Source organism: Diabrotica undecimpunctata, chromosome 7 (assembly GCF_040954645.1).
Source record: "Diabrotica undecimpunctata isolate CICGRU chromosome 7, icDiaUnde3, whole genome shotgun sequence".
NCBI lineage: Eukaryota > Metazoa > Arthropoda > Insecta > Coleoptera > Chrysomelidae > Diabrotica > Diabrotica undecimpunctata.
Genome location: NC_092809.1, coordinates 73,286,316 through 73,358,404, shown reverse-complemented (window position 1 = coordinate 73,358,404; position 72,089 = coordinate 73,286,316). Strand labels below are relative to the sequence as shown.

General features: G+C 33.7%; 2 protein-coding genes across 2 annotated transcripts; both read left to right on the top strand.

Moving 5' to 3' along the window:
• The first annotated feature begins 35,518 nt into the window (after nucleotides 1–35,518).
• On the top strand, nucleotides 35,519–61,332 carry LOC140446457 (uncharacterized). The gene is made up of 2 exons (XM_072539011.1): nucleotides 35,519–36,643; nucleotides 61,216–61,332. The coding sequence occupies exons 1-2, from the start codon at nucleotides 35,519–35,521 to the stop codon at nucleotides 61,330–61,332; spliced, it is 1,242 nt and encodes a 413-aa protein (XP_072395112.1).
• Nucleotides 61,333–62,532: 1,200 nt separating this feature from the next.
• On the top strand, nucleotides 62,533–63,045 carry LOC140446456 (uncharacterized). The gene has a single exon (XM_072539010.1). It carries the CDS (start codon nucleotides 62,533–62,535, stop codon nucleotides 63,043–63,045), a length of 513 nt encoding a protein of 170 aa, XP_072395111.1.
• The last annotated feature ends 9,044 nt before the right edge of the window (nucleotides 63,046–72,089 follow it).

The following is a 72,089-nucleotide window of genomic DNA, read 5'->3' as shown; positions in this document are numbered from 1 at the left end:
TAAGCCACATATTACAAATTTTTCTTCTCATTATTCTTGGAAAAATAACAAGTCATTGCGAAAGAAACCTAAATGAAACCCAGTTTAGATTTAGAAATACGCCGGGTACCTGGCATTATATACTACATGGCTCTAATATAATTTGGCTTAAATATACTACTCAAAAAATGCCGCAACAACCGAAAAATATTTATGTGCCTTTCATCGATTACGAAAAGGCTTTCGATAGGGTAGATCAAAGAACGCAATAGATTTTGAACATATTAACCAAAGAGATTGAAGGTAGAGACCTACATATCATAGAAAATTTGTATTGGAAGCAGGATGTAATGTACGAGGCGATAAGAGATTAACCGATGAATGTTACATTTAAAGATGCGTCAGACAGGGATGTATCCTATCCCCACTGATATTTATTATCTACTTAGATATAATTTTTAAACAGGGGGATAAAGTGGTATAATGCGAATACATGGAGTTGATTCCAGTTTACTCCAACTAGCCTCTTCTACTCAAATCCGACTCTCACCTTCACGCTGGTGTCCCCTGTTAACCAAGCAACCCAGCTGGAGAAGTGGTATCCAACCTGGGTGGAAAGTTGGGTCGAGAACTGACGAGAGCGTTTGAAATGGCCCTCCGAAAAGAGGGTTAGGCGTTGGGTTAACTGGTAAAACCCCATAGTTACGAAATCGAAAGTCAAAAATGCCGAACGGAAATCTCGACGACAACCTATGCAACGAAATAAGGACCTGAATAATGTAAATAATGATCTTAATGTATTTACTTGGAACGTTCGTACACTTAACAAACCTGGAAACATCCGCAAACTGTGTGACATATTAGCACAATATAATGCTGATATTACTGCAATACAAGAAGTACAATGGACAGGCCATGGCATAATCCAAAAAGCAAACTACAATATATACTATAGTTGCCATAGAACCAGACAGAATTTGGGACAGCCTTTATAGTCAATAATAAAGTCAAGCACTTGGTTATAGATTTTATGCCGAGAAATCCGCGAATGAGCTGTTTAAGGATCAGGGGCAAGTTTTTTAATATTAGCCTTATTAATGTACATGCCCCAATAGAGGACAAGAAAGACGAATAAAAAGACAATTTCTGTGATGCATTAGAAAGAACATATGACAATTGTCCCACAAATGACATTAAAATAGTAATCGGTGATTTGAACGCAAAAATCGGAAGGGAAGAAATATATATACCGCAGATTGGTAAATATAGTCTCCATAATAATACTAATTCGAATGGACACCGAAGAGTCACCTTCGCAGCCTCAAAGAACACGATCGTAGGAAGCACATGTTTTCTACACAAAAAAATACATATGAAGACTTGGACCTCGCCTGATGGATTAACGAACAACCAAATTGATTATGTGATCATAGATGCTAGACACTTCTCCAACCTTATGGATGTCCGCACCTATCGAGGCGCCAATATTGATTTAGATCATTTTCTGGTTGGCACAAGAATTCTGCCTAGAATCTCAAATGCGAAGAAGGAGAGAAGTATCAAAACAAGGCGTCTTAATATTGAACTCCTCAAAAACCCGCAAACGGTAGAAAGGTTTCAAAACCATATTAAAATTAATTACATAACTAAAGAGAATCTAACAATTAGTGAACAATGGGAAATGTGTAAAAATTACATTAAAGACGCTGCAAATAATATTCTAGAGCCGCAAAGACCAACACCACGCAATGAGCGGTTCGATGCTGAGTGCGAGGACATTACAAGAAGAAAGAACAATGCATATAAACTGATACAGCAAAGAAGAACCCGAGAAAAAGAACAAAAATATAAAGATCTCAGAAGAGAAGAGAAGTACATCCATCGGAGAAAAAAGCGAACTTATGAAAATAGAATATTGGAAGAACTTGAGGCATTAAAAAAGGAAAATCAAACAAGAAAATTCTATAAAAATCTAAATAAAGCAAGAAACTAATTTAAACCAAGGATCGGACTGTGTAAGGATAAGGAGGGGCATATACTCAATACAAAAAAAGAAGTATTGAAAAGGTGGGTGGAACACTATAAAGAACTATTTACTATCGAAGTAGAAGATCCAAATCAACCACACCCAGGAGCAAACAACAATACACTATTGGAGCCTCCATCAATTCAGGAAGTATGGGATGCAATAAAACACCTAAAAAATAATAAATCTCCAGGAAGTGATGGTATACCCGCGGGACTTATTAAATGTGGAGGTGCTACTCGGACTAATCATATATATAAAATCATACTGAGAGCCTGAAATGAGGAACAAATCCCAGAAGAGTGGTGTATTGGGATCGTTTGCCAGCTACACAAAAAGAGCGATCAATTGGAATGTAGAAATTATAGGGGAATAACCCTCCTTAATACAGCATACAAAATATTTGCGAGTATTTTATATGGTCGCCTGAGTGCATATTCAGAGGAGCTTCTTGGCGAATATCAAAGTGGTTTTAGACCTGGTCGATCAACAACAGACCAGATCTTTGTGCTAAGGCAAATACTGGAAAAAACCAATCAATTCAATATCGACACATACCATCTTTTCGTAGATTTTAAATCCGCCTATGATGGTGTCCTAAGAAATAAATTGTATGAAGCCATGGATGAATTCCACATCCCCGATAAACTGCTAAGATTGGTTAAGGCTACAATGCGTAAAGTTGATTGCAAAGTCGAAATACAGGGCGAACAATCACAGACATTTGAAACGCTTGTTGGGCTGCGACAGGGAGATGCGCTGGCGTGTCTCCTTTTCAACATAGCTTTGGAAAAGGCGGTCAGGGATGCACAAATAGACAACAGAGGAAACATTTTTAATAAATCATCCCAAATTTTGGTATATGCAGATGATGTTGACCTAATTGCCCGCACAACACGCAAGCTAGAAGAAATGTATACAACCTTGTCAAACGCCTCAAAAAATATCGGCCTGTAAGTAAATAAGGAGAAAACTAAGATAATGGCATCAACACCCAACAATAGAGTCAGAAACATCGGCCACCAATTCACGGTTGATAACTCTACCTTTGAAGTGGTGGACAAATTCACATACTTAGGCTCCCTGATCTCTAAGGAGAACGTCATGACGGAAGAAATCAAGCGAAGAATAATCCTGGCAAACAAATGCTATTTTGGACTGAGTAGACATATGAGAAGCAGAAACTTAAGCCAAAAAACAAAAGTAACCATATACAAAACCCTTATACAACCAGTGTTGAGATATGGGTCGGAGACATGGACCATTTCCAAGGCAGATGAAAATCTCCTGCTTATATTTGAACGAGGGATCCTGAAAAGAATATTCGGTGGCATCTGTGAAAAGGAGAAGGAGGTACAATTACGAGATATATCACAGATATAAACATATGTTTGGTGGTAAAGACGTAGTATCCTTTATAAAAATAGGAAGACTAAGATGGGCAGGATATCTGGCAAGATCACAGCAGGACAACCCTCCTAGAAGAATCCTTATGTCACAACCTGTGGGAAGTAGAAGTAGGGGTAGGCCAAAACTCAGATGGAGGGATGGTGTAGATGAGGATGGTAGACAAATAGGCGCAGCAAACTGGTAACAGTTGGCAATGGATAGAACTGACTGGCGTAATAAACTTGGGAAGGTCGAGGCTCTTTTATAAGGCTTTAGCACCAATGATGATGATGATAATTTTTAAACAGGCTTTGCAAGATAAACATTTTGGGGAGCAAATCAATGGTGAACTGATTAATAATCTTAGATACACTGGCAATACTATTATCTTAAAAGATATTCTCCAGAGCCTTTAAAGGTTATTTTATTGCGTAAACACTACAGGAGAAGAAGTAGGTATAACATTAAATGCTTCTAAATTAAAATTTATATTATTTAGTCGCCAACCTGACGACAATGTTTCCATTCAGATAGATCAACAAAATATTGAGAAAGTTAATCACAAATATCTGGGATGCGACATTACAGACTAACTAGTCTCAAATAAAGAGATCAAATGTAGAATTAAAGCAGTTTTAACAACGTTTCTAAAAGTAAAATAATTTTTCTATAACCACAGCTTAAACCTAAAATTTAAAAACTACAAGATATCAAATACTGGAAAGCTCTATAAACTAAGGTACTCCTGAAAACCACCTTCTCCCTCAAGGAATCCATCTACTCCAACCTTGGAACGTATAACTTATTAACAACAAAAAATTAAAAAAAATGATAGCATAACATAGGGCAAAAGGCTGTTCAAATTTTAATATTATATATAGTATTTGTGTTTTCATATATGCGCCGTCCAAAAATTTTAATTTTATATCCTGATATAAGAGCTATAACAATTAAGAAACCTGAAAAACAAAACATTTCGCTACATTATTACATATGATAAATAAGTAATATATTGTGGGGATGGAGTGAATGGATTCTTTGAGTAGGAAGGTGATTTTCAGCTGTAACATAGTTTATATAGCTTTCCTGTATCTGATACCTTGAAGTTTTTAATATATATATATGACTAACATACTGGGGCCTGATGGTGAGGCAAATATTGTAAGCCTTGAAACCAGTAGCCCAAGATTTACCATCATTAGATAATAAAAACTACTTAAGATTGTGAGTGTCGACTAATTTCCCGTATGCTGGTATTACGGACTTACATTGGCCTTTTCATTATTTAATAATCAAATGGCATTTGTTTAGTGTTGTTGTATGGCACCGAGACTTGGACTTTGAAGGCTGATACGATAAATTTCCAAGAGGAGTTGAGATGTGATTTGTATAATAGAATGCCCAGAATATCCTGGACAGTGATGCAGACCAACGCAACTGTATTAAATAAAGCAAATGCTTTTCACGAGTTCATTAAGAACTATCCTAATAAGAAAAAAGTCATACCTAGGGCTTATTCTTAGAGAAAACTTATATACAATCATTTAGCTTATCGTGAAAGGTAAAATCAAGGGCCACAGATAAATTGGAAGAAAGCAGATGTCATCGTTCTGTTTGCAGGACCTTCTCCTTCTAAGAGGAAATAGGCTCAGATGTACTACTCTACCCTGAATCCCATACACGCTAGTCATCCCTAAAGATAGTTTAGCCTGGTACGGTTTTTAGAAATTTCCACCCCTCAGAGAGAAAAAAAAAGATGTCATGGCTCAAGAACATTTCCGATTGGACAGGAATATGCAGTGTCGAGCAACTATTTTGATTAATGAAAAACCGTAAATAACTCGTAAATGTAATTGCCAACGTAAGGGGGACCTAATATGGTACCAAAAAAAGAAGAAGAACTATACACTTGTGAAATAAATTTATCACGAAAATATGAACAATACTAGAAAATTAAAATACATTCATACAGTTTGGTATGTTATAAAAACTCTTTTTTTATGATGTATTTTTTTTTTATTTTAAACTATAATCGTAAAATGTAACGTTTCCAAGAAATATAATACTTATACATTTTAGTAATTTATAGTCAACAACAAAACCTTTCAAAACATGCAAATTCATTTTCAATATGTTCGAAAGGAAAAAAAGGGATTCACGAATATTATTAGAAGTGCATTTATCAGTTTTTGTTTATAGAAATATAAACAAAAACTCATGTGGTATTTCCGTGAACCGGAAAGAGTAATACAAAATACAAAATAAATTTTTCACATCTAAAGGTAAAAGAAAGTCTATTTTCTAAATAATAACATAAGCAGTGCACAGACCAAAATAAAATCATAGTTATTACTAAGAATACATTTCTACATTAAAACCAATATTTCCGTTTTCTCCGATAACATTAAAAAATAATGTAAATTTCCTGCCTGTCTGGAATAAACTAAAAGGTGATCTCAACTAAGGTAGATCCGTGACTTCTTCCTCTAAATATATCCTCTAAAGGGCTTAGTAACACGGAATCTCCAAAATTTAAAGAAACCTGTAATTTCATTAAAACACATTTTATATTATAGTATCACGGATTTCAACCTTGAAAAACATATCTAATCTTTGTTGTTAGTTTCAAAACTAACTGCAGTTTTGCTTTGCTAAAAAAGAGTGCAATATGCCCATACTTATATACAGGTTTTTGTTTAATATTTCGTATACGAACTATATTGCACAAATAGTTTAAAACTAAAATAAGTTAAAACATATTAAAATAAAAATACAGCACAGCAAAACAGAATAAATAAAACACATTCAAATAGATATATTTCCATATAAAAATGAATTAAAACTTTTCATTTAAAATGAATTTATTTTCAATATTTTAAACATAGTTTTAAGATTTTTTTCGAAAAATTGTTTAATATAAATTTATTTATCACATTAGTTCATTACATTACATTACAACAATTTAAGAGTATTATCTAAAATTTTGGTACAAAAATATCAAAAATTGAGAAAATGACAGCTAATTTTCCAAAGAAAATAAAAAAAAACTTTACTTTGCGGTGTTCATCATAACTTATAACTAGATTTGTTGACAAAAAACCAAAAAGATTTCGTTAGTTTATGAATTTCGCTAAGTTGCAATCTCGAGATATTGTTCATTTTATCGTTATTTTTTTTTATTTTAGAAGTAAAAAAGAAAACTTTTTTGTAAAAAATTGATTAATTTGCTGTTGTAAAATAATTATATCAATAAAATGGAAAATATCTCGACATTGCAACTTAGTAATTTATCTGGAAAAGAAGTAGATATCTATAATTTAAAAAGGATAGATTAAGTAGTTTTTAAGATACAGTGAGCACCGACTTGAAAAAAATTATTCCGAGAAAAACGCGTTAAAAACAAAACTTATTTTTTTATCTTTTTGCTCCTACTTTCGGCGAACTCTGCTTTTTTTGTTGCATCTGCAGTCATTTTATCTGCTCTAGTAATTCGATTGTTATCTGCCGCGAGTCCATAATTATGAAAACTTGACACTATACTCCCATTTCGATGTGGGTTAAACTGTTGACTGCCCCTCCAAAATCAGTCTTACTGTTTTTGTTACCTGTCTTACCTTTTTTTGTATGATTATTAATAAACAATACGCATATATAACGGGTTTTGCATATAGAATGTTGTTATAGATATTATCTCAAGAATCAAGATGTCACAAAAACAACATTATAGGTAATGCCGTCTTGTCTATTAGAACTCTATACGAGTACGATATCAAAATATTAAAAATCAAATCGGTTACAATACCCAGCATTATCAGTATTACTAATATTGATATCGATAATTAACAGCTATTTCCTAGATTAATTTTTATATTTCCAATAAAGATAACATACATCATTGTTACGTGATGACAATGTTTATTTTTATTACTTTAACGTTTCGAGAACGTTACCACATAAAAAATTTGTATGAATGAACGGAGACGCAGGGATTCCCAAGCCAATGTTTTGTCATGTTTGGAAATTGATAGGTGTTTTTTGTTTTATCGATTTTATGGGGAACTGCCTGCAGGAAAAATGACTTTATTTTTATACGTTGATAATATTTTAACAGATCTATATCGTATAAAAACAAACAAAAATGGATTGCTATTTAATACCTAAAAAATACAGGAATAAATACGGCTATAATTCAACATTATTTATAAAGAAAACAGCCAATCAACAAAGCTTGATATTTCTGTTCAGACACAAACCTATTTAACTTACCCTTAACTGGTATGGTGAAAAAAAGAAAACGTTTAAGGTATGGCGGGGTCAAATTAGAATTTTGCATTTTTAATGTAAATAAAACCAAAAATAATATACAAAAGTGAAAAAAGAAGTATATTGCTAATAATAAAGCTATAAAAACCAACATATATTATTACGGATGTTTCAGGAACAAAACATACGGAGTTAATAACAAAACTAGAATGTTGAAAATCCTGAAACAAACAAAAAAAAAACACATTATCGTGTCAAAACAAAAGAGTTCTCATTTATTAATTTTCAAATATCTTAAAAAATTCAAATTAGAAGTTATTTTGCAAATATAAACAAATTAACCAACAAGTTTCTGATCCTTACATCTATTAAAAGTATGTTTTGATACAATGATTTTTGAAAACGTGTTTATGACATTAGTTACATACAAAATTGTTTAAAACATTTGTATTAAATATCGTTTCTATTTTGTGTTTTCTTAACATTCTTCCTATTTTTTCTGTTTTACCCTTTACATAATGACTTGTAATCGGTTTTGTGTCTTCTGTTTTGTCCTTAATTGTTTCTTAAGCATTATGAGTCTTTTCAATGGTATATTTTGAGAAGCCGTTTTTTTTTCTTAGTGCTTTTTTCACCTTGCATTTCTTAATTTTTATGTTCTGCATCTGTAAGTCTTTCAGGTCGTGTCATTAGGGTTTTAATGTCGGTATGTATTGGTTTTCGGTATACTGTGTGTCCTATGTACCCATCTTCCTTCTTTATTATTAGCACATCTAAAAATGGTAGTTGTTCGTTTTCTTCCAGTTTCATGATAAACTGGATTTTATGTATCCACGTACCTAACCAAAGTTAGGGTTTGTGTTTGGCTGTTTCTATTGCCCGGTTTTCTATTTCTTGCATAAACAGCTTTGCTATTAACGGTGACAGTGGTGAACCCATCGTTGCTTCTTCATCTTGTTTATATCTTTGCTCCTTATAAATGAAATATTTGGTTTTTAAGCAGTGTTTTGATATATTCTGCTTAGGAAAGGATAAGAACATAGGAACATTCGTGAAAAGTGAGATCACATCGAAGGTGACTAAAAAATGTCTCGTCTCAAAAGTCACATGTTTTATAAGCTCGATGAAGTGGCTTGCATTCTTTACGTAAGAATCCGCTTTTTCTACATATGGTTATAGCTGTTCTACATATTCCTGTGCAATCTATGGATCTGAGAAGATCCGATAGATCTAACTATTGGCCGCAATTGGAATTTTGCCTTATATATCTTGGGTAGGCCCTAAAGTTTTGGACATGTTGACAAATAAGGCGTCTTTTTTAAATTATGTAAAGGGTACAACAGAGAACATAGGAAGAGTACTAAGAAAACACAAAATAGAAACGATATTTAATACCGACCGAAAAATCTCAACTATTTATCATCAGCCAAAACAAAAATATTGTTAGAAAATTAAGGAGTATACCAGATTCCATGTGGGGACTGTGACAAATTTTATATCGGACAGACCAACCAAGGAATCAAAGTTAGAAAAGAGGAACATCGAAATGCCATCGAATGGTGAGAAAAAACGTCATTCCTTGCACAACGTGTCTCAAATACAGGACATGCAATAAACCTGAACCAAACTACGAGGCTACCTAACATTGAAAATAAAATAAAACGCGAAATCAGGGAATTAATGGAAACAGAAAAAAAGCCCAACAGTCTAAACCAAAAAGATGATGCCCAAAGGCATTCAACAACATGGAAAACGGTAGAAGAAAAAGTCAAAAACACATCAGACCACAAAACCGACTAGTAGATGAGGCCTCAAAAAAGCGCGCCTCGATCGGTTATATACCGAAGTAACCGCATCGACGAGGGAAGTGTTTATTTAAAGCACCAACAAGAAGCGTTACTACCTGACTTAACAATGGCAAGTGCGACTTTGCCGAAACGTCGTCAAGTCGTCAAATTATTTTACGCGGGATCAAACTAGGAAAACCATAGAAATTATATATATATATATATATATATATATATATATATATATATATATATATATATATATATATATGTAATATATACATACGTACCTAATAAACCGAGGTTGATGCGATAATATATGTAATATAAGAAAAGAGGTATATAAAATTTATTGATTATTCGTCTCTTTTTCATTATTAATTTCGATTCAAGTAATCAGAAAAACATGTTAATACTGTTATAAAAACTTGCTCTTGTCAGAGTTGACATACGTCGAAGTAATGGAAATGGAAAATATTCCAATTATGTCACCTCAGGTATTCCTCATAGATTTACCGGCCCTTAAAAACAGGGATTAAAAAAAGCATTTTCGTGTAAATTTTATTTTTCAGCAATGTTTTATTTTTTTCTTTAGTTTGTATAATTTAGACAATATTACGAATTGAAAGTGACCTATTGCCGACCATGTATAAATAATTCGATTCAGTCCGGACGGCTACTTTCCATTTCAGTCGAAATAATGCTGTTAATACGAACTATGTAATTTAAAAACATGATAAATTTGGTCCGGTTTAAAAGTAGAAATGATTGAATTCTATTTTCAGGTTTAATTTTATTTCAGAGCTTTTTCTCATATTCGTTTTTCCATTTTCTTCTATTCATAAGAAATAAATTCTATTAAAAAGAAGTATAAAGAACTATAAGTTTGACATTAGCTAAATCTAGAAAAGCAGTCTATTTTGGAATCATGTGTTGTAAAATTATAGTTGTCGTTTAGGTACAAGAATGAAGGATAAAATTAAAAGCAGAAGAGGACCGAGTGGATGAAGACTATCATCGTTAAAAGATATAAGGCAGTGGACAAGAATGTCACAGAACTGTTCAGAATAGTAAACTAAATATTATTTTGTTAATTATAGAAATTCATTTGGAACGATTTTCATTTTACTTGGCCAAAATACATCTATATTAAAAAAACATTTGTTTTTATGCACGCGAGTGTATCAAGAAAACTGGTAGGCCACGAAAAAAAAACTAATTAACAACAACATTAAAATAAAAAATAAACAGTTTACTGCTGTTAAAATTATCTTAAATTCCAAACGTTAATTACGTAGTAAGAAAATAACATTATAAAATATCAACTATGCATGAGTCAGGGTCAAAGGTAGGCTAACAGACGTAGTCATTTCGATGAATGAATGCACGGAGAAAGAGGGATTCCCGAGCGAATGATGCGAATCTTTTTAAAAAATAAATTATTTGGAATGTGATAAGTACATATCCGGAGGTATGGCTGTATGTTGTCTATTTATTAAGTACATTTTTGGTATTTTCCGAAATATTCAGAAAGCGTACATTTATTATTTAAAGATGCCGATGACGTTATTTAAATTCCACTTACGGGAAGGATCTTTCATCGAAAGAAATATCATTATAAATATATTATTAATATATTGCTATTACATGTATTTAGCTGTAAGTATTGTTCTATCAGTTTTATGTTTTGTGTTCGATGTACAACTTGTTAGATGTTATATTGATCATAAAATTTCGTGTCATGACTGTTATATTGTAAAAGTTCTTAAATAAAAGAATTGATAAAATTACAAAACCTACTGTCATATCAGTAGGTTATGATTACGGTCACGGGGCTCTAGGCACAATGTATGGAGACTCGTCAGTTGTCACGACTTGTGAAGATCATTGTTAGAACATGGGTTTTTGGATATTGTTAATTTTTGGAGACTTTGTTAAAAAGTATGATTAAATAAATGTCTTTAACACAATGAAATATTATTACTTGGCGCAGTCTAGTGGAAATTAAACGAAAATCATGGAAGCAAGGTTACCAAATCCATTATCATTTGAAGTCAATGTGGCCGAAAATTTTAAACGATTTAAGCAAAGTTTTGAAATATGTCTGTTGCCATCATAAAAAAGTGGTAAAAGTGATGAAGTTAAGGTAGCAATTTTACTCATTTTAATTGGAGAAGAAGGCATTGAGATTTATAACAGTTTGGAATTAACAGAGGTCCAACAAGGAAAGCTAGCAGATGTATTGGAAGCATTTGAGTGTAAAATAAAGTAAGAAATTGTTTAAAGTTGTTGAGTTTGGTGTTGAAGCATTTTCAATGGTAAGAGATAGAATAGTATTAGGCACCAATAGTAAGGATGCACAACAAAGCATGTTAAAAACAATTAATTTAGATCTGTCTAAAGCTATTGAAATATGTAAAATGCATGAAGTATCCCAAGCTCAAATAAAAGAAGTTCAGAACAGCTTAGAGAAGGTGAAAATTAAATCAATTGGAAGTATAGTCAAGCAGGGGCATAATTAAGTCCAAACAGTCAGGGGTGCAAGTTCTTCTAGAGGTGAATTTAACTGCAGAAACTGTGGGAGTGTCCATGGACCAAGGAGGTGTCCAGCATATGGAAAAAAGTGTAGAATGTGTGGTAAATATGGGCATTTTGATAAAGTGTGTTATTATGGTAGGCTAGTAAGAAAAGTGGAAGAAAGTGAAAATAATGAAGTAGACGATTTCATGATTTCATCAATCACTGTTAATGAAATTAAGAATAAAAATAATAAAGACTGGATTAAAAATTTAAAAATTAATAACATTGATATACCTTTTAAAATAGATACAGGGGAACAGGTTAACATTTTACCCAAGGTTTTTGTTGAAAAAGTTTGCAAAATTAATGAATTAAAAGAAACTAAGATCATACTTAAGACATATGGTGGTTTTAAGATCATTCCTTTGGGTATAATAAAACTTGTCTGTAAATATAAAAATATTAATCATTTATTAGATTTTGTTGTTGTAAAGGAAAGATTAACACCTATCTTGGGTTTATGTTCTACCATAGAGCTTAATTTAATTAATAAAATTGATAACATAACACTGCATTCTAAAGACAAATTTGTAGAAATGAATAAAGATATTTTTTCAGGTTTAGGTAAATTTAGAAAAAATGCAGTTTAAAGCTTAAAGAAAATGCAGTGCCAGTGGTTAGGCCACCTCGTAGAGTCCCACTTACAATCAAGCCTAAACTTAATAATCAACTAATTGATCTTGAAAAGCGAGGAATCATAGCAAAGGTTGATGGTCCTACGCAGTGGCTTAGTAACCTGGTAATTGTTGAGAAAACTGATAAATCATTACGTATCTGCCTAGATCCTCGTGACCTGAACAAAGCATTGGAACGGGAATTTTGTATAATACCTACTGTTGATGAGATTCGTTCAATGTTACAGGGTAAGTCATTTTTTACAGTTCTAGATTTTAAAGAGGGTTTTTACCAAGTAGCAATGATGAGCAATCCAGTAATTTATGTGCTTTTGGCACTATATTTGGCACATATAAATTTTGCCGCCTTCCATTTGGTCTTAACATAGCACCTGAGTACTTTCAGAAATTAAATAATTCTGAAAATTTTGAAGATATTCCAGGTTGTATAGTCTATTTTGATGATTTATTAATTTGTGGTGAATCAGTAGAAGAGCATAGTAATACACTAAATAAGGTGTTAGATAGGGCTAGAGAACTAAATGTGAAATTTAATCCAAACAAAATACAATATTGCGTTGAAAGTGTTAGATACTTGGGTCATATCTTTGATAAAGATGGGATGAGAGCTGACAACAAAAAAGTAGAATCAATAAGAAAATTGAAGGATCCGAAAAATAAAAAGGAATTACAACAAATTTTGGGAATGGTAAATTATTTAAGGGCATTCATTCCAAACTTAACAGAGATTTCCGCGCCCTTAAGAGAACTCTTAAAAAAAAAGGAATGCATGGGTATGGACATATAGACATTCTGATGCACTAAATAAAATAAAAGAAGTAATTATGTCAAGTAGTGTGCTTGCCAATTTCAATGAGAAGTTACCAACCGTGATACAGACTGACAGTAGTAGTAATGGCTTGGGGTGCTGTCTCTTACAGAATAACAGACCAGTAGCATTTGCATCTAGGGCGCTAACGACAGCAGAGTGAAATATGAGTGAAATTGAAAAGGAATTCTTGGCAATCCTATATGCATGCAATAAATTTCACAATTTTATCTACGGAAGAAAAGTGCAAATTGATTCTGGCCATAAGCCTTTGGAGGCATTAATGCATAAAGGCATTGCGGACATCATGTCGCCGAGATTACAAAGAATTAGGGTAAGATTATCTAAATATGACATAGAGTTAAATTTAAGCCAGGCAAGTTCATGGATGTGGCAGATTTATTACCGAGGAATTTTATAAAAGATGAAGTGGATGATGATAAATTTATTTCAGAAATAGTTCATACTATTGACATGACTGATGAGAAGAGAGAGCAATTTAGGACTGAAGTGGATGCTGATGAGGATCTGAAACTAGTAAAGAAATATTGTGTACAAGGATGGCCCAAAACCTTGTCAAGAGTAAGCGATTCAATTAGGTATTATTATTATATAAGAAGTGAACTATATTTACTTGACGGACTAATATTTTACAAAGACAGAGTTATAGTCCCAAAAATATTGAGAGAGAGCATGCTAAGATTATTGCATTCGAGTCATTTTGGCATTCAGAAAACCCAACAGAGAGCAAGGCAGATATTACATTGGCCACAAATGAACAAAACTATAGAAGACTGGGCAAGAAATTGTAGCAAGTGTGAGATATTTAAAAGTCACAATGCTAAAGAACCACTATTACTTAGAGAGTTGCCTCAAGCACCTTTTGAAAAGGTAGCAAGTGATATATTACATTATGGTGGACAGTCATATCTAGTTCTGATCTGATTCTGATAAAGAAAATTTTTTCAACACACGGAATACCCTACGAAGTCATATCATGTAACATGCCTTATAATTCATGGCATTGTCAGCAATTTGCTAAAGACTGGGATTTTCGGTTTGTAACGTCCAGTCCCCGCTATCCACGGTCTAATGGCAGGCAGAACGAGCCGTTCAAATTGCAAAAAACATGCTTAGAAAGTGTGACGACTTAGATATGGAGCTCCTGGAGTATAGCAATACTCCAATAAATGAAAAAGATAAAACACCGGCCGAATTAGTGACTAACAGGGTTCTTAGATCGAAGCTACCATCAAATAAAAAGCACAAAGACATAAATCTAAAGGAAGAGTGGGAGAAACTAGAGACAAAAAGAAACGAATATAAAAATTATTATGATAGAAACACCAAGGTAAGAAGGGAAATAGTGCCAGGAGAGAATGTAGGTGTCAGAGAGGGTAGAGAATGGAGACCAGGTAAAATTCTGGAAAGAGTAGATGAGGCAACCAGATCTTATTTAGTGCAGAAAGAAAATGGGGAAGTGGTCAGACGAAACAGTTATCACTTGAGGCCTTCCCTAGTTAAAGCGGAAATTAAGGAGAATACTGATTTTGCACATAATGATAGATCATTAAATTCCTCATCTGAGAATCAGAGTTGTGGAGTAAAGGAATCTTCAACCTCCTAGATGAATGCTGAAAATAGAATTAGCGTTAGACTCAAAAGGGCTTCAGTGCGTTTTAAGGACTATCAAATGTAACGGGAAAGATGTCATATCAGTAGGTTATGATTACGGTCACGGGGCTCTAGGCACAATGTATGGAGACTCGTTGTCAGTTGTCACGACTTGCGAAGATCATTGTTAGAACATGGGTTTTTGGATATTGTTAATTCTTGGAGACTTTGTTAAAAAGTATGATTAAATAAATATATTAAACACAATGAGATATTAGTACTCCTACGATTATTAATGATGTAATGTGGCGCAGCCAAACGAAAAATAAAATCACATTTGTTGTATTTACAAAGTTTTCCTAAATTTGAAATTAAATAACCTTGGTAGAACTTGTAAAAACAGAAGATGCAGATGAGACTATCGAATCCTATAAAATTAGAGGGCAATATAACAGAAAATTTCAGAAAATATGTAGTCCAATTTACTCACTTATAATTAAACAAAACTCCTTAATTTAGTTTTAATTTTAGGGTTAAAGCGACGTTTTAAAATTCTGTTTTCTGTTTCACCTCTAACTTCAAGTAGGATTTTTCTCAGCGATTATATCGTTAGTGTTTGTGCAAAGGGTTATAAGTCAAGAAATTAAAGTTTTGAGAAAAATGGAGATTAAGGTAGCGAGGATTTTCAAACTTAAGTTTAACAAATTATGTTAATTGCCGAAATTTTAATTTCTAGGGATTGATTGTTATTTATAAAACACCTCCAATTGCCAACTTTATTTATTTGATGTAACAATGATTTTCTAAAATAAATACACTAACATATGTCCATTAACAAAACAAAATAAATCTACTTATCACCTTATCTACCAAAATAGAAATCACCGTAGACTTGAATTTTACTCTACTGTTACAAAAATAAAAACTAATTTTATTCATATAAAACTAATTTTATTTATATTAACTTGCACTACCACAAAAACATATATCCTAGATATATTATACTAAAAGCTCGCAAGAAAAGATAAAAGTTATTATTACAAACTATTAATCTACATCCAATTCATTTTCATCTCCGACAGAATCAGAATATACGTCACGTACATCACTTTCGCAAGGCAAACTTTTGTAGAAGTCATGAAAATATTTCAGAGATGTACAGTAGTAAGTTTTGTTTTTTCTTATCAGGATCAGCTACCGGGCCTTCATGACAAAGGTTTGGAGTCAAAGACACTATATTGCGGCCTCTTCGCTGCAAGTTGACTTTCTTAAAAGGTTCCAAAGGGTGTAATGAAGTTTTATAATAAAGAATTCCACATTCCTATTTGTTGTATCGTAACCACTTTACATTCCTCCAAATATATTTTTCGCTTTCTTAATGTTCACTTTTTTTTTTGCTGTAAAGAAGTTTTAAATAGCGAAGAATAATCATAAAAGTCTTCCCTTTTTCTTTCACGACACATAGTTTCTCCTTTCCTGTTTGTCTCACTAGTTGCATCCAGTCATAAGGATGATTTATTGAGGTTCCATATCTCTTTCTAGTTCTCTCTCTGCGATAAGGAACTTATGGTCAATGGTTTTCAAATATCGGCTGTTGTGTAGTAACGTAAAAAACATTGCCATAACGTCTGTATTCTTATTTTGACCACCACACGTATCTGAGTACAATAACGTGGGTAATAATATCCGTAGAATGGTCAACAAGTTGCTTATACGAGCATGCACCAATTTGATTTGCACCACTTACGGAAATTACTTCGTGTCACATATAATTAAAAGATTGTCCGGTAATACAATCATGTACAGTAAGATTAAAGGTCCACAGTTCCCTTTTATAAAACGCAACGGATGTAACTAGATTATACAACAGATATACTGGTGTCAAGAGACAAAAGTTGACTTATCACTAAACGCACGGGTTGTTTTTTACAGCGTAGTGTAGTTTTCTCATTTTTTACCAAATGTATACTTGTACCCCTTTACACTCGCACCAACGATATATTCTCAATCACTTTAAAATTCTTTGGGTGAAATTTAAAAAAAATATATTGGGTATAAAAAAATCATTGGTGAGCTATTTATTTTTTCGTATTTCAAATTGAAAATCGTTGTAATTTAATGCTTCAGCGTGTATTAGTGGATTAGAACTAGGGGAAAACAATGGAGTATTAAACTTGGAAAGGTTTAGAGAATGATATACCCTGATGAGTAAAATACCGCTAGCTAACTTTCAGCTTATAAAACAAACAACAAATTCCCTGTGGACATTATTATGAGATTTAACTTTGTGGGCAAGCTACGAGCGAATTAGATATATTACAAGTTTATTTATGTGAGGGACGAGTCAACACATTAGTAAATTTGTATTATTTATTACTAATATAATACTGTTTAGTATTAATAAGTTGTGTAAGCTTTAAAACTGTTTATTATATTAAGCGGAAAATAGGCGATTGATTTTATATATTTTTCATCAACAAGGAAGACTCTGTTTTTCGTTGATAACCAAAAGTTTATATTTTACTCAAGGTTCAATAAATAAAAATTAATAGAAAACCAAAAAAAAATTCTTAAAAATATTGTGTATAAATAAAGTTGATCCATTTAATGCTTTCTGATAAACAATATTTTTGTGTATTTTGTGTGCCTTAATATACAACGATGACAGTTTTCCGACGTATGAATAATTAACCATCCGCAAAACATGAAATCTTTAGGTTAATTTCGCAAACTTAAAAGGATAGCCTTGACATTTGTTTATCGTCATTGCAAGAGTCAAAAGCACGGGAAATTGTAGACGCTTAAAAGCAAATGGTAATTCTCGTATATCCTCTTCTTTATATTTTTCCTTTATGATCGTTACATCAATGACATTATTCATCAGCTTTTTCACAGTTAGTCTCAGTTCATTGCACAGTCGAGGTTAATTAATGTTACTTAGCATGTTGACAATTAATCCTACTTTGAATTAATAATTCAAAGGCGAGCGACCAGGAAATTACAATAAATTCAAAAGCTCTGTAGAATAGTTGACTATGTCGTCCATGGTTATAACTATGTCAACTGATTTAAATGGAAACAACTTTCCTAGAAAAACATTTTGACTGGTCTCGTCAGCCATTTATGATTATTGAACTCAGAAAGAACTTAGATTGAAAGAATTGAACTCAGAAAACAACAACCAAAAATTAATGAGGGAATGCTAAAAAACGAAGACATAAAAAACGAATTAAAAAATAATGTGAATGTTAATATGCAAAGAACACTAACAGACAACAAACAAATAATGGATGTAAATAAAAAGTGGTATAATATAAAAAACACAATACTGACACAACATAGGTAAGAGGCTAAAAACAGTAGATGTGGATGACAGAAGAAATACTATTACATATGGAAGAAAGAAAGAAATATAAAGGAAAAAATCAAAACAGTTAAGGAAATCTATTTGATGAAACAATGTAAAGAGATAGAAGAACTAGAAACAAAATATAATATGAAAAATATGCACAAAAAATAAGACAAGGAGAAGAAGTGCAAATGAGCGGAAAATTAATTAACAACTCACGATATGCAGACGACAATGAGATCATAGCAACGAGTATAGAAGATCTACAACATCTTATCGAAAGATTAAGTATGAATAGTGCTGAGATGGGAATTACTATAAACGCTAAAAAACGAAGTACATGCTAATTACAAAAAGACCACAATATATACATCACCTATTGACAATCAATGGTAACGTGATAGAACAAGTAGGAAAATATCAGTACTTGGGAACTTTGATCAATGAACCCAATGATCATACTGCAGAAATAAACAGGCGAATAGAAATTGCCAGATCAGCATTTATACGAATGAAGCCACTCCTAACGTGCAAAAATCTAAATTTGGAGATCAGACTACGTATCATTCGCTGTTATATATTTTCTATAATATTGTTACGATAAATATGACTTAGATTTAACCTGTAAACATGTTATTTTTGTAAACAAGAATTCTCTCGTAGGTTATGTGAGCCGCTATAACACCGGTCTTCACTCCATAGCATTCGAGAAAGGTCAACATCCAGTCGAGGGGATTCCAGACTAACGGCTATTTAATATAAATAGAGGACCTTTTCATTTTGAAGTTAGTCTGAATAATAATATCTGATATAAATTATAATAAATGTTGTAAATAAATTATATAATTATAGTGTAAAATAAATTAGTGTAATATTGTATAAATAAAGACTTTAATAAACTAAGTGTTAGTACATTTTTATAATACTTAAATAAAGTTAATAAAGTAGACTAATAAACTCAGTTCAATATTATATGGATCTGAGACTTGGACATTAAGACAATGCAATTTAAAAAGAATCGAGGCTTTTGAACTCTGGTTATACCGCAGAGTATTAAAAATATCATGGACTGATAGAATTACAAATAAAGAAGTACTGGAGAGGGTTGGTAAAGAAACAGCACTAATCACCCCTATACAAACCAGAAAACTGGAATACCTAGGCCACGTGATGAGGGGACCAAAATATAAAATTATGAGACTCATAATACAGGGAAAGATTAAAGGAAAAAGATCTGTTGGCCGAAGGCAGAACTCATGGTTGAAGAATCTACGTGACTGGTATCAATGCAGATCGATTGATTTGTTTAGAGCAGCAAGTTTAAAAATAAAAACAGCCATTATAATTGCCAACCTCCGTAAGGAGACGGCACTCTAAGAAGAAGGCAATGATCGGAAAAAAGGCTTAATAAGCTCCTCTTCCGCGTCTGTGAAATAATGAAAATTTGTAAGTAATGTGATTAATCCAGACGAGTTATTAATTGCGCCTTTACCATTTTTAATGTCTAATATCTGCTTCGAAAACACAATTGCACTTTGATCTTGTTTCAATCAAACACTCGCATGTTGGTTGTTAATTGGAGTACCTTTACGTGCCACCACAAATTGGATAATTTTAGGTATGTGTTTAGTTTGACCGCAGCAATTGATTGAGGAATAATTGAAATAGTCTGACAAAAATCACCTGACAATAGAATTATGGTTTCACCAAAATTATATTGGTTATCAAGAATATCTTTCAAAGTTTTGTCCAGTGCCTCCAATGACCTCCTATGGGCTATCATACATTCGTCCAAAACGATTAATTTGCATAACTAAAAATCTTTGCCATTGCGTCATTTGTGGTGATGTTGCAAGATGATATTTCATTGATTTGTTTGTTTAATGGTAACTTGCAGCACATACAGTTCATCCGCTGTTCATAAAGTTGCAGCTATTATAGATGAAGCCAACACTAAGGCTACTTTATTATGCGATGTGACCCTTGCCAATAACGAAAAAGTTAGAAATGTTTTAGTGGTGTCGAACTATTGTATTCTTGGTTAATACAGTTAAAAAAGTTTGTCAAGTAATACTAACACACGAAAAGAAAAAATATAGAATACTATGAAAAGAGGAACTGAAGAAAACGTACAAAATCAACAGCAAATGTTAGTAAAGAGAAACTCAAAGCTAGCAAAGCTCCAAATTATATAAATCACCAGCTGACAGGAGTAACGCAACTGTCAGCATAAACAAAATTTAATATCAGTAGAAAATTCAAATATTGGTCATAGATGGACATTCCACTTAACTAAAATATGGAGTCAATCAAATCACTGGAAAGAAAAATATACAAAACACAACAAACAAACAAAGCACAAATTTAGGGAATATCCGACAGACTATCAAAAGAAGTGTTGATAACTGCTCACTGACTTCACGTAGATTTAATAAAGAACTCAGACCGTAAAACTAAAACTATTTAATAGTTCTACGTAAAAATATAAAAACTTAATTGTTTGAAATAATGAAATAAAAATGAACGATACAAATATCTTTGCTGACAGGCAGGTTTGTTTTCAGCCAGCAGTTACCTTTAAAACTATTACAATAGACATTTTGGGAGGGACTGTACATCAAATAACTGTACATACATAACGCTATTTTATGTATAGCTCCTCTCTAACTTATTTACCATGGTACAATGAATCAATGAATACAAAGTATGATACATAAAGTTCCAAAATCGGTTCGCTTCGCGCATGACGTAGTCAAGAACGCTTCTTCACGCAAGATTTGAATGTAGTTGTATAGGAAAGACTTTTAATTTTAAGTTTTTTCATAGAATTTAGCTAATTTAATTATAGTGATTATAAAGAAATGATAAAATTGAAATAATATTTAATCATAAATAATATTTTGAAGTTAATTTAATTTTATTGATTTTTGGTACAGTTGTTTTGTTCACATAGATATCCTTGATAAACAAGTTTTAATTATCTTTTATTACACATAAGTACAGGTTGATCAACTTATACTCCAGAGTTCGATATTTCAAATGTTAAAAAAGATACAAAAAAGTGATATCTACATAAAAATGGGTCAAGTACAGCTGAAAATTTTAAAATTATTTTCAAATATACAAGGTATTCCCACTTCTTAATTTATTAATGATCACTTTTTGTAATGTAAGTACACAAAATTTGTAGTTATATACTGAACTAAACACAAAATCAAAATAAATAATGATAAAGTCAACTTTATTTAGATCAGATGAGCTAGCTGGCTATCGAATATGAGTGTAGTGAGTTCACATAATATTGTATAATGTTTTAAATGATATCTTTCGAAATTTTCACACATCAAATTATCTTTTTAATGTTTAATAATGATAATAATATGTAAGAAATAAAGCAAAGAACATCAATAAAAATAGACATACTAACATACATAGAACAAAAAAGACTAAAGTGGTATGGACATGTAAGAAGAACTAGTGACAGCAGATGGATAAAGAGAATAACCGAATGGAGCCCTCTAGGAAGGAGGAAAAGAGGACGACCCCGAAAATCCTGAAAGAACGAAGTAGACGACGCCATGGGTAAGAGATACCTAAACGATGGAGAATAGAACAGAGAAAGTCTTTGTCACTCCCTTTTCTTTCCCAGTTCGTTACGTTAAGTCTTCTCATATCTTCTTTAACTTCGTTGCTCCATCTTGACCTCGGTCTTTCTCTTCGTCTTTTGCTGCCAGTACCATTCTGGGAATTCTAGATTAGATCATTCTCTGCACATGGCACAACCATCTAAGCCTTTGAACCCTAATTACGCTAATATGTTGCCACTAGATTTTGCGCTCCCAAACTAATAAAAACTCCTGGTGTTTTTTTGTTCTGACCCATTTTTCAGAAGAATACATCACTATTGTTACGGTCTTGTATGTCCTTAGTTTTGCTCTTGGAGATATATTTTTGCTTCTTAACAACCCTTGTCATACATAATTCTTTTCTGTATTTCTTCCTCACAGTTAGGTTCTCTTGTGAAGACATTTTCTAAGTTCTCAAATCTTTTCTTCTTCGAATTTATATTGTGTTACCTTTGCTGTTATCATTGTTATGTCATCATCATCATTTTAGCTTTACAACCCTGTGTGGGTCCTAGCCTCCCCAAGAATTTTTCTCCAGTCGTCCCTATCCATCGCCTTCCTCCGCCAAGCACGTATTTTCATATTTCTCATGTCTTCATCGATGTTATCTAGGAATCTTATTCTGGGTCTTCCTCTTCTTCTTTGACCAATAGGTCTATCAAGGAGCGTTTTTCTAGCTGGGTCGGTTTGCTCCATCCGCATTACATGGCCTACCCACCTCAGACGTCCTATCTTTATGTGTTTTACGATATCTGGTTCCTGGTATATCCTATAGAGTTCGAAGTTGTATCGTCTTCTCCAGACACCGTTTTCATTTACCGCTCCATAGATGCGCCTTAGTATTTTTCTTTCGAAACATCCTAACATGCTTTCATTGCTTTTGTTAAAGTCCAGGTTTCTGAACCATATGTTAGGACTGGGCGTATTATTGTTTTGTAGAGTTTTACTTTTGTATTTCTTGATATAACTGTAGATCTAAAAAGGAAATTAAGCCCAAAATAGCATCTATTAGCCGTGCAAATTCTGCGGTTTATCTCTGCGGTAGTGTCATTTTCAGTATTGACGAGCGTTCCCAGGTATACAAATTCGTTAACTGCTTCGATGGCGTCATTTTCTATAACAAGTGGCCGTAGTGTTTGTGGTTGCGTACCTATTTTCATGTATTTTGTTTTATTGGTGTTTATTATTAAACCCATTTTTGTAGCCGCTTCCTTTAATGCTACGTACGCCTCTCGTGCTGCGTTTTCCGTTCTCCCAACAATATTGATATCATCAGCATATGCTAAAATTTGCATAGATTTGTTATATATTGAACCTGTAGTTGTGATTTGTGACGTACGTATTACTTTTTCCAGAGCTAGATTGAATAGTATACAGGAGAGTGGGTCTCCCTGACGTAGCCCGTTATTTGTTTTAAAAGATTCAGAGAGTTTCCCCTGGATTCGTACTTTACATTCAACTTTTTCAAGGGTTAGTTTGGTTAAACTTACTATCATTGTTACTATAATTGTTATGTACTGCCCCCGAATTTATTATTTGTGCATTCCATATATTTCGTTTTTGCTTCATTTATATACATTCCCTTGGTTTCTCCCCTTTTTTTCAGTTTCGTGACTGTTTCCATCAGCTCTACTTTCCTTCTAAACAAGATTACCAAGCTGTTCGCAAATGCTAAGCAGTGATGTTTTTTTTGTGGTAGATCAGACCTATTCTATTAATGTTTGCTTCCTTTATAACCTTTTCTAATATTATGCTAAATATTTTAGATGATAATGGACCTCAAAGATTTCTGTTATACTATTGTTTATCTTGACTTTATTCGGGGTCCTTTAAAGAGAATGGTGTTGTTGTTATATATGTTAATAGGAAAAAAGTGGGAAATCAAGAGTTCTTTAACACTATGTTTAAAAGAAGATAACTGTTTATATTGTTACGATAATAAATATCATGGCCTACAAAACTGTAAATTTATTATGACTTATTCTGTTTTTGTTGTAGAAATTTCGGCGAAGGATCTAGACCCAAATTATGATGAATTATCCGACTCGAGGTTTCCAGGTAGGCCGAATAAGACCAGTCTGAGCTTCTGGTTACTTCGATGGGAGATCGTCGCTTCGCCGTTGTTCTTGAATAGCGGGATTTTATATTTATAGAAGAATTTTGTTATGACGAGGGTCAGTTAATTTTGAAGAAGATTCGCTGTCTCGATTTTAATTGTTACGTTCGTCTAGAGAAATTATGTATTATTAGTTAAATAAATTGATATAAATTATCGTGCTTTTTAATAAATTAAAATAAGAACAATATAATAAATTAGTAAAGAATTCATAAATAAAATAGAACAAAATATAAATAATTATAAATAAATAAAAGACTTTACAGTGGTGTCAGAAGAAAAGTGGAATAAGTGGAAATTGTGGAAATAGCTACGATTTATGAGCTCACAGTTACGGATTTAAGAAGGCATCTTTAAGATAGGGAATTAGCTGCTACCGGGAAAAAGGTTGATTTAGTCCAACGACTAAAGAACGCTTTAAAAGAAGAAGGTTTGGATCCGGAAACTTATATATTTGAAGACAAGCATGTTGCTGTTATCTCGTCGATTGCGAAAGTTTCTGGTCTTGTGGCCAAAGTTTCTGGTGACATTGCATCATTAGAGAACAAAGTTTCTGGTGACATCGCATCATTAAAGAACAAAGTTTCTGGCGATATTTCGAAAGTTTCCGGGGACATCGCCTCATTAGAAAACAAAGTTTCTAACGAGATTTCTTCTCTAGAAAGTAAAGTTTGTGCTAACATCTCTAAAGTCACTTCTGAGATGTCTGCTCTTGACGATAGAGTGTCTTCGTTAAAAAACCAAGTTGCTGCCGATATGTTGGCCTTCGAAGAAAAGATATGGAAAGAGATGGAAAAGAAGCTGGAGGAAACAGGGACGGCAGAGAGAGGAAACAATCCAATGACAGTAGAGACAAAAAAAGACGAGACGAAATGTAAGTTGGAAATACGGCCGAAATTTGAAGGAAGTGGAGGTTCTGTCCATGTGAAAGTCCCAACTTTCGACAGAAAATCGTCATGGAATAACTACATGAAACAGTTCGAATCAGCTGCAAGAGCGAATGGATGGTCTGAAAAAGAAAAGGCTGTAAACCTGACTATTGCTCTTCGAGGAGATGCCTTAGATGTGCTTCAGACCATAGCCGTAGAAGAGACGGATGATTTCGAACAACTTAAGAAGAGGTTAAATAGGCGAGATGGCCACGAACATTTGGAGCATATATATCAGTCGCAGCTTAAAAATCGCAGACAGAAGAAAGAGGAGGCTCTTCAAGAATATGAGGTAGATATTGCCAGATTAGTACGATATGCTTATCCAACAGCTCCCGAAGACATGATGGAAAAATTGGCCGTTCACACGTTTATTGATAGTCTTCGTGATCATGAAATGCAGACAACACTACGATTAGCTCGTCACAAGACGCTGGTTGATGTCTTATCCGCCGCCCTCGAATACGAGTCAGCTACGCAGGCCTCTGGAGGGTACAGTAAAGTTAGAACTGTAAAAGAGGAAGGAGATGAAGATAAACCTGACCAGCTCGTTAATATGATTAAGAGTATGACATACAAGAAAACGAAGACCATCAAATGCTGGAATTGTGGCGAAATAGGACACGTACGAAGCTCCTGTAAGCACCCTAGGTACGACGCAAATCAAGAAACTCACCACCAGGAAAACAAGAACGGGTCAGCCTTAGGGGGGCAGCTTTGACCCGGAACTTTTCCAAAGACCCTCTCATACTAATAGCTTCTTTGAAATGTCGGGAAGATAGTGTATATGTAGATGGAGAAATAAATGGTAAAAGACATACGTTGTTGGTGGATACCGGAGCGACCAGAACCAATATACGCCCAACAGTTATAAACAGCAGTAAGAAACTGTTACCAACGAGGTTGCGACTTCGGACCACTACAGGTGAAAATGCCAACATTCATGGAGAAATCCAGGTACAATTGGGAATTGGAGCAGAAAAGTTCGTCCATACTGTTGGAATCCATACATGAATATGCATGGATTCCAATTGGATTTTAAGAATAAGGTAATCAAAGTTGGCAACGAGGAGGTATTTCTTCATCCACATAATGACAACACTGTGCAAGCAGCCATTACAGAAGATACAGTCGTGCCTGCGAGAAGCGAAACGATCATAGTAGCGCGACTACAGGGAATTGTAGACGAAGGGGCACCTGTTATGATGGAGCCTTGGAACCACGACGATGAGGTTGGTCGTGGAATCATAATTGGAAAGGAATTGGTGACTTCGGCTAAAGAAATTCCTGTGAGACTTATCAATGTCAACGACTACCCAGTGACCATCAAGAAAGAGACAAAAGTAGGAACTTGTGTACCTGTGACATCCATAATCCGTCAGGCGACAACATCTGATAATTCCAACGACAAATTCGACCAAATGGTTGCAGTTGCAGGACAGTCTCTAAATCAGATGGAGAAAAGGAAATTAAGGGAATTTCTTCGGCAGTATCGTGATATTTTCGTACCGAAAGGAGGAAAGACGGGAAGAACTACCGTTGTTAAGCATAAAATTGATACTGGTAATGCTAAGCCAATTCGTCAAACAGCTCGACGATTACCACAGACGAAAAGAGAGGAAGCTGAAACGATTGTTCAGGAAATGAAGAAAGACGGTGTGATAGAACCTGCTACGAGCCTATGGGTCTCTCCGGTGGTCCTGGTTAAGAAGAAAGACGGAACGACGAGGTTCTGTGTGGATTACCGTTTGCTGAACAACGTTACTAAGAAAGATAGTTATCCTCTGCCTCGGATCGATGACACATTGGACACATTGGCTGGAAGTAAATTGTTTTCTACTTTGAATTTGAAGTCTGGATACTGGCAGGTAGAAATGGACCCAGTAGATAAAGAAAAGACAGCCTTCACAACAGGATCTGGATTGTGGCAATTCAACGTTATGCCATTTGAACTCTGTAATGCTCCTGCGACATTTAAGAGGCTTATGGAAAATGTGTTGAGAGGGTTATCTTGGAAAACATGCCTGGTTTATTTAGATGACATAATCGTCTTGGAGGAGACATTCGAAGATCATTTGAGGAATTCAGAAAACGTTTTTATCGACTTAAAGCTGCCCAATTGATGCTAAACCCCAAGAAGTGCCAGCTATTTCAAGGTAAAGTCAACTAACTGGGTCATATAGTCAGTAAAGAAGGAGTGGATAAGGGAAAAATTGATTCCATTAAGGAATGGCCAAAACCAACTGACAAACACCAAGTGAGAAATTTTCTTGGACTATGTACTTACTACCGAAGGTTTATTAAGAAGTTTGCAGATATCGCTAAGCCATTAACGCGACTTACGGAGGAAGCAAGAGATTACCGCTGGGATACAGACTGCCAAAATGCCTTTGAGACCTTGAAAAAGCATTTAATAACAGCACCAATTTTAGGGTATCCACTGCCAGAAGGAGACTTCATCTTAGATACAGATGCAAGTAATGTGGGAAGTGGAGGAGTGCTGTCTCAGATTCAAGGAGGACAGGAACGAGTCCTCGGATATTTTAGTAAAGTTCTTTCAAAACCTGAGCGGAATTATTGCGTCACGAGAAGAGAACTTCTGGCAGTAGTGAAATCAGTAGAGCACTTCTATCAATAACTCTATAGAAGGAAGTTTTTAATCCGAACCGACCATGCCGCCCTTAAGTGGTAGATGCAGTTTAAGAATCCAGAGGGTCAGATAGCCAGATGGATCGAACGACTCCAAGAATACGATTTTAAGATTGAGCACCGGGCCGAAGTTAGCCACAGAAACGCTGATTCGCTTTCCAGAAGGCCATGCCCAGCAGAGTGTTCCCACTGCAACAAAACGGACTCCAAGGAAGCAGCAGTGCTAAGAACGACGATGGTCAACGACGACTGGACGCCTACTAAGATAAGGGAAGAACAAGAGAGAGATCCAGTTATACAGAAAATCCGAAAATGGAAAGAGGAAAACCGTCGACCACCTTGGCAAGAAATATCAAACCTATGCTCAGTAGTTAAGACGTATTGGGCCCAGTGGGACTTATTTATCATGGAAGATGGCTTGCTCAAACGAGTCCTGGAAAATGATGACGGTTCAGAGAAGAGAAGACAGTTGGTGATCCCAAAGAGCAGAATGGCCGAAGTACTTCGTCAGTTACACGACAGTCCACCAGGAGGGCATTTTGGTGTAAAGAAAACCCTTCAGCGAATTCGGGAACGAATTACGAAGAAGAATGGACGATGTACATGAGTTGGTCCGTTCCCACCTTCAGATCGCTAGCGACCGAATGAAGAAATGGTTCGATACACAAGCCGAAAAGGGTTGCTTTAAGAAGAACGACAAAGTCTGGCTCTATAGAAGCGAAAAGGTTGTTCTCCCAAATTGCAGCAGTTTTGGGAAGGCCCATACTTAATTATGGAAAAGATTAACGATGTTATCTACCGAATAAGCACGATTCCGAGGGGGAAGCCGATGATAGTACACCATAACCGGCTGGCGTCTTTCGAAGGTGACCACGACGTAGATGAAGAAGTGGAAGTAAACCAAGTCCAAGATGTGTCTGACCTCACGTTTGAGGAATTCATGGGTGCGTATGGAGGTACCGGTAAAGCAAGACATGGTGTTACCACTGAAGAAAAGCAAGATCTACTCGCTCTCCCCGATGACTACTCGCTGGCCCTTACCATCCCGGCCAGTATCAAAGACGCACCAGGGTTGGCATCCGTTTTTCGAAAGATGTTTGGTCGAGTTGCAGAACTTCAATGCCAAGTGCCAGCTCCCGGTAAAACCCTAAAACTCCAAGATGCATCACGTTACCTTTTCTACCTGGTAACAAAAGACACTGCCCGTGGCCAACCTACCTACCGAGATGTATGGGAAGCCTTACTTCAATTAAGAGAGCACGTACTAGAGTCCGACGTGCAAAAGTTAGCCATGGCAAAGTTGGAGTGCCGCCAATTAGATTGGAGGGTTATCCGAAATATGGCGGAGGAGATCTTTAAAGACACCGAAGTCCAGGTGTTAGTCCGTTGCAATCCGCATAGTTACTGGTGCGGAGAGAAAACCGTCCCTTGTCATTTTATACAACTGGAAGTTGTAAAAGAGGGTCCAGTTGCCGATACCAGCATACCGTTCCAGTTCCAGTCCCGACAAGGTTCCAGGAGGAACCTTCTTTTAAGAGGGGGGCAATGTTACGATAATAAATATCATGGCCTACAAAACTGTAAATATATTATGACTAATTCTGTTTTTGTTGTAGAAATTTCGGCGAAGGATCTAGACCCAAATTATGATGAATCATCCGACTCGAGGTTTCCCGGTAGGCCGAATAAGACCGGTCTGAGCTTCTGGTTACTTCGATGGGAGATCGTCGCTTCGCCGTTGTTCTCGAATAGCGGGATTTTATATTTATAGAGTAATTTTGTTATGAAGAGGGTCAGTTAATTTTGAAGAAGATTCGCGGTCGCGATTTTAATTGTTACGTTCGTCTAGAAAAATTATGTATTATTAGTTAAATAAATTGATATAAATTATCGTGCTTTTTAATAAATTAAAATAAGAACAATATAATAAATTAGTAAAGAATTCATAAATAAAATAGAACAAAATATAAATAATTATAAATAAATAAAAGACTTTACAATATCATAGGGGTATAGAATAGAATAAACTATAAATATGCTTTATCACAGAAAATTCTACAATTTTATGGACAAAGCTTACAAAAAGTCAGAAAATAACAATAATTAAAATTTACTGAAACAACAAAAATCGCCAATATCACAAAATAAAAGATAATAAAATAAACAAATAATTGCAAAATTTAAATAAACTGCAAATTGCATAATAAAACATTACGAACTAAAAACTTGAAGTTGCTGCGTATGATACCCAAATATATACAAAAATACTTAAGTTACTTGTAGATAAAGGTATTGTAATTTCTTAGTTATTCGTTAAGAAACTCTTCTACTGAATATGATCTTTCAGATGTTTCAGAATGATCACTTGTATATGACGAATTCCTGCTACCAGGCAAAGAATATATTTGCATATAATTTATTCGCAATTTAATTTTAAAATATTATCACATGCTCTTTTAGCAGTTAGATTTGAATCTGTTAACATCTTTTGTATCATAAAAATACTCTCTTTTTATGCATATCACAACAGTCATATTCTACAATACTATCTCCAGAAGATTTAATTAATGGAACTGGTTCTCTTGTTGTATTCATTGTGTTCATTGTATCATGGGTTCGAGCGTTCTTGACTACGTCACACACCTGGGTCAGCCGTCAAATCATGCGCAAGATCATACCTTTATATGCTTACTTACCTAACTTTTGAGGTTATATTCCACCTTAGCATACTGTCAAGCAAAATCTGCTGTCAAACAGTGTTGTTGATTATAAACTATAATCATCTTATTTATTACATAAGAATTTACAAAAAAAATATCCCATTTTTAGAAAAACATTAAAACAATTTACAAAAATGTTTTTATTTAAACGCCTTGAGTTATCAGATCTAAAGTTCTCACAATTTATAAATATTTAAAAAAGACTATTTCTGAAACAAATGGTTTGACATCACTTTCTATAAATTAATTAAATTCTGCGAAATTTTCTGTGCATTCAAATTTAAATTTCTCTGGGAAAATATGCAGCTTGTGGAAATAGTAAGTAATTGCAAGATTGGTAGTAGCTTTTAATTTCTAATAATTTATATAATACGTTTTTTATATGGAGAATATTCTAAACAAGAAACCGCAAAGAAACATTATGAGAAATACGAAAATTATAACATTATGTAATATCTTATAGCAGCCTATTATTAATTTTAAAACAAGTTATGGGTTCTGCAGACTACTTATACAAAGTACCTATTTAATTATCAAGGTTATTTTTTTATAATATTACGTCTGTAATTGATACGGTTATATATATTTTTTATTAAGAAATCTGTTTACTTTAAATCTACTATAAATAATCATTAACTAACAATAAAACGCAGTGGCGCAGCTTGGACTAATTTAGACATGGGCGTGTTTATTTTGTATTTGTTTTAATATTTCTTTCAAATCAAATTACCATTATAGGCTTTTTGGACCATTGATTTTTTTTTGTTTTAAATTTAAAAACAAAAGGTTTTTGTATATCTGTATATTTTGTATCAATTTAAAAAATGGCAAATATCAAATTAATTTTTTAAATTAAAACTTGTTAGTTTCAGTTATTGATAAGAATACTTAGCATTAGCAGAAATAGGAAGCGATCATAAATTGGTATTGTGCAAAATCCGAATGAAAACACATATATGTTATAACAAAACACCAGAATACACCACAAAGATAAAAGTTGAAAGCTTACAGTATGACTCCACAAGATACCTATTCCAAAAAAGAAGAACCGAAAAAAGCAGAAATACATATATCACATAAAGTGATGGAGTTAAAGAAAGCTGGGCAAAAAGTTAGTCTAATATCTTAGCCTCGGCCAAGCAAATTCTTGGTGAAAGAAATATAAATAAAAATAAATCGTTCCTAAGGTGAAAAACTCCATGATTCTGTGCAGAAATGAAGGAAAAATGTAAATAAAAGAAAAAAGCTTACCTGAAATACATGTCAACCAAAACACAAGAGAAATACCATAATTACAAGACAATTAGAAACGAAACACATGCACTTGTAAAACAAATAAAAAATGATCACTGGACATGCTTTACGAAAGAAATGGAACATGATTTTTACGGTCTGCAAAAGGATATATGACGGGTCATAAGAGGTCAAAGAACAAAGATAAAGAAACTAATAGAACCAAAACACATACAAAAGGATGCGTGGATTGACTACCTAAAAAAGCTATATGCAGAGAAAGAACAAACGACGCTAGAATCGGAAACACCAGAAATTACCACAAATGAAGAACTTAATATAAATGTACAGGAAGTTCGGAGAATACTTGAAAACCTGAAGAACAGAAAAGCAGCAGGTAAAGGCAAGATACCAAACGAGTTACTGAAATATTGTGGAGCAGCAATGACAGAACAATTAATAAAATTATAAAACACAGTAAAATACCGGATGAATGGAGAACAAGTGAAATAATTCTACTGTTCAAAAAAAGAGATAAAAACAGCCAGAAAACTACAGAAGTATAAACTTGTTAAATACTACGCTAAAACTTACAACTTAAATTTTACAAAAGCTAATAAATTAGAGGATAAGTTTAGCAGATGAACAACAGGATTTTCGTAGTGGAAGATCGTGTAGAGATGCAAAATTCGTTATAAAGCAAATTACTTAGAGATCACTAGCGTATAATAGACCAGCATTTCTGTGTCTGATTGACCTAAAGAAAGCGTTTGACAGAGTAACACTCAAAAATGTATTCCATCTTCTGTATAATAAAAAAGTTCTCCTAAATATTATAAAAACTGTTAATAAAATCTACCAAAATAACAAAATGGAAGTCAGAATAGATGGACAACTTACAGAACGTATAGAAATACGCAGCGGAATAAGACAAGGGGATTCAGTGAGCCCCATGCTCTTCAATTTGATCATGGATGAAATCATCAAAACCAAAAACAAAGGAAGAGGATACACAATGGGAAACAAAGAAATTAAAATACTCTGTTAAGCAGACGACGCAAAAGATGAAGATAGTCTGCAAAGACTGGTCCACAGATTTAACGTAAGAGCAAAAGTTAATATGACTATATGAAAACTAAAACAATAGTCAGCAAAGAACCAACTAGATGTATAATAGAAATTGAAGGCATCAGTATTAAATAAGTAACGGAAATAAAATACCTGGGAATTACACTGTCTATAGAGCGTTCCACGTTAAGAAAATAAAATTGCGGAGATAGGACCATGTATTTCTTATTGGCGATAGAAGCGCAGTGATGCCAGGATGAACACAAGCATAATTCAGGGTTGTGTTATTTGTATATTCGTTTCCACAGACATGAATTAAAATTAATGTTTTTTAACGTAATTGACCAAAAATACCCATTCGAAAAAAGAGATAAAAAGTAGGGAAAATGATTTTAATTAAATAAATAGTATTTACAAAAGATAATTTTATTTTATATTATTTTAATTATAGTAACGACAGTTTATTTATTTTTCGGTGAGAATACCATATGCCATTAATCATGGAAATCAGTAGAAAATATTTCTTATCTAAATCATGCATTTTGCCGGCTATTGAAAGATAAGCAATTAAACGGACCTCTTTGCATATATCTAATTACTAATTGCAACTTAAAATAACACAGTGTGCGTATGTTAGCGATTTTATGTCGTTCTCTGACTACATAATGATAATAAGGCTTTGCGGTTCTTTAGTGGTTATTGTGACTTTACAGTTAAATGTTACTTAAAAATGGAAATTTAAAAATTAAGCCAAGGGAATATCTTGGACATAAGTGCAAAACAAATTGTAATAAAGTAATAAAATGTGATAAATTAAGTGCTATGACGGGAATAAGTTTTAGTGCTATTTCTAAAATACGCAAAGAAACTGCGTAAGGAGGACGAAGGCCCATAGAAAACGTACCAAAATTAGAGTGAACAGCAGAAAGTTCACTAACGATGCAGTAGTTCGTACGCAGCTACGTGCCATCGTGCATAGTTTTTTCTTTTAAAATTTACCGCCGAGATTAAACAAAGTTTTTGCACTGGTTAAAAAAGACATAAGATTTAGCAAACATGCGGGGCCGGGGGATGCGCTCTTTTTATAATCGGCGTAAAGCTGAGCGGGAAAAGAACAAATCTCAGGGGACAAATTTTGCACGGAGAGTCTTAGGACTTTGCACCTCCTTAAACTATCCCAAGACTGCTGGGTACCCCCAACAATGATTGGGGGTGTGTAATCAATCTTTGATTGCACCCTTCACGTGGTGGCCCTGTTGAAACTAAACTCAGCGGATCTAGACTAGATAGTCGATAAACAATCCCCACGCCAAGCCGTGAGACACCGTGGTGAAGGCTGTGAGGCACTGGGGTGACAGTGTCGCAAACGGTTCCTTTGGGGCAACAGGTCACACCCCTTAGTATTTAGACCTTACCCTCGCAAGTGGGGCTCTGCGAGGGGTTAACTGTCTTTCCCTAGCTACTCGTGGGATGGAATCTCAAAAACAAATAAAAACAAATACAAAAAAAACTCAGGGCCAAAGGGTTCCCGATGTCGAAGGGCCAGAGAACTCCAAAGCCAAAATCACAGTTCCTAAAGCCGAAGGGCAGGGAGCTTCTGGAGAAAATCCGAACGCCGAAAGGCCCGGAATTTCTAAAGAAATCTCCCAAGCTGATAGGCAAGGAAACAAAAAGGCTGTCAGAGTAACAGCGTTGGAAGACGTTGATCTCATGACAGACGAAGAAATTAGGGCTGCAAAGCTATCTGGCGTTTCTAAAGCCAAAATCAGTAGGCTGGTGAAACAAGGCCAAGATTACGTTCAAGCCAAAAGGGCTGTAATCAAGGCCAATTTCATCAAGGCGACTGAAAGGACAAAAGAGATGCCGTCAAAGCCAATAAAGGCCATGACAAAAGTAATACAAACCCAGAAGATCGATGGCCCAAAAAGGCTAAGGTCAGACGGAAGCACACCACCCGAAAGCCAACGCAAAGGGAAAAGGCCAAGAACCGAAGGTGTGACTTTCAGCGAAGCTGCCGCTTCTGTTAAGGTTGCAGTGGTACTATCAGGATTCCCGGAAGCCAAGATGGATATAGACAAGCTTACGGCAGTCGAAATAGCCATCTTGGGTGCGTATGACAAAATTCCGGAAGCAGGACCACAGGTTCGCTTCCTGAAGAGTACATACAGGCCGGGTTTCCTGGAACTTAACTGTGCGGACGACATAAGTGCGCGGTGGCTGAAGGAGGTGATTCCAACCCTGAGGCCTTGGGAGAGTGCATCTCTCAGGGCTGTGGAGGGGAAAGACATATCCAAGCCGCACTCATGCACTGTCTTCGTACAGGACGAGCATGGGGAACGTCTTGAGTCCAAAAGGATCCTTAATAGACTAAGGATAAGTAACCATGGGCTCAGGACACATCTATGGACAGTCTGGGGTAGAAAACCTTTAGAGAAAGGGGTGTTATGGACCTTCTCGATGGATTCTGAATCTCGAGAAGAACTCCAGAAATTAAAAATGTCACCCTTTTTCGGAGTAGGACGGTTAACGTTCCGACCCAAAGAAATGAAGACAAAAACACGGAATGAAAAGCCAGTAGCAACTCGTTCCAGTGAAACAGAGGAGACCTCCCTACATATGGAGGTTTAGGACGAGGAACAACCTTCTTCGGGTGGAGCTGACACACCCATAAGGACTAATGTCCACGAGTGTGTCGGACCCACGGAAGAAGGAATGTCCACAGATCCAGAACCGGCCATCTCTTCGCAATGAAGAGAGAAATAAGGCTCCTGCAGGCCAATCTTCAACATGCAAAAGCCGCATCGGCAACGCTAGTTAGAAGATTGGAACAAGAAGGCATTGATGTGGCCCTCCTGCAGGAGCTTTGGAGGATAGGTGAGAAGATTGCTGGCCTATCAACCAAACAAGGTAAGGTTTTATACACACCCAAAGCTGTAAGGCCAAGGTCGTGTATAATTCACAGTAATAGAGTAGATTGTACATTAATCCCGGTGCTCTGCACTGATGATATTGTTACAGCTGTTCTAACTATAACCACGGAAGTAGGAGAGAAGAAACTGGTGGTGTGTTCAGCCTACTTTCCAGGTGATGGGGCTCTGTGTCCACCAAGCATTATAAGCGACATAGTTGCATATTGTCTAGGAAAAGGATTACAGCTCATTATAGGATGTGATGCCAACGCACACCACACCGTGTGGGGAAGCACAAACATTAATGCAAGGGGTGAGTCTATTTTGAATTTAATCTTATCTGAAGGTTTGGTTATATCCAATATAGGAAACAAGCCAACTTTTGTCACTAAGGCACGCAAAGAAGTGTTAGATTTAACACTCTGCACGAGCAGGATAAGTGATATAATAACAAATTGGGTTGTGTCTGACGAACCCTCATGTTCGGATCACAGACATATACGATTTGATCTTGATATTTTTCCATCGAAAATTAAATACAGGAATCCTAGAGATACAAACTGGGTAGGATATAGGGAGTCCCTCAGTAAAAATCTCGAGGAATGTACGATTTCGTTTAAAAGCCCAGAGGTTATAGATTCGGCGGCAGAAACGATAAGCGAAGCTATTATGGCGGCTTACCAGGAAAATTGTCCAGAAAAAACAAGGAAAAGTACGGGCAGTAATACAGTCTGGTGGAACAACAGCTTAAGGAAGATGAGGTCGGAAGTCCGAAGCCTATTTAATAAAGCCAAAAGTAACCAAGATTGGGATGCCTACAGGTATAAGCTAACGCTATACAATAAAGAAATTCGGAAAGCCAAAAGGAATTCATGGAGAGAGTTTTGCGAGGAGATTACAGATATCCCGGCATGTTCTCGAATCCATAAAGTCCTGGCAAAGGATGGTGCTACAACCAAAGAAGTGGGTTTCCTAAAGAAAGATAATGGCAAATTTACGGACACCAAAGGGGAAAGTCTTAGAGAACTAATGAACACGCACTTTCCGGGCTCAACAATTCTGGATGATGCAGATAGGCAAACCAACATAGACCAAAGGCTCACTAGACCAAGGTCTACAGATTGGAAAATAGCCACAGCAATCACAAGACCAAACAGAATTAGATGGGCTATAAATAAGTTTCGGCCATATAAGTCTCCAGGGACAGATGGCGTATATCCAATACTGTTGCATATGGGATTAGAGGTATTGATACCACACCTATGCAAGCTCCTCAAAGCCACTTTAGCATGGGGGATCGTACCGGAAATATGGCAAAAGGTCAAAGTCATATACTTGCCTAAGGTAGATAAAGTATCAGACCTAACACCAAAGTCATATAGACCGATAAGCCTATCTTCTTTTCTATTAAAAACGCTGGAAAGGCTTCTTGATAGGTACATCAGAGACGAAGTGCTAAAAGATAATCCTCTAAGCAATCGTCAATATGCATACCAACCTGGCAAATCTACGGACTCTTCGTTGGATGATCTAAATAGGCTTATCTTAAAGTCAATGGAAGACAAAGAGATAGCAATGGCCGCTTTTTTAGATATAGAAGGGGCATTTAATAGTGTTACCACCAGCTCTTTGATAGGGGCTATGAGTAGACGAGGTGCACCTGCGGTAATATGCAGATGGATAAGGGCATCCCTGGAGAATAGGACAGTAATGTCCACTCTGGGTAAAGCAACCATCAAAGCAAAAGTAGGTGGAGGCTGTCCACAAGGAGGAGTTCTGTCCCCTCTACTTTGGGCAACCTTGGTAGATGATCTCCTCAGACATCTGTCCACAGAAGGCTTTTATTGTCTAGGATATGCTGACGATATAGCAATCGTTGTCAGGGGCAGGTTTGCTCAGGTAGTGTCTGAGAGAATGCAAGCAGCCCTAAATATAGTTGACGACTGGTGTAAACAAGAGAGACTGATAGTCAATGCTCAGAAAACACAAATTGTCAACTTCACCAAAAAAACAGCACTACAAGGCCTAAAACCACCGGTGCTAGGAAGAACAGAGATTTCATTTGCCAAAGAAACAAAATACCTTGGGGTATATTTTGATCATAGGCTTACATGGAATACTCACATTCTAAAAACCACACAGAAAGCTACTATGTCCTTGGGCAGATGTAGAAGAATGTGCGGTAAGAATTGGGGACTTAACCCCAAAATGACTCTATGGTTATATACAAGGGTTATTAGACCCATGATAACCTATGGCTCGCTATGGTGACGTGGTGGACAAAGACGCAGCAAGTGGGAGCAATAAGGCTGCTAGGTAATACACAAAGGCTAGCATGCTTGTGTATTACGGGGGCCTTAAAAACAACTCCTACTACATCGCTGAAAGTCCTGTTGAATCTACCACCACTTCATATCTTTATACAGGGCGAAGCCAGATCCGGGATGCACAGATTAATCCATAGTCAGCGACATATAAGCCAGATGCATGGTACTGACAACAGAAAGCTAATCGAGGAGCTAAAAGCCGATATTGTGATGGGGAAACCTATCGATGCAACAGTTAGGAGATATAGCTTTAACAATAAGTTCACAATTAAGACACCAGGCAGGGAAGACTGGAATAAAGGTGTACCCATACAAGCTGCTGCTACCTGGTACACGGATGGCTCAAAAACATCGGAGGGTGTGGGAGCCGGCATAGTAGGGACAAATCAAGGGATAGATTTCCCGGTAAGTCTATCTAAGGATGTGACAGTTTTCCAGGCGAAAATAACTGCAATCCATCACTGCGTGGAAGAAATAGAAAGGCAGGAAAGAACGTTCTGTTCAGTTGCCATCTTCACAGATAGTCAGGCAGCGCTTAAGGCACTCAATTCTGTAGAGGTAAATTCTAAGCTAGTATGGGATTGCGTGTGTGCCCTAAATAAACTAGGAGACCGTAGCAAAGTTACGGTAGCCTGGGTACCGGGGCATGAGGGTCATAAGGGCAATGAAAAAGCAGATGAAATGGCCAAACAAGGCTCATCATTGCCATTCATTGGACCGGAACCCTTCTGCGGAGTTGCTAAATCAGTAACAAGAACGGCTACAAGGAAGTGGGTAGCTCGCAAATCTCTGGAATGGTGGAGGAATTCACCAGGACAAAGACAGGCGAAACAGTTCATTACAGAACATTCGCCAAAATTTACGGCAGACCTAATAAGCAAAGACAGGAAAACAGTCAAGGTCATAGTAGGTCTTCTAACAGGGCACTGTAAGCTGAATAGGCACTTGAAGCTGATGGGATTATCAGATGATGACCTGTGCAGATTCTGTCACCTCGAAGAAGAAACAGCAGAGCACATTTTATGTCAGTGTGACAGTCTGGCAAATGTGCGGTTCTTTGCATTAGGAGAAGAAAATCCACCGGCAAATAGCTACATGGAAGGTACAGTCTCGAAGCTACTAGACTTTATAAAAAGGGTCAGGCTAGAGAATGTTATCTAGGACTAGAGGACCACAATAGATCTGAAAAGGTCGCAGTGGAATAGGCCGAAAGGCCACCTCTCTTAATCTAATCTAATCTAATCTAGCAAACATGTCACGCACAACAATGTGGAGAATACTCCATGAAATGAACTTTGTTTTTTGCAAACGAGGAGTAAAGTGATTGATTGAACGGCCCGATATTCTAAAATGGAGGCATCAGTATTTTCGTGAGATAAAAAAATTTCGTTCTCTAGGATACACCTTCGTTTATTTGGAGGAAACTTGAGTGAATGTTGGACATAGTGTTTCCAAAGAATGGAAGGACCTCTCAGTGGCTTCAACCAGGAATTCGTTTGTTAAGGGGTTGTCAACCAGCCTAAAACAGCCGACACACCGAGGCCTCCGATTTGTTATAGTGCATGCGGGTAGCGAATTGGGCCTTGTAGAAGGTGCTGCTTTTTGGTTTTTAGCTAAAACAACTCAGCGGACTATCATGATGAGATGGATGGTCCTATCTTTGAACAATAGTTTAAGGAGAAGCTGCTTCCTAATCTTGCAGAGAAAACTGTTGTAGTGATGGACAACGCTTCGTACCATTCGAGAAGAGAAGAAGTGATTCCGACACAAGCCTTCAATGAAGATCAAATTAAGCCATGGTTGCTATAATAAAAAAAGATATCTTTAGAAGTTGTAAATACATTAAAGACAAATATAATTAAAGTAAAATACATAAAAAGACATATTGCCTCACACAACACAGAGTTTAAGACCACCGCTATGGAGCAATTAATAAGAAATGCAAACTATTGTAAACTTTCTATCAAAGAAGAGCAACCATTTTGAGTTATTGACGGGTTGATGGACGATTTTGATCCTGTGGTAATAAATGTGACGGATGACAGTGACAGTAATGAAAGTGATAGCGATGATAGAGAAGATGAGAATAATGTTAATATGCAGTGAGTAAATTATGTGATAGTGTGCAACTCGGCGAACACAAAGTGCCAAATCCGAAAAAAGTCTGTAAAGAATACCTAGTCCGTGAAAATTAGGTAATAGTGAGAAGAATTTCATATAATATATCTCTGACATTGAACTCGCATGTAGCAGACCAAACTTTGGACTATATATATATATATATATATATATATATATATATATATATATATATAATATATATATATATATATATATATATATATATATATATATATATATATATATATATATATATATATGAATTGACACTAAATAGAAAAAAGAATAAAATAACCACATAAGCAGAATGGGAGAGATACGTGTAGTCAAAATAGCAAGAGATAAATCATTAATCGGTAGAGGAAGTATCGGCCTACCTCGCAAAAGGAAAAGGATGTTGTGACAACCTTCCATAGAGGTATCAATCCGCCAATGAACAAGCATGATTGCTTATAAAGAGGAAGAAGAATAAGAAGATAAAAAATATAACTTTGATACGCCGAAATTTATTGGGATACCATGTATATTTTAATATAATTTTAAAATGTAGCTTTTATCCACTTACAAACTAATAATTTAAAATTTTTAAAATTTTTTTAATCTTTCGCTATAATCTTTCGTTCCGTTAGTGGTGATTCACCTTGTATGCAAGGAAAAAATTTTATGTATGTAATTGTTGTTATTACTTACATAAAAATAAAACTAAAGCTGCACTTGTGTTTTTTAGTTACATCTTATGCAATTAGCATAATTATTACAAAGCGTTTATGAATTTGAATGTGTAATGTTAAACAATAGTAAAATTTAACTACTCGTATTTTTATTAGTCCTATAATAATTACATACCTATATCCTTCAATTAAAGAAACAAGTATTTATAATGCATTATTTTGTATTCAACTATACAAATGCTTTTATTAGTGAAATTAATTAACTACAACTACACATTGCTGAATACGGCTCTGATTAGAATGAATCATATATAAACAATCTAATATCAACACTTGCCTAAGAGTCTTGGCAACACTGATCTTTATAAGCACAATGTTATTTTCTTAACGTGGAACGCTCTATAGCTATGGAGACCTGGTCAAAGACGTGAGAGATCAAGTACAAAAAGCAAATAGACTGGCAGGATGCCTTAATAACACTATATGGCGAAACAGACATATTGACATTGAGATAAAGTCAAGAATTTATAAAGCCAGTGTAAGACCAAGAATGACATACGCCTCAGAAATAAGACCCGACACAGCCACAACGCAAAGGCTACTGGAAACGGCAGAGATGAGAGTACTGATAAGAATTACAGGAAGTATGCTGAGACATCGAAAGAGAGATGAAGACATTAGAAGAACATTTACAGTGTGTAAATGAATGGACACAAAATAGAAAAAAAGAATGGAATAACCACACAAGCAGAATTAGGGAGACCCGTGTCATCAAAATAGCAAGAGATAAGTCACCAATTGACAGAAGAAGTATCGGAAGACCGCGCAAAAGATGGAGGGACAACGTTTCATATAGGTATTAATCCGCTAATGAACAAGCGGAATTGCTTATAAAGAGGAAGAAGACGAAGAAGAAGATAAGAATACTTGACTCATGATTTAGATTGCACATATTTTATAATATTTTTATTTTAATTATCTATAATTAATGCCAATTTTATCAAATAATTTCAAAATATTGTCTGTCCAGCAAGGACCACGAGGAGATATGAACCTTCTGTGTAAGGAATGGAAATATTCGGGTATGTTAGTAAGAATATACAGTTATATTTTTGTGTGCACTTTGTTTTTATTATTTTTTTTTTTTGTTTTTTGTGTTTTTTTTTGCTTTTTTTCTCATATACTTCTCCATGGGCAAAGAGATGCACTGATTTATTATATATTAAACCAATAGTTGTGATACATGACTTACGTATTACTTTTTCCAGAGCTAGATTAAGCAGTATACAGGAGAGAGGGTCTCACTGGCGCAGCCCGTTATTTGTTTTAAAAGGTTCAGACAGTTCTTCCTATTTTCGTCCTCTATATTAAACTTTTTCAAGGGTTAGTTTTTTAAAATTACCAACTGATTTGTGGTATTTCTAGCGCTTTCATTACTTTGAACATTTCTCTTCTATTCACAGAGTAGTAGGCTGCTTTTTAGTCTATAAATATGTAATAAGTAATAATGCCATATTCCAGTGTTTTTTCTAAAATTTGTTTCAAGGTTGCAATCTGTTAATTTGTCGATTTACCACTTCTGAAACCAGCCTGGTATTTTACTACTATCCGTTTTGCATACGACGTCATCCACTGCCGTCGTACTGTGGAAAATATTTTATATTTGTTGTAAGGACATTTAAAAACATTTTTTTTTTGCATGGTGCAAAGTATTCCAATATTTCAATCATTGTGAAGAGATTTCTGTGTCCATATTTCTTTTAAAAGCTATCTATTCTGGACGATTTGTTTCTGGCTAGTTTTTTAAATGCATCTTTAACTTCAAGAATTGTTGATGGTTTCTCTTTCCTCTTGTCTGTTCCCCGTATCTAATCTCTTTCGCCTTTCAGGTTTTCTTCTTCCTCTATATTAAGTGCCTGGTTAAAGTATTTCACCCATCTATTCAATACATATTTTCTTGTTGTTAGTAGGTCGCCATTCTGACTTTTGCATTGTCTTGTGGTTGAATTGAATTCTTTTCTGTTGATGTTAACTTTCTTATAGAATGCTCTGAATTATTTCTCTCTGTTAAGGTTTTCTATATATTTAAGTTCCTTATTTTTAAGCTATTTTCTTGTGGCATTTTAAATTAATTACTATTTCAATGGGAATAAGCCACAATTAAAGGTTAAAATACGTTTATTGACGTTTCAATTTCCATTTTGGAAATCGTTCTCAAAATACAAACATTAGTAAATTTACTAATGTTTGTATTTTGAGAACGATTTCCGAAGTGGAAATTGAAACGTCAATAAACGTATTTTAACCTTTAATTGTGGCTTATTCCCATTTAAATAGTAACTCTTTTCTTTTCTTCTTTTTTTGTGGTAATTCTCTACAGCTACTCTAGTTCGTCGGGTAAGCATCTTTCTGTAAGTTTTATTGTTTTCTTTTGTTACATTCTTCAATTTATCGTCAAACCAATGATTTTTACAGGCACAAATTTATCCATTTATCCATTTCATCTTTCGCTGCTGCTTCAATGTCTTCCTTTATTTTGGTGCAGTAGTCTGTCTGGACTTTTGACTTACATTTTGATTCGTTAGACTGTTGATGATGTTTCCTGAGTACCGTTCTGCAATTGTCGCATTTGTCAGATTTTGCAAATTCCATTTTTTTCTATCTCTATCTATCTATCTATTTAATGTTGAGATTACTAGGCAATGATTTGAGTTTATGTTTGCTCCTCTATTACTTCTGCAGTTTATTACGTCTGTTCCATGCCTTAAATCTATTAAGATGTGATCAATCTGACATCAAAATAGGTGCTAGCGACTGTCATATTTAGTGCTGCTGCTAAGTTTATCAGTCGTAATCCATTATCGCTACTAATGTTGTGTAGGCTATGCTTTCCTATGTTGGGCACAAAAACTTGCTCTTGTCATATTCTTGCATTCATGTCACCTAATACAGTCTTAATGTCATTTCTGGAACATCTTCTGTAGGTTTGCTCTAGGTCTTTGAAGGACTGCTTTTTATTTCCTCTGGTTTGTCATTAGTTGGAGCATGTGCATTGTTTAAACTGTAATTAAAGAATTTCCCTTTTAAGCGCAAATAGCACATTCTTTGACTGTAGGCTTTAAAGTCAATAATAAGGCATTTTGTTCTTTGGTTTACAATAAATCCCACCCCATCCATGTGTTGGTTTTCATTGCAGCTATAATGTATGAAATGGGTTAGTTCTCTTGTCAAAAGTGCCAGTTCCCGTCCACCGCATTTCCTTCAGTGCTAAAACCAATACTTCGTACATGTTTACTATGTTTAGTAACGATGTGAGAACTCCAGTTTGATACAGAGTTCGGGTATTCCATGTTCCCCATAATAATTCAATTTTTAATTTTTAGAGTCCGCGTCGTGAGTTTCGTCCAACTCATATTTACTGAAACTTAAGCATTTCTAATCTAAAGTTTCAAGACATATTATCATTGCACCGTGGTATATGCTTAATTATGTTATACATCGAGATATTTAGATCCTAAACATTGAAGGCAAATTTGTCTCACTTAGTGGCACTTATGAAAATAGACTACTGAACCATCCAAATACGCTTGTCCAAGACATATTTAAGCTACCGAGGAAGATAAGACTAAAACACAGTGACCCATTAGATCGTTCTTTACCTGTAAATATAGAAACGATAAGTTTATCATTTTATATCTAACTCTGTGTGTATTTTAACTATGCTGTTTTTTTTTAAATATATTAGTATAAAGTGTCTTTGTAAACTGTTGTGTGTAAAACTTAGAGGTCGCTGGTTAAATGGATAATAATGAAGAAAAAATGCAATATTTTGATTGTGAATAAATAGCAATTAATTTAAATATTACGAAAATTAGCTAGCGTAACTCACTGCTTTATCTGTACAAAGAAAAAACTTACCTTTGAAATATGGTGTATTAATTATGGTAGCCAGTAGAGTAGAGTTGTATTTGCACAAAAGAGGGGCGTTTCGATAAACTCAACATGATTACTGTACGCTGTTTCGATAGCAAGTGTCTTGAGAGATCAAAGAAACCTCTGACCGTTCTTAGGTGATCCATGGGGCAAGTGCACCCCTATAAATTAGCGCTATGTTAATACTCTAATATTGTAATAATCTAACTAAATGGTCACAGAAATATGATACTTTACAGCGTTTTCTGTGCTTCCAACATACTTTACAAATAACAAAAGATAAGTCAGATTCTTTAAACTTAAAAACAGACTACATGTGCTAGCCAGTTTTACAATGAGATTTTACTGAATAGAAAAAAAAATAATATATTTTAAAGTAAATAAGTAGTTAGAATATAATATTAAATAAGATCATATTATATTACAGTAATAAAAATATTAAATATAAAATATGTAAATAATTACTAAATACTTTCACAAATAAGCGTTATTGATATTTCAAATATTTATATGTATTAAAAATTTATCTCAAAGGGTTTTTGTCACTGAACGGATTTTTCCTGTATTAATTACGTGGTAAACTTATTGATTATTGTTTTTTATTTGTAGAGACAGATTACAATTAATAAACGATGTATAAAAACAATAAATTATTCCATGCATTTGGTGTGTAGCTGGATGAGTGCTTTCAAAAATCAGATTAAATGTTAAATTTTTTACTTTTGTTTCGAAACTATTATTTTTTTTAAGTATAGTTTTGTATTGTGCTGTACTATTAAAATTTTTTTTTATAAAATATTGTTATGAAATACCGGTCCTTGTAGCATTTTAAAATTCCTTGGTTTATATTGAAATCCCCTCGTATATGTTAAAACACCGACATATTCTTTCAATTCCTCGTTGCGTCGCCGAGTTGATATAAACACGTTTTTACAGTTTGTTTATATACCACGGACGCGTATTTCTTTTTGTTCATACCAAGTTAGGCGAATGTATTTTAAAGATAATTACCTGACTCTCGGTAAGGCCGGAGGCTAGTAAAGTTTGCATGGTTGGTCATTGAGAACAGACGTCGTGTCGGTGTGTTTGAAGAAGCCGGCAAAATTTGTTAGAAGAAGTAATGTATACTCAAAGTAATGTATCAGTTCCAATAAGAGTAATCACTGTTTTTTATTTGTAAGCTGTCTCGCATCTGAAATGTTTGTAAAACGGCGTTTCCAACAAATTTTAAATTTAAAGTAAAGAAATTTTAGTGAAATCCAGGTAACTTTTTTGCGTTGATTTGTGAAGATAAATATTTTCTAATAATAATTGCTTAATTAATTGTAATAATTAAAATTATAAACGTAGGGTGTGGCCATAGCTGTTATATTATTTGTTCTGGTTTAAGATTTGGTATTGACATATGACAGCTAGCAATATTTTTGACATTTTGTAAATATCTAATCATATTTGAGACTTTGTTTTTGTTTTGTTTTTAAAAAAAGGTTAACTTCTGCACATAGTTTCATTTAGAAATATATTTTTTCATTTGTAATCAATTTATTTCTGCTACAAATTATCGCCCAGTAACAATTGTAAGTATTGTAGTATCTCCAACTTCAAGAGTTTGTAACTGATAGGACATAGTAAGTGTTTTTCCTTTGTTATTTTGGTATTTATCTCTGTAACTATTTTTAGTGTTTTTCTTGTATTACCATCTATTTTTGTAACTGTTTGTGGTGAGACTACAATAAATGTTTAATTTTTTTCACTAAACCATTTTCTCTATTTATTTTAAAAAAGATTCTAACCCCTTTTCTTGTGTTTTTTAAGAGAAAAGAGCCTTTTTCTTTCATCCAGCAGGATGTTTCCTCAAAGCGGCGTCCCATTTTAAATAACTAGAGTCCTTTTTTGTGTTTTATTTATTCCAGGAGATTCATGTAAGTACCCCCTTGTTTAATTTTTTTGTAGTTGCTCCAATTCAACCCCCTTGCCATTCACTTATGCACGACCCAGTTCTCCAAATAAACCCTGAGAGCCGTTCGCAACAGTTTCGTTTATTTTCCTTGCCCTATCTCTACCTCAATAACTTCTGTCCCCAATTTTCAACCCCCTATAGTAAAACCCTATGTGGTAGGCAAAATATTCTTTACATCCTAAGTCACGCTCTGTATGATTAATCTATACCTTGCTGTATTTTATATGTTTTATGCGATATTTAATCCTATGATATATTTTTTCCGGATGTTTTCAGATATAATATAGCGAATGGGCTGTTTATTTTAACGACGAACTGTATATTCAACTCGTGAAAATTTTTTGTAAAATAAATTAATCTCCGGAGTCATTTCCAGCACTCTAGAGGATTTCCAGAAAATCCACATGCAATTTTTTACATGAGCATGTGCGGCATCACTCCTAAAAATCCCTTAATAAATCCCCAAATCCTCCATATTTTGTTGTATAAATATTAGGGGCAAAAAAGTAACACGTTGACTTGCGATTCGCAACTCGTTCTCACAAATCCAAATAGATATGATGTTCCGGTTTCACCATAAATTATTTGGTTTATTCCTGTCTGGATAGATACATTGACCTTGTACTGGGACGATTATTGCCATTTATCTTCTAGAGTGTTGTTATTGATTTTGTTGATGCTGTTTAAATTATTCATTCAACCCTTGGTAAAGACATCAAAGGAGTTCGGTAACAAGGGGTTATGGGAAAATAGGTAATTAAGTCAAGACGCTGCCTTTATACTTTTATGGTCTGGGTATTTATATTCATCGCCTCTTTTAATATAGTGGATATATTTTCTCCATCTAAAAATAACTTATTATTTTTGAGATACACATTTTAAGACAAATTTAGTTATATATTAGATAACATTTTAGAGCATTTTATGTTTAAACTCATACTCATTTTAATGCATAAATATAAAACCAGAGTTAAATTTACAAAATAGTTTAAATGTAAATACCTACATGTGTTTCTGTAAAAAAACGTCTGATACAATATTGCGAAACAACATAATTTTGTTTATCAATCGTTTTCTTCTTGTTGTGCCGCCTTGTTTCGAGATTTCGTGATCCAAAAAATCTCAATTAAGCAATTGTAGCTTTGGAAACTGCTCTACGTAAGATTTCTGTAAAAGAGTGGTCAAACCATCTTCTCAGGTATTTCAGTTAGGGTAAAACATCAAATGCAAGTCTACTAACCAACAGCTGACAAACCAGATGAAGAAATTGAACAATTCTACAACTAAATTAAACAAATTCTCCAGAGCACAAAAACATGAAACTACGATTATTATGGGAGACTTCAACGCACAATTTGGTGCCGAAATAACACAAGATATAACCGGAAAGTGTGGACTTGGAGAAAGGAACGAAAGAGGGCAGAGACTAATATAGTTCTGCCAAGAAGAGAATTGCATTCGAGCAAATATTTTGTTTCAACAACCTAAAAGACGATTATATACCTCGAAATCTCCAGCTGATTAAGAAGGAAAGATAGTCAGAAATCAAATCGACTACATTATCATATTAACAGAAGGTTTAGAAACAGTATTACATCTGCAAGAACATTCCCAAGTGCAGAGGCAGCAACTAATTACAATCTGCTCTGTGCTGGATTGAAACTAAAATTAAAAATAATAAAAACCCCGAAAGCTTAGAAAAAAACATAATAATCGACTCATAAGAAATGCCGAAATAGCAGATAAGTTCGGAAAGAAGATAAATCATGAAATTAAAAAACAGCTAGAAAGATCTGAACAAGAAAATATCGGACAAAAAGTAGATATGATGAATTCCGTCATGGTTACCATAGCAGACGAAGTTTTGAAATCAGAAAAAGAGCCAGTAAAGAAAAAGGATTGCATGACGATAACATACTAGACCTTATTCGGCAAAGAAGAAATTGTAAAAATAAAGATGAGACTTGATATAGAGAAATATATCGACAAATAAGATACGAGGTTAATCGAGCAAAAGAGGCCTGGATGGAACAGATATGTCGTGAGATGGAAGAACTACAAAGAAAACATGACGAGTTTATTATACACAGAAAACTTTAGAGAAGCAGAAAACAGAAAAAACTACCTACACTCAGAGAAAAAAAACTTCTCACTATATAAGAAACTCCAAAGGTAAAATTATTTTCGATTTAAACAAAAAAAAGGAAGAATGGACCAACTACATAAAAAAGCTCTTCCTGAATACGAGGTCACCACTTAACACCACAAAGTATACGAATACTGGTATTTTACATACAGAAGTAGGGAAAGCCATGAAACAAAGCAAAAATGAAAAATCTCCAGGCCCTGACCAAATACCATCAGACTGGCTCAAACTTCTAGACGACGACAATGTCTCAGAACTAAAAAACATTTATAACTACATATACGAAACTGGAGCACTGCCACGAATATGGTTGGAGTCTACATTTCACCTACTTTTAAAGAAAACCTAATACATCATCATGTAAAGACTTTAGACTAATTATTCTCATGAGTCATCTCTCAAGCTACTTCTTAGGATAATTCTTAAGCGAATCAAACAGAAATGTGAAGACACAATGGGAAATAAACAATTCGGTTTCAGAGAAGGATTAGGAACAAGGGAAGCTTTGTTCTCAATGCTAACACTACTTCAACGATCATGGGAAGTACAGAAACCAATTTACGTCTGTTTTATAGATTTTGAGAAGGCGTTGGATACGGTTCAACATGGTAGGCTGTTCGAATATCTAGAAATGATTGGAATTGATGATAAAGATCTGTGACTTTATCAACATCTATATTGGAATCAAGAAGCTTCTATTCTGGTAGACGACAAAGAAACAGACAAAATTTGTATTCAAAGAGGTGTTAGACAGAGTTGTGTATTGTCCCCAACTTTGTTTAACGTTTACTTAAAAATCATTTTTAACGAAGCCTTGGAAGGGCAATTGTGGAGTTCGAATCGGGGGAGAAACTATTAACAACATCAGATATGCAGATGACACCGCGATCATGGCTGAAAGTATCAAAGATCTGTAATTCCTTATCGATCGAGTCACTAGATAATGCTCTAATAACGGACTAAGCATAAATACAACAAAGACAAAGTTACTTGTGATTCGTAAACAAGACCTCAGCGCTATACAACTAATTGTCATTAATGAACCGATAACAAAAGTTAACCATTTTAAATACCTAGGATGTTGGATAAACGAGATACTAAATCCGCATGAAGAAATTTAAACTCGTATAGAAATTGCACGAGGAATATGTATGAAAATTTGATCTATTCTAAGAAATTCTCAGCTTAACTTACAGCTGAGAATTAAGTTCCTATAATGTTATGTGTATTTTCTATTACTGTATGGATGTGCAACCTGGATTATGAAGGTTAATATGATGATAAGATGTGGTTATATTGTAGAATGCTCAGAACATCATGGGTTTAACACATTTCAAACAGAGCAGTCTTGAACAGAGTAGGTCAAGGTGAAGGCAAATTATTAAAGATGATAAAAAAGAGAAAACTTGAAAAAAAGGCATTGGTAGGAAGAAATACTTATGGCTCCGAAACGATATCGGCAAATCGTCATTGAAGCCACCCACGCCTAAAACTTGGGCACGGTACTCAAAGAAGAAGAAGAAAACATCAAAAGCCACTACTTATTCCTTCTTATTTTTTACCATGTAGTTCCAATATAGTACGGAGTAATTAATATCTTTCACTTCTTAATACATGACTTAAATAAGGTACATCGGGGTAAGTAGAACCTTGAATTTTAATACTTCCTCTTTGAAGTGTATTGACTAAAAAATATGTAACGTCTGTAAATAATTATTTTTCTAATTATTGTACTATGACAGGAGAGATTAAATTTCGATTCAGAGCCTCTGCATATGACGCTCTGATGATACCTAATGAGGTTAAAATACGTATAAGCGGATGACAGATACCCTGCATTGAAATTAAATCTAAGACCGTCTTTCTGTTTTAGTTCTTTACTCGGTTTGGAGTACTAGAATATTATAGATTCCCTTGTCGACTAATTTATTACTCTGTCTGCCTTGCAAGTTGTAGAAATTTGTGTTGTGCTAATGTTAAAAAATATGTCTCTAAATCTGACTTATTTTTGACATGACTTCTGGAGAGACACTAATTGCTACACAAACATTTGAGCAAATCACTCCTTCCAATTTTATATTGTAACTTTATTTTTGCAGTCTATGTGTTACACTTATCTCACTAGTTTTCGGTAAGTATTACCTGAGTGACATTTTTACTATCAAAATGTAAGCAAATTTGCCAAGGTAAGAGTAAATAATTATCCTTGATATATGTTACAAAAAAATATTATTTTCAATAGGAAATACATTACGTAAGCCACATTATATGTATCAAATGTAACGTTAAATACTATTTTCGCCTTTACCGACTCTAGGAGATAGTTAGTCTATATGGTAAGTTCTATTATCTTAAGCTATTTTTTTAATCTTTTTTACTTTACTACATTTTGATTTTTTTCCAATTTAGCAACAGCGTCATCTGACGTAATCACTTTCGCATCAGCGCAGATTCTTTTCTTTTGGTGATAGTTTTAGTATTTTTTTTTAATCTGCTCCAGAGACAAGTCTTCAAACGTTTTCTGCCGATGGTTTAAAGTAATTGAGGTGTAGCTTTAAGACACACTGATTTCGTTTGCTATTGTGATTGCTCTGGGTACTACGACTGTTTGTAATTGATCTGTTGCATTAAAAGTAGATGTAGCTACACCTGCCCATATCTTTTGAAAAGTGTACCAACGTTTATATGTTTGTAGTTCATAATTTTCAAATGGTATTACGGCGTCGCAAAATGGAAAAATTCCGACCTTTTTCAGTCTACGTTTAATAATAACTAAATCTATATTCTTTTTTATTTTTTATTCTCTCTCCTGTTGCCGACAAGAATGTAGCGTAGAATAATTTTTAAATAATTTTAAACTGTTTGTCCTTGTTTAAGTGTAGTGTTATGTACAATTTATGTTTAAATTCATGTTTATTTCATTCTGCGATGGATAGCCCAAATTTGACGAAATGCCCCTGATGATGCTGTAGAAAGCGAAAGTACGTGGGCAAGATTTTATTATTAAAATTGTGCTCGATATTTTCCTTTAATTTTTTCAGAGTTCATTTATTCGAGCATTCAACCTTATATCAATCAAATCTATATTTTCCAAAATTTACATTATAACATCAAAAACGAATTTGGGATTAGGTACCTTTAGTTTATTTGAGTTAAGGTTATACTTGTAAGGATAAAAATATTTAAATATTTGCTCTATTGAACAAAACTACTCAGTATAATAAAGAGACGCAGGCTGGAATTGTTTGGTCCCATTATGAGACACCCCGAAAAATATGAACTATAAGCAAATTTATGGATTTTGAATTGTACTACAATGGTTTATATAGCTTACTTTAACTCAATCTTACTTAGGCTCTTTTTCCGTGGTTCAGTATCTATGCTGTTGTATTTGCAAGTAAGAGAACCATAAGAAATAATAAAATACATAGATATCCAAAATAAATTTCATCAATTAAAGAAAAAAAAACAATAGAAAATGTCATATGTAAAATTCCGCAATATAACATCAGCAACAAAAATTTATATATCTGGTATAAAATGGAACATGTTTCAAAATTATGATATATTAATTATGAGAAAACCAAAACACACAAATCACATATCTCTAGCATGTTTGACTAGACTAGATTGTAGAAACAAAAGCAAGTTGTTTCTCTAATCACATCGATAACTTTTAGTAAAAAACAAACTTATCTTTCTATAATTATCCTTTTTGACAAATGTACGATAAAAGTTGAAATTGCAAATTAGACCTGCCGTATTTCTCATTATTTCCTAAAGTTCCCCCTTCGCAATCAAAAAGCTCCATTCCAAGATGTATCTCTCCCACTCTTTCTTTCGGCAGAACCTCCATACACTCAACATATTAGCCAGACTAGCTTAGCAACAAAATTACTACGTCATCCCGACTAATTTGGAATTACCCTTTGTCAACCATCGAAAAGAACTTTCTATATTCTTTCTTTAAATAATTTATGTATATATATATATATATATATATATATATATATATATACACCGGTATTTAGGCGCCAAGCCCTTCTGGTAGGGATCTATGGAGAAGTATCACCGAGCTGCAAGCCCTTATCTCTTACCGTACTGCTCCACCATAGGCCGATCAGACACCAGAATATTCTAGTCTAAGCCGCAGATTCATCTAGAATTTTAAACTGTCGCGTTAGCCTTTTTTAGTTTTCTGTACACCGTGCTGGAGCTCGAACCCGCATCCACTGAACCATTCGACAGTGAAGCAAATGAGAATCGGCCGCCTAGCCCGCTTGGCTATCTGACCGACACAATTTATGTAAATTACTTATAATTTTTCCTAACTACTTTATATTTACAAAGGCCTACAAATCAAATTTAATTTTCGGAAAATCCCAACGGCTATTTACACTCAGTGTTCAACTATTCTGTGAAATCTTTCTTGGAGTCATTTATTTTATCAACCCTCACTTTCACCATTACAAATAATTTCTTATTTTAAATTTAATCCTAACCAAATACCTGCAATTTATTTTCTTACTTAGTTTTCCAAATAGAAATGAAACATTCTAATTATTCAATATTTTATCAAATTTAATATTATTCAAATCCTAGAATTCAAAATAGGACTTATGAACAATTCATTTTTATTCGCAATCCTGCTTCAATTTCAGCTTTAGGTCAATACCATCTTCACACAATTCACAAGTCACAAAATTGATTTTGAAAACATTAAAAATCATAGCCCCCATCCGTTTACCTTCGACATAACCTCTCTTAAATATATATATATATATATATATATATATATATATATATATATATATATATATATATATAAATATATATATATATATATATATATATATATATATATATATATATATATATATATATATATATATGTATATATATATGTATATATATGAAAATTACTTAGTTCTCGGGAAGAACCGATTTAAGAATTTATTACTTGACGTTTCGGCACCCATTTTGGAGCCATTATCAAAAGTGATACGGTTCCGTTCGAGTTCTAGGTCTCAATCTGCCTACTCCCCTTACTCGAGACGTACCAGTATCGTGTTCTGTATAAATACAAGAACTGTCTCTCGACACTGAGGTCTCAATCTGCCTACTCCTCAGTGTCGAGTGACAACCGGTCTTACCCTGTGTGGCTGCTTTTATACGCGCTGTATACGCAAGAACGGTATGCGCTGACGTGTTCTGAACTGACATGGCCTGAGCTGTGTGGGCGGGAGGTCGCTGAAGCAGGGGTCGCCATGTTGCCGGCAATCGTTTCGCGTCATCGTGCGTAATTAAGCTGTTAGGCCGTTTTTCGTTTTCCATAGCTTCACGAATGATTCTTGATTTTAAGGAGCAGATAGAGGCGATGGTGTTTGCTTTTTCGAAACCTATTTTGTGGCATGTTTGAATATGATGTTGGGATAGGGCTGAAGGAGTATCGGAATGTTTGACAGATATAGAATGTTCTTAAATACGGTAATGGATTGGTCGGTTTGTCTGTCCGATGTATGTACGTGGGCAACTAGAACAAGGTATCTCGTAGACACCATGGTCTTCATTAGGAATTTGCTCTTTTACGGATCTGACGAGATTGGACAACTTGGAGTGAGTAGTGAAGATGGTTTTGATATTTAGAGGAAAAATAGTTCTACTGATCTTGTCAGTGACACCTTTAATAAGAAGTAGAAAGATTTTGGGTTGATCCGGCAGCAAGGTTTCTTTTTTGGATGGAATGTGGTTTAGATGTTTTTGAATGCTCTTATTTATTTGGGTTTTGCGGTAGCCGTTTTGTAAGAGTGTTTGCCTTATTGAATTAATTTCGGATGACCTATGATTGTTGTCGCTAAGTCTTATGGAGCGAGAAATGAGAGTGTGGACAACTGAATTGAGTTGGGCGGGGTTGTATGAGTGAGTTTCCGGTACACGGAATAGGAAAAACTGCGAGGTAAGTTTTTCTGAATAAGAATATCAAGGAATGGCAAAGAGGCTTTAGACTCAACTTTCATCGTGAATTGAATACTAGGATGTATTCCATTCAGGTGGGAGAGGAAGAGATCTAACGTGTCTTTACCATGAGGCCAAATGACAAAAGTGTCATCAACATACCGTAACCAGCAAGTGGGTTTGGTGGACCCCAAACTCGAACGGAACTGTAACACTCTTGAAAATGGCTCCAAAATGGGTGCCAAAACGTTGAGTAATAAATATTCTCAACGCGGTTCTTTCCGAGAACTAAGTCATTTTCATTCATCTGACCGCGGAAATTTATCCGAATATATATATATATATATATATATATATATATATATATATATATATATATATACATATATATATATATATATATATATATATATATATATATATATATATATATATATATATAAGAAATACTGGATATTAGTGACTGTCAATATAAACAAACAACACAGTTTATTAGGGTTGCAGTCAGAAAATTGGCCGGGATGTTAATGAAACACTCTTATGACTTTTCGTCTAGCTTTCGGAATCGTTTTGTTCCTTTTTCAAGACACTATAATAAGAAAAAAGTGTAGATATTTATAAAATATCACAAATCTTCAGTGCAACTTACTAGTCGTTGAGATTATTTACAAAAGCATAGACACTCAACATTAATAACAACACACATAAAATATAAAATAGTGGACAAAATACATTTAAAATTCTTTAAAATTTAGGTACAAGTAGTAAAAATTTTGTTGTCATCTTTTACTAGTGTGTTTTAACTCTGGCACATAGAGAACAAAAAGAAAAAATCCTATGATTAAAAAGTAATTAGGTGTATTTAATATCATGTTTCTTTTTAAGAAATACTAGAGGCCCATCTTAGGTGATTTTAATTTTTAAACCTGTCTTAATGGTATGCAACATGTTATGCATATAACTATAATTTGTGTGGGTACGGGTACAGGTAGATATTAATTTTATTTTGGATGTTTTTCCAGTAAGTAACAATAAATGTTGCTCAGTTTATCTATGTCTGACTTTTTATTGATGCAAGATGTACTTGATTTTATGGAACACATTTCCAAGAAAACACGTTTTGAATGGTTCTTTTCCTTTGCCAAAATACAGGAATCCTCGAAATTAAATTCATGTTTCAACGTTAATGCATGTTTCGTCAATGCACATGCATTTATTTTTTTGGTTTTTATATCGCTACGATGTGAGATCACCCTACTGTGAAAATTACGAGATGATTCTCCTATATATATTTTGTTGCAATTATTGCACGGTATAGAATAAACAATATTCGATGACTCCTGTATTGTGAAAGGATCTTTTGTTTTTGTGTACAACTTCGATATCGTTTTCACATTTTTGGTTGTAATTTTTAAATCACTAACATTTTTGAAGATGTTCATTAGCTTCGGTGTCAAAACTGGAATGTAAGGTAGGCAACCATAAGTTATTTTGGATGGTATCACTGATGTGTTCTGTGTCAATGTCAATTGTCGGACCTCATTGTTATGAAAATTTTGGTTGTCAGAAAAATGCGAAGGAAACGGAGAACCGAAAATGAGTTTATTTAACAGCCCTATAGGATAGGAGTTCTCTTGTAATATAGATATCAGCTTTTTTAATCCCTTGTCTCTGAACTCGATGTGTGACAAGTTGATAACCCTAGTTTTCAGGGCCAAAACCAAATTTGTTTTTATCTTGGATGGATGTTGAGAATGAAAGTTTATAAAACGGTTACTAAAACAAGGTTTACGATACCACTCCGTCCGTAGCATGCCATCATTGCCACTGTATATATATGCCAATTGCCATTGTATATATATATATATACATATATATATATATATATATATATATATATATATATATATATATATATATATATATATAATAAAGTTTTATTTTGAGGTTGCAGTCATTAATAGGGCAGGAAAGTAAAACTCTTTGTTCTTTAATCAAGCTTTCGCAAAATTTATTTGCTTCTTCAGGATATGCTAAAATATGGTATCAGTAAATACAACGAAATTAGAACTAAATAGCATTGTATAAAACTAGTAAAAAAAACTTACAGCATGAGGTTAATCCATTAAATTTTCAAATTTGCAAAACATTAAAACTTAACTTATTTTAAAAATTATATAGTTATGTAAGTACAATATTCCAATTTAATTTAATTTTGTAAAAATTCATTTTGACATTGATTATGTTGATGTTTGATTTATGTCAGAAAGACACTCGTTTCTGTTTATTATATTTTTTGTTGTTGATAACTAGCTCTTGATTGTTATTATGGTTACGTACAAAGTGGCGCCAAATATGAATATTTAAATTTTTTGAAATTCTAATATTTATAGTCAGAAAATCTAATATTGGAAAATTATAGTATTAATTTTCGTAAGACAGAATGTAATTATAGATATTGCTTAGTTTATCAATATCAGTTTTTTTATTAACGCATTGATATTTATTTATGCATACCATTTCTAAGAATTCTCTTTTATTTAATTGGTTTTCGCGTCTTAATATATTAGTTTCATTGAAATTAAATGAATGATTTTTATTAATTGCATGATCTATTAATGCACACGTATTTTTATTATTTCTAAGGTCACTTTTATGTGATGTTAGTCTGCCTATTAGATTTCTAGATGTGTGTCCGATGTATGACTTATCACAATTTTCGCATGGTATTATATAAACTACATTTGAGCTTTCCATAATGCTAATAGGTGATTTAGTTTTTGTATACAATGATGCTAATGTTTTAACATTTTTAGTTGCAATTTTAATATCAGAATAGTTAGCAAAGACTTTAGTTAGTTTGGGTGTTAATGTTGGTATGTAAGGTAGTGATGTGAAAGTAAATTGAGATTGCACGATTTGTTGATTTGGTTCTCTTGTTTGATTCATGTCAATCATTCTATTATTAGGATTATTAAATAAAAATTTGTTAATTATTTTAATTGGGTACGAATTCTCTAATAAAATGTCTTTAAGTTCTAATAACCCTTTGTTGATGTTATTGATGTGTGATAATTTGACTATTCTGTTTTTTAAAGCCAATATCAAATTTATTTTCATATGAGGTGGATGTTGTGAATGATAATTAATAAATCTGTTACTAAATATAGGTTTTCTGTACCATTCAGTGCTTAATACATTTTGTGCATTACGTTTGATTTTTATGTCAAGATATGGGATGCTATTTTCTATCTCTTTTTCACATGTAAATTGTAAATGTTCACTATAATTATTAAAAGTTTGTAAAGTTTCATTTATTTTGTCTGCAGGTAAAGCAAGTATTAAGTCATCTACAAATCGTTTGATAAATGGGATATGAAAAGGCAACTTTTTTAAAGAATCTCTTATTAAATCGTCTAGTACATAATTACATAATATACATGATATACTTGAGCCCATAGGTGTGCCAAAAATTTGTTTATAGAATGCATTATCAAAAATCAATACATTAGAATCAAAAATGTTCTTAAGCACTTTAGAATTCATTTTTGATTCTAATGTATTGATTTTTGATAATGCATTCTATAAACAAATTTTTGGCACACCTATGGGCTCAAGTATATCATGTATATTATGTAATTATGTACTAGACGATTTAATAAGAGATTCTTTAAAAAAGTTGCCTTTTCATATCCCATTTATCAAACGATTTGTAGATGACTTAATACTTGCTTTACCTGCAGACAAAATAAATGAAACTTTACAAACTTTTAATAATTATAGTGAACATTTACAATTTACATGTGAAAAAGAGATAGAAAATAGCATCCCATATCTTGACATAAAAATCAAACGTAATGCACAAAATGTATTAAGCACTGAATGGTACAGAAAACCTATATTTAGTAACAGATTTATTAATTATCATTCACAACATCCACCTCATATGAAAATAAATTTGATATTGGCTTTAAAAAACAGAATAGTCAAATTATCACACATCAATAACATCAACAAAGGGTTATTAGAACTTAAAGACATTTTATTAGAGAATTCGTACCCAATTAAAATAATTAACAAATTTTTATTTAATAATCCTAATAATAGAATGATTGACATGAATCAAACAAGAGAACCAAATCAACAAATCGTGCAATCTCAATTTACTTTCACATCACTACCTTACATACCAACATTAACACCCAAACTAACTAAAGTCTTTGCTAACTATTCTGATATTAAAATTGCAACTAAAAATGTTAAAACATTAGCATCATTGTATACAAAAACTAAATCACCTATTAGCATTATGGAAAGCTCAAATGTAGTTTATATAATACCATGCGAAAATTGTGATAAGTCATACATCGGACACACATCTAGAAATCTAATAGGCAGACTAACATCACATAAAAGTGACCTTAGAAATAATAAAAATACGTGTGCATTAATAGATCATGCAATTAATAAAAATCATTCATTTAATTTCAATGAAACTAATATATTAAGACGCGAAAACCAATTAAATAAAAGAGAATTCTTAGAAATGGTATGCATAAATAAATATCAATGCGTTAATAAAAAAACTGATATTGATAAACTAAGCAATATCTATAATTACATTCTGTCTTACGAAAATTAATACTATAATTTTCCAATATTAGATTTTCTGACTATAAATATTAGAATTTCAAAAAATTTAAATATTCATATTTGGCGCCACTTTGTACGTAACCATAATAACAATCAAGAGCTAGTTATCAACAACAAAAAATATAATAAACAGAAACGAGTGTCTTTCTGACATAAATCAAACATCAACATAATCAATGTCAAAATGAATTTTTACAAAATTAAATTAAATTGGAATATTGTACTTACATAACTATATAATTTTTAAAATAAGTTAAGTTTTAATGTTTTGCAAATTTGAAAATTTAATGGATTAACCTCATGTTGTAAGTTTTTTTTACTAGTTTTATACAATGCTATTTAGTTCTAATTTCGTTGTATTTACTGATACCATATTTTAGCATATCCTGAAGAAGCAAATAAATTTTGCGAAAGCTTGATTAAAGAACAAAGAGTTTTACTTTCCTGCCCTATTAATGACTGCAACCTCAAAATAAAACTTTATTTTACATAACGTGTCAGTCAATAATACCTAACTACTTTATATATATATATATATATATATATATATATATATATATATATATACATACCGGTATAGTCACGCCTTTCCGGTGGAGATCTAGTCGGAAGGCCGATCAGACACCAGTGTATTTTAGTCTAAGCAGTAGATTTATTTTATAATTTTTTTTTAGAACTACTGCCTTTTCATTTTTCTATCATCGGTCCAGGATTCGAACACACTTCCACTAGAGCATTTCAGCTGTGAAACGAAATGAGATCGACCGCCTGCTCCGCTTGGTTATCTGACCGAATAATAGTCAGGAGGAATTTAAGTACATGAATCTTTATTTGTCTGTGATTTGGTATGCCCTTAATACCTTTAAAATTTCACCATGCACTTCATCAGGTCACTACATAGTTACTTCTTCGTTTATTATTTCTGAGCGTAAGGATTATCTATTTTGGACTGTCTTCGTGCTGTATCATTGATTAATTCTCACATGTATTTGTTTCACTTTCATATTTGCGTTGTACTATTTTAATAGCCGTATATTTCATTATCATCATGCTTTTTTGCTCTTTTATTTTCCATGGTATATTCTTATGCATCTTGTTGTAGTCAGTGGCATTAATTTTCTTCGCTTCTCCATCATCTGCAATATTATATATCGTATCCATTCTTGCTTCTATTTATAATTAAGGTTTTCATGTGAAAGTATATTATTAGATGTCTTCATTTCGGTCCACTATTCTTCTATGCCGCTACTAGCGTTTTCAACTATTTTCGCAAAACTCTTATTTATCTCTGTTAATAAATTTCTCTGGATGTTGTGTTCTTTCATTAGTAGAAACATGTACATGAATAATGAAATATTTCAAATAGTCATAAAAAATTCTATATAAGGAAACTAAGAATAATTAAAGTATTTGTATAATACTTTAGGACAGGCCTGCAGGACAAAAAATATATTTTTTATAAATTTGTCTAAATTTGGAGACATATTGTATATTTTTAACTATTTTTAAATTATAATTATAGTTTTTACTGTCGTTTGTTGTGCTCTAGTTGACTATACGAAAGTTTATATTTGTGGTCAGCCATAACTACAACCTAAAAAGATCAGCTCTTACACTTTTTACAAAAATAGATTTTATTGCCACCAGATTCCTTCAGTACTGATTAATTTTCCAAACTGTTGGATTAGTTTTCGCTCTCTATAGGCACATATCAACTTTCCGCTATTTTTACTTCTCTATTGGCTAATCTAATTTCCTTTCGTTTTCAGGCATCTTTTGTTGTGCTTTCGAAATCACTTATGCTGCTATCAAAAACACAAAGGAGTGTGGATCCGTTTAGGTCTACTGGTTTTATGGATTATATACCGCATCGTAAGATAGAGTAATAGCTTATTTTAAAGTACGCGAAAGGGCGTTTAGAAGTGAAAAGAAAAATTAAATGAGGTTTTGAAGTTGTCAATAACATATCCACTATATTTACTAATTTAGATAAGACCAGCTCTTTTAATAACATAATCAAAGGGATATCCAACGTGATTTTCTATGATTTTCTTGCATCTACAGTTTTTGTTTAACTTTTTATCAACTTTTAGAGGTCTTAAAACTATTATACATATTATTATATATAGAACTCTAGAAAAAACAGACAATTATCTACGAAAATTAAAATTTTTATAAATTCGACAGTAGAATTAGGACCTCAAAATGTTTTGTTATATATAATATATATATATATATATATATATATATATATATATATATATATATATATATATATATATAAAGAAGTAAACGTTAAATAAATACTTTTGGTTTATTATATATATATATATATATATATATATATATATATATATATATATATATATATAAGAAATACTGGATATTAGTGACTGTCAATATAAACAAAAAACACAGTTTATTAGGGTTGCAGTCAGAAAATTGACCGGGATGTTAATAAAACACTCTTATGAATGTAATCAGTGTGGAGTGAGGAGTAGGCAGATTGAGACCTCAGTGCCGAGAGATAGTTCTTGTAACACAGAACACGATACAGGTACGTCTCGAGTGAGGGGAGTAGGCAGATTGAGACCCTGAACTTGAACCGAACCGTATCACTCTTGATAATGGCTCCAAAATGGGTGCCGAAACGTCGAGTAATAAATTCTCAACGTGGTTCTTCCCGAGAACTAAGTAATTTTCATTCATCTGACCGCGGAAAATTATCCGAACATATATATATATCTTCGAATAAAATCTCCGACAAATGCCTAACTAATAGTTACGAATGGCTCACAGCTGATCTAAAAAGTCAGCCAGCTCTGCCAATGAATCTTACCTCCTACGTCCACAAAGATATCAGTCGGGTAATCACCTCCTACGTCCACAAAGATATCAGTCGCGTAATTCACGTCAATATATGACGTAATATGGGAGAACGTTATAATATAGTAGAAGAAGGAGAGTGAAAGGCGGGTTTCGGCGAATTATAATCAAAACACAACAGCAAACCTTACAAAAAAGGCAATGAGGCAGCGCAGCAAGGTACGTCTCACAACCCTTAAAATGAATGAGTCATTCAAATCATGGCCTTCATTCTCTATAGGCCCAAAAGGGCTCTGAATTCGTTAGCTTTCGGGATCAAGCCAGGGCCAGAGAGTCCTAAGAATCTGCGGAGTCTAAACCGCTACCCAAATAAAACAACAACGCTTTATATAACGACTTATAACTGCCCGCTCGCTATCAAATGGGAAGTTGTAGAAATAAGTGAAGTAAGACGGAAAGATGAAGAACTATTGGAATTAGCGTCATATTCTAATAACATATTCTACTATAGAAGAACACCAACGGGCAGAAAGTGCGGTATTAAATTCTTAATTAACAAAAAACGAAAACGAAGTGTAGTTAAAATAACTTGTATCTTGGATAAAGTAGCTAGCTTAACCTTCAAACTATCCAAGAGATACAATATACAAATTATACAAATATACGCCCTAACGATTACTCACACTAACGAAAAAATAGAGGAACTCTACAGTAGCGTATCTGAAGTATTAAATAACCATAAAACTCATTTCAAGTATTTAATTGATGGCTAATGCCAAAGTCGTAAAGAAACACAAGAAATAAGAAAGGAAAATAGAGACAGACTGGTTCAGTTTGCACTCTACCAAAACATTTCTGTTGCTATTACATTCTTTAAAAATAAATCAAATAGAAAATGCACTTGAATAGCAACAAATAGAACCATTACAAATGAAATTGACTTGTCATCACACCACCATCCTGCCCAAAAGAATTCTGTGATCAACTCTCTCATCCATCGGGCCATTTCGATTTCTGAACCTGACAACCTTAGAGAAGAACTTGGCCATCTGCAAAAAACCCTTGTCGCCAACGGTTACTCCAAGTCCACAATTCAAAATATTACACACCGACATCTACATCCCCCTTTACACCCTAGGACGACAAATTCAGAATCTTCGGGTAATACTCCTGTGGCTTTTCTTCCGTATATTCGAAGTGTCACTGATAGGATTGGCAAAATTCTTCGCAAAGAAGGTATCAGGACTACATTTCGACCACCCAAGAAAATCTCACAATATCTACCCTCTCCTAAGGACCCATTACCGCCCCTATCTTCCTGTGGTGTCTATTCTATTCCTTGTTCATGTGGACAAGTGTATATTGGCGAAACTGGTCGTTCCATCAAAACTCGGATTCAAGAGCATCAAAGATGCATTCGATCAGGTCTTTTCTCCCATTCTGCAGTTGCAGAACACTGCCAAGAAACCGGTCATTCCATATTGTTCGAAAAAACCCATATTATTTCTAAGAGCCCCTTCTTTTATTCCAGGAAAATCCGCGAATCTCTAGAGATCCGAAAAAATCCACATAATATCAATCGAGAGGAAGGATACTACTTGTCTCCCATCTGGAATCTCAGTCTAGAGCCGCCGTCCGGTCCCGCTACCACGATGCAGCCACATGATTGGCCAGCGCGCGCTTCTTGACGTTCGCGCCACGGAGTGTGCCGATACGTCCCGACACGACAGGTCACCGCGACTATAAATAGAGCGGTAGCGGAGTAATCGTCGGATTCACTCCCCGCCTTTCGACGCGTTAGTGTTCTGAGCTGTTGGACGTGAATCCCTGTCCTGGCATTTGGTTTTCACCTCTGGCTGCGTTAAGTAGTTGAGTTACTGTGACCAAATGCCCATCTTGGTAGTTAGTATTCGCCTCTGGTTGCGTTGAGTAACTGAGTTACCGTTGCTAACTACCCATCTTCCTGTCTTTTGTTTTCTTTTCCTTTTTGTTCTCCTGAAGAAGCTACCACTTTTGGGTCACTCACAAATGACACGGTCCAAACCCGGAAGACGAATAAACTATAAATCTGACTCTGGCCGTGGAAGCCTACGATTTCAAGCATTCAATACTCTGTATAGGCCACTTATTATAGCTATACTCAAGGAGTATACTATATCTGGAAATATATCTTCATTTATTAATCAATTTCTAATAAATAGAACCTTTAACGTAAGAGAACATGGCAAAATCTCTAGAACTTTCAAACAAACTGATGGCGTTCCCCAAGGGTCGGTATTGAGTCCTACACTCTTTATTCTTGTTTTAAACGATATATGTAATAAAATTCAGCTTCTGGTCATGTTTGTACTCTACGCAGATGATTTAATAATTTTCTGCCGAGGCAAAGACACTGTTGCCACTTGCAAACTACTTCAGAATGCTACTGAACAATTGCTTGAATGGACTTCAGTAAGTGGATTTAACTTTTTTGTTGAAAAGACAAAAATCATTAAGTTTTTTCGCAGGACAGTCAGTACTATAGATTCTAAAATTACCATAAATGGTGCTTGTCTACCTGCAGTAAACAGTATGCGGATTTTAGGACTCACATTCGACAGTAAACTTACTTGGAAACGCCATTTAAAAGATCTCAAAACTAAGTGCATGACAAATCTTAACTTATTAAAAACTCTGTCTACTCATTATTGGGATGCAGACGAAGACACCTTGCTTCAGATTTATAGATGTCTTATTCGTATATTATTTGAGAAGAATGAATAAAAAAAAGGAAGTCATATTTACGATCAAAAAACGAAAACTGCAATACTTGGGACACATTACAAGAGGCGAAAGATATGAACTGCTTCGAATAATTATGCAAGGAAAAATAGCAGGAAAAAGGTCCATAGGAAGAAGACGAAACTCCTGGCTAAAGAATCTACGGGAATGGTATAGCTGTAGCAGCAACGAATTGTTTCGGTCAGCAGTTTCAAAAATACGTATAGCCCTGATGATCGCCAACCTTCGGAACGAAGATGGCACTTGAAGAAGAAGAATTCGTTCTAAAATATTCAGGTCGAGCCCCGCAGAGAGTTTGTATAGAGAAACTAATGAACTTCCCCTCTGGCTACGTCGCCGGCAACTCTTTTTAAAATATTCGTCTCGAATCTCAACTAATACCGAAAACCCAGCTTATAAATTTTTAAGTAATGAACTTTTAAACTCTCCTTCTACTATTAAACTTCAATCTATGCCACAGTATGCCTCACAATATCTGAATAATATCTATCTTTCAGCCACAACTCCAATATTAATATCACCTAAACCTCCCTGAAATAAATTGATAGCAGATTTTAATCTCTCGTTAACTAATTATGATAAGCACCAGACAAATCCACAATTTCTATGGCAAACAAAGAATAAATTGCAGACTAACAGATTTGACCAAATTTTATATACAGATGCTTTTAAGAGTCCTATAGCTGTTGGATGTGCTGTAACTTCAAACACAGATTTAATCATATCTTGTAATCTCCGCCAAAATATAAAAAAGTAGCAATATGTACAGACTCTTTATCGTCTATCTATTCTCTCAAAAGTATGTATACGGTACATCCTTTGGTTCAAGCTATTCAAAACTCTTTCGATAGTTTAATCTCAATGGGAGTATCCATAATCATGATCTGGATTCCTTCTCATGTAAGAATCCCAGGTAACGAACTAGCCGTCCTCTTTGCAAAACAAGCCTCGTCTTCTAATATGGAGACTGAAAACATACAACTACATACAGATTTAAAGTCGTATTTTAAAAATATTATCCAAATGTCTTGGCAAGATCACTGGAATAAAATCCCTTCCAAGCTTCGTGACATCCATCCCAGCGTTAAAAAGCTTGAGTTTTCTTCCATGATAAAAAAAAAAAATATTAATTCGCCGACTTAGAATCAGCCATACAAGACTAACTCATAAACATTTAATGACTTCCCAAGATTCCCAAGATCCACCTACATGTCCACTTCTTAAGGTGCCTTCTCCATTACTGAAGGTTGGCTATAACTACAGCAAATTGCTCTCTATCTTGAGCTGTTCTTAGTATCAATGTGTGTCCATGCCTGTCCAGTCTCTTATATTCTTTAACCAGGAGCATTTTCTTCTTCCTGAACCTCTTCTTCCTTCCACTTTCCCTTCCATTATAAGTTGTAGGAAGTTGTATTTTTCTCCTCTGTAAATATGTCCTAGATAACTCGTTTTTCTGTTTTTCACACATGTCCACACTGTGGTAATATTTTATCTGTTAATAATATTCTCGTAGACTGTCCCCACTTTAACAGCGAAAGAAAAAATAATCTTTTGTGTCGAAACCTACAAAATATTCTCAGTTCGCCACATCAATTCCAAAACCTTACTAATTTCCTCTATGAAACCAAGCTTTACCAGGACATTTAAAAGAAGAAACGTAGTTTAGAATTTGACAATTAATAATTAATACCAATATTTAATGTATTTAATGTATTTCTTTATTAATTGTAATGTAACTGTATATTCTTGTAATGTTATGTAATAAAATTGTACCTGTATCAGTGACCTACGCTGTCGAGTCACGTAAAGCTAAAAAAAAATTGTGTTTATGTCTTTGGTAGTTTTTTTTTTATTATACGGTTATAATTTATTTTTTAAATTTTATTTATTTATTATCCATGAGCTTCCTCTGAGTATTGGTTTTGCATTTCTGTGATTGAATGACGTAAAACCCTGAGATTACTTATCAGTTTGAGCTAGCTCAAAAAAAATTTTTGTTTCATTAATTATTAATTCAAACTAAATATTAAGTATAATTTTTTATAAACAAATACATAAAGAGTAAATGTCACAAATTAAAACCTTTTAATACTCCAGTTCTCTAGATCTATATATATATATATATATATATATATATATATAAATACGTTCAAATTATCGGGTAAAGTGGTCTGTAATAAAAATCTTTCTTTTTTCTTAATTACTCAATATTTCGCCATTTTACTAAAAGTTTACTCCTGAATTAGTGAAAACTTTTTACAAAAAAATCTGGACATAATATACAAAATTTTTCGTAACAGGGATATCCTAAACAAATTTTAAAAAAACTGATTTACAGCACTAATTTCTATGACGGTCCCGTCCATGATTCTAACAACAAATCAATCAAATATAAAAAACTTCCCTTTATTAATGGTCTAACTCATTCTGTCATATCCATATTCAAAAATGTTCCTAATATTAGTATAGCTAAATATAATACCATGAAGAGTAAACAACTATTTTCAAAAATCAAAGACCCAGTACCAACCTTATATAAAAGTAATGTCGTTTATGAAATACCGTGTTTAGGATGTCAAAATAGCTATATTGGTCAAACATCACAATGGCTAAAACAACGCATCACACAACATAAAAGTGATTGTCGCTTGAGAAAAAATACTTGCGCAGTGGTTGAGCACTATGAAAACACTGGTCATATGCTAGACTATAACAAAGCTCACATTTTGGCACAGACTGATAACTACAAAAGTAGATTATTTCTTGAGATGTATTACATTAACAAAAATAAAAACACTTTAAATTATAAAACGGGCACTGGACAGTTAAGTAACATATATTGTAACATATTGAACAAAATTTATAAATATTCATAATAGCCAACATTAATCTTAATAACAACTAACCTTAATAATCCATCAAATAAATATTATTCTTCTAACTTTTCTTTTATTGTTATTTTTATTTTTACATTTGAAATAATTTTAATTTTTTATCGTATAGCTGTAACGAACGTGCTTAAGACAATTTACGTATTTATAAATTATTTTTTGGTCGAAATAATCATTTCTAATATATATATATATATATATATATATATATATATATATATATATATATATATATATATATATATATATATTCCTTAATAATTCATCAAATAAATATTATTCTTCTAACTTTTCTTTTATTGTTATTTTTATTTTTACATTTGAAATAATTTTAATTTTTTATCGTATAGCTGTAACGAACGTGCTTAAGACAATTTACGTATTTATAAATTATTTTTTGGTCGAAATAATCATTTCTAATATATATATATATATATATATATATATATATATATATATATATATATATATATATATATATGTATATCTTTAATTAAGGTTTAATTTGTAAAGAAATGCTACCTTTTTATAAATAAAAATAATTTATTTTGTAGCAATAGCAAAAGGGTAATTAAATTCTTTCTAAGCAAAAAATTACAGCTATTGTGAAGTTTTGTAATGTTGGAAATGCTTTTTTAAACTTTTTTAAATTTATTTTAATATACATATAACTCTCCGTATTGCTTATAATACCCGTAGAATTATTTTATCTTTATTTTTTTTCTGATTTGTATTAATGATCTGAAAAGTTGTTTGGGCCAAACAATTTAAATAACTTTTAAACTAATCGATGAACCACTCCGACACTGGTGATAATTTGAACACTGCAAGACCCAACTTTTTACGCAATATCAAGGTGGAAGGTTTAATTTTATAATAGTTATTTACTTTAATAACTATTTAAATTCATAAATCAAATACGAAGGGTGCATTTATGGCCTCAGAAATGGTTTTAGTTATTGAAGTCTATATAACTCAAATAGCTTGTCAGGAAGCAGACCGGGTCCAATTCACCATCACAGTAAGTTTTACCCTATTTATGTATGTCAAATTAACACATCACTTATCATTTTTATATTATCAGCGTTCGCAAATACTTTTATTTTAGTTTATTAAATACGTAGTCAAGTAAATGTAATTCTATCAAACCTACGACACTGGTTATGTTACTAATCACTATTGAAACTCTTACAACCCGTTACGAAAGAAAGGTTAACGTGAAACGTTAAATATTTCGGGACTAATTTTTTTGGATGTTAAGGTGTACCTACTAATGGAGAGATTAGGATGTTTAGGGCGATTAGACAAAAAATATTACCCTTTGGTCGTTTGGACTCTACTCCGGATTTCTGTGGGTTCATGAATTTTATATAAGAAAGAGACAGACTGAAGGTCGAAATGGCACAAGTCTTGCGATTTTCGAGATATAAAAATCCTTTTGTATTAGATTGGAATGGGACTTATAGTGTCTGGCAAGGAAAGAAAATTTACGTTAGCGGGAGGTCATTAAAAATTAAGTAATTTAAAATTTTAGAAGCAATTACTTTTTATGCAAGTCTTGCGTTTTTTAAAGTTTGTGATTTAGCTGGTAGACAAAGATAAGCCCACGCAACTAAAGAGAAATAATGGGGTTATTACAGAGAATCGCTCCTAGATTAAAATGGTAGAACACGGACAGTCTTCGTCAGAATTGTATGTTTAAATTGTTGAATTAAATTGACTGGTCGCTGGTTAATCGTGGTGGTAAATAGTTGGTCGATAGGGTGAAGAAATAACTTATAAAATGAAATCTCTTCACACGTTCTTTATTTTGTGCTCTTATGGCAACATATGGAAACATACTACCTTTATAAACTTGTAATGACTTTGCCTAGGGCTGACAGGGTTGCCGTCTAGGCAAATTAAAACTTAGGTCTAAGAATTTACATATATGTACATAGAATAGAAATATTTTGAAACAATAGAATAAAAATATTTTGAAACGATTTTAAACAAGAATAAACAATACAAAAATCAGATGGCTTTGAAATGGCACGTGTAATATGTATTTGGTATACTTAACTTGTTTATCAGAAACTATTATTTCATTAGTTATATTATTACTATGTATTAAAGTCGTCTGAAAGATTATTTAAGTACCTAACCAGAAAGGGATAATAAAAGTATCAAAAAAATATTGACAACGTTTAAGAAGCAGTCAATTGTTAAGAAGAAATATCGTCATAGTTAGTGTGATGTATCAATAAGGTTTCAACTTATCAGGTATCAACTCCTTAATTTCTCTAAGCAAAGTTGCCACTTCTGAAATTTTTCTCTTTTTCGGAGTTGGAGCTGACATTTTATCGTTTGCTTTACTAGTAGTTTTCGCAGTTGGCGTTGCAGACTCGTGTTGTGGTTTATTACCTGCAGCAGATGTAGATAATCGTGATAGACAATTTTCAAAATTTGAAACGTCTTCACTCTTATTACTATTGTTATTGCAACTATTGTCAATATTATTTTCTTTGCTATTTTCAATGTTGGCTTGGCTCACTGCTTGCAATTGCTTGCTATCTTGCTCCCCATGTATTGCTGATTCTTGACTGTACTACAACAAAAAAGAAAAAAGAAAAACTTTAGTAATAATTAAAATAAATGGATATGTTTTTTTTAGTTACCAAATAATGCCAAAAAATGGGCGGAAATAGCAAATGAATTTGGAAAGAAATGAAAGTTTCCTTTATGCTATGATGCCATTGATAGAAAACATATTCAAATTTTTGCTCCTGGTAATAGTGAAAGTATGTACTTCAATTATAAAAAAGTGTTGAATTGTTCTTATGGCGTTAGTAGCTGATGTAAATATTGCTTTCGTTATGTTAACGTTTAGGGCTTGTGGACTGACATCAGATGGAAATGTATTAAAAATTTCTCCATATATAATAAACTGATGAACAATCTTTTACCAGAGGGTGAAGTGATTGTTGCGGATTCCGCATTTCCATTACAAACCTATATTATGAAACCTTAGCCTGTTAGCTTAGCCAGAGCTAGACGACTAGTATAAAATGCCTTTGGTATATTCGTAGGGCGATTTCGTGTATTCCAAAAACCGACAGTCGACAAAATTGTATTGGCAGCACGCGCTTTACATAATCGGTTGAAAAAAGAAAAATCGAAATTATTTAATCAGCAATGATGTCGACTGGGAAGATATTGATGCAGGAAACACCTCCCAAGGCTCTTTCAGAACCGAAACTGCAGGACTTATGTTAACAAGGGAGTAATAATTCTTTGATTTCAGCAATGGCATGAAGAGAGACGTTTGAAACTTACTTTAACATTTATGGTGCAGTGCCGTGGCACTTAAAAATGATTTTTTGACTGTTTATGTGCGCGCTACAGAGAAAATACGCTGCTTTTTAAAAGTTTCCGAAAGTTTAGTTGGCCATAAAATTACAATTAGTTTCTACGGATACAATAATTACAAACAGTTACATCAATAATAGTCAATTATTTGAAGCTATAATTTATTGTGTGAATAAGATTAATATTAAAAATTTTGATATTACAATGGCCTACACATTTCAGGAAATGGCAGATATGCATTTAACTTTGGGTACGTTGAATCAGATTAAATTATGATTTCAATAAACTATCGGGAATATCGTAGGTGAAGGTCAATGAAATAGTGCAGCAGCCGCAAGGCGTTATGCAGTAAAATACCCCAATCGAAATACACCACGATTATATTTATGACCATTGATTGTCGTTTATGGGAAACGAGTATATTCCAACCGCAAGTTGCTGGCAATAGTGGTCGTCCAATAATGGATGCAACTGATGAAGACATTTAAGAAATCATTGAAGTCTCTGGAACAAGTACAAGGGTAATAGTTGCTCAACTAAATGTTCCTCACGTAAGGGTTTGGAGGCGTCTGAAGGATCAGCTGCTTAAACCCTATCACTTAACAACGGTTCAAGGGTTATTTGTTGAAGATTATCCTAAAGGATTGGATTTTGTGATTGGTTGTTAATGGAAAACACTCGAAATGTTAATTTTATTAGAAATATTTTGTTTATAGATGAGGCTACCTTCAATAGAAATGGAATAACAAACCATCATAACGAGCACATTTGAATGACGAAAATCCTCATGCCACATC

Excerpts from the sequence above, each read along its gene's own strand:
- LOC140446457 (XM_072539011.1), top strand. The coding sequence starts at position 35,519 with ATGAAGAGAGAAATAAGGCTCCTGCAGGCCAATCTTCAACATGCAAAA. Across the intron at positions 36,644-61,215 it reads ATGGTGCTACAACCAAAGAA|GCATCTTTTGTTGTGCTTTC; the intron begins GTGGGTTTCCTA and ends TTTCGTTTTCAG.
- LOC140446456 (XM_072539010.1), top strand. The coding sequence starts at position 62,533 with ATGGCCTTCATTCTCTATAGGCCCAAAAGGGCTCTGAATTCGTTAGCT.